General features: G+C 44.5%; 6 protein-coding genes, 1 long non-coding RNA gene, 1 other non-coding gene and 2 pseudogenes across 10 annotated transcripts; 7 read left to right on the forward strand and 3 right to left on the reverse strand.

Moving 5' to 3' along the window:
• The first annotated feature begins 708 nt into the window (after positions 1-708).
• Positions 709-4,683, forward strand: LOC120679223 (UDP-galactose transporter 1-like). The gene is made up of 5 exons (XM_039960763.1): positions 709-977; positions 1,745-1,911; positions 3,256-3,505; positions 3,590-3,797; positions 3,921-4,683. Exons 2-5 carry the CDS (start codon positions 1,801-1,803, stop codon positions 4,369-4,371), a joined length of 1,020 nt encoding a protein of 339 aa, XP_039816697.1. The 5' UTR covers positions 709-977; positions 1,745-1,800; the 3' UTR covers positions 4,372-4,683.
• Positions 4,684-5,006: 323 nt separating this feature from the next.
• TRNAR-UCU lies at positions 5,007-5,079 on the reverse strand. Its single transcript has one exon. It is a non-coding gene; the product is annotated as a tRNA-Arg (tRNA).
• Positions 5,080-17,907: 12,828 nt separating this feature from the next.
• On the forward strand, positions 17,908-19,353 carry LOC120679839. Its single transcript, XM_039961502.1, has one exon. It carries the CDS (start codon positions 18,101-18,103, stop codon positions 19,076-19,078), a length of 978 nt encoding a protein of 325 aa, XP_039817436.1. The 5' UTR covers positions 17,908-18,100; the 3' UTR covers positions 19,079-19,353.
• A 1,635-nt stretch (positions 19,354-20,988) lies between these two features.
• Positions 20,989-28,530, reverse strand: LOC120679838 (1-phosphatidylinositol-3-phosphate 5-kinase FAB1A-like). Its single transcript, XM_039961501.1, has 12 exons — positions 28,227-28,530; positions 27,392-27,575; positions 26,290-26,979; positions 26,049-26,193; positions 25,597-25,944; positions 24,536-25,474; positions 24,071-24,405; positions 23,796-23,922; positions 23,539-23,709; positions 22,034-23,440; positions 21,690-21,950; positions 20,989-21,595 (listed from the first exon to the last, which is right to left on the reverse strand). The coding sequence occupies exons 2-12, from the start codon at positions 27,430-27,432 to the stop codon at positions 21,239-21,241; spliced, it is 4,821 nt and encodes a 1,606-aa protein (XP_039817435.1). The 5' UTR covers positions 27,433-27,575; positions 28,227-28,530; the 3' UTR covers positions 20,989-21,238.
• Positions 28,531-29,287: 757 nt separating this feature from the next.
• LOC120677487 lies at positions 29,288-33,193 on the forward strand. The gene is made up of 3 exons (XR_005676344.1): positions 29,288-30,008; positions 32,429-32,507; positions 32,619-33,193. It is a non-coding gene; the product is annotated as an uncharacterized LOC120677487 (long non-coding RNA).
• Positions 33,194-36,803: 3,610 nt separating this feature from the next.
• On the forward strand, positions 36,804-38,244 carry LOC120678577 (ferredoxin-like). Its single transcript, XM_039959828.1, has one exon. The coding sequence runs from the start codon at positions 37,431-37,433 to the stop codon at positions 37,860-37,862; it is 432 nt and encodes a 143-aa protein (XP_039815762.1). The 5' UTR covers positions 36,804-37,430; the 3' UTR covers positions 37,863-38,244.
• Positions 38,245-41,695: 3,451 nt separating this feature from the next.
• On the forward strand, positions 41,696-42,397 carry LOC120679476 (ferredoxin-like). The gene has a single exon (XM_039961076.1). It carries the CDS (start codon positions 41,785-41,787, stop codon positions 42,220-42,222), a length of 438 nt encoding a protein of 145 aa, XP_039817010.1. The 5' UTR covers positions 41,696-41,784; the 3' UTR covers positions 42,223-42,397.
• A 368-nt stretch (positions 42,398-42,765) lies between these two features.
• On the forward strand, positions 42,766-44,191 carry LOC120679477 (annotated as a pseudogene).
• A 6,669-nt stretch (positions 44,192-50,860) lies between these two features.
• On the reverse strand, positions 50,861-54,841 carry LOC120678598 (receptor homology region, transmembrane domain- and RING domain-containing protein 2-like). 3 transcript variants are annotated; one of them, XM_039959850.1, is made up of 6 exons: positions 54,609-54,841; positions 53,837-54,118; positions 53,265-53,489; positions 52,903-52,983; positions 52,579-52,797; positions 50,861-52,083 (listed from the first exon to the last, which is right to left on the reverse strand). In XM_039959850.1, exons 2-6 carry the CDS (start codon positions 53,976-53,978, stop codon positions 51,332-51,334), a joined length of 1,419 nt encoding a protein of 472 aa, XP_039815784.1. In that variant the 5' UTR covers positions 53,979-54,118; positions 54,609-54,841; the 3' UTR covers positions 50,861-51,331. The 3 variants fall into 3 exon arrangements, with proteins under 3 accessions (XP_039815784.1, XP_039815782.1, XP_039815783.1); XM_039959848.1 differs by having other exon boundaries at positions 52,579-52,983; positions 54,609-54,840; XM_039959849.1 differs by having other exon boundaries at positions 50,893-52,083; positions 52,579-52,983; positions 53,837-54,109; positions 54,609-54,840.
• Positions 54,842-64,822: 9,981 nt separating this feature from the next.
• The window catches only part of LOC120679684, a 5,441-nt pseudogene continuing 2,860 nt past the window's right edge, over positions 64,823-67,403 (forward strand).

Raw genomic sequence — 67,403 nt, forward strand, 5'->3', positions numbered from 1 at the left:
GTCGTCTCCTAGTGGAGCAAGCGCATACTTGATGTCGCCTTCCTTAGAGAAGCAGGGACAAAAACCTTTTCTTCGTCAACCATCTACGTTCTAAAGCACTGCATAATGTATTACTTAGGCAGCATCCACGTCGATCTGAATCAGGTAAAGTCAGGATCCAGAAGCTAATCAGAAACAGTAGATAGTTGTTTCATCATCACGTAGTATTCATTCACTGTGTTCGTTTGGCTGTGGCTGGTGGCTGATACTGATTTGTTATGAGAGAATAGTACTGCTGACTGGCTGGTAGCTGGTAACTGGTGCTGATTTAGTATGATAGTACTGCTGACTGGCTGGTAGCTGGTAACTGGTGCTGATTTAGTATGAGAGAACAGTACTGCTGGCTGGTTGGCTGACAAGTCAAGCGAACACAGCGATTGTCTTCCAAGATGAGACAACTGAATTTATTTGGATAAATTCAGTCCAATTTGGAGACGCCTCGTTTTGAATTACAAGAAAGACGCAGGCAATGGATTGAATTATATCCAGTTGAAGAAAACATTCCAAATTTGTATGGAAATATCACGAAAACAGACTGTTAACACGTAAGCTAGAAAGGGTAAAGGGCAGAAAAGGCACACGTAACGCGTGGCAAAAGCGAGCCACCGTCAGCTGACTGTTGAGAAATCAATCACATCACACCAACTGAATTCCCAACCTAAAACGAACGAACCAGCACAAGAATATCCCCTCGATCCATCGTCTTCCTCCTCCGTCCTGCTTCGCCCCCTCCCCTTCCCTCCCCCTCCCCTCTTCTCTTCCTCGTCTCGCCTCCTATCCATCTATTCCAAGCCAACACCACCCCACTTCCTTACAAGAATCTTCCCCAAGAACCTTGTACAACAAGAGAGAGGTGCCTTCGTTGGTGTACGACGATGAATCACTGGGTGGAGGAGTTTCTCGTATCGGATTGATCAATCTCCACTGCTAAAAACAAGGTAAGAACCTGCGATCACATCTCTGCTCTCCACCACCGTCCCTCGCCCCAATCACGGGCGGTCTGCCGCGTCTAAACTGCTCGGCCATCCCAGAAGCCCCGTCCCGACATGCCGCCCCACCACGCCGCCGCCGTCGCGGCTCGGCTGTCCCCGAAGCGCCGCCCCGTCCCGTCCTACCCTTCGCTGTCGACGCCGCGGCCGGATCTCCTTCAAATAGACTTGTCCTCGCCCTTCAAATCCACCGCCGCCGGAACTCTGCACGCTGACGGCTCGGGCTCCCCCTTGTCCTCGCCCTTCAAATCCACCGGAATCGATATCTAGAGATTATAGAATAAAAATTATTGGATATGGTCATTGTCTTTTCCGTTAGTTTAATACGTATGGAGAAAATCACAATAATAGGTGTTATTTTGAATTAGTTCAACCCACTCAACTATATTGTAAATGGGAAAAAAAATTGGCTCTTGTTGTAATGCACAGATAAATTCATCGGATTTCTAATTTCCCAAAGCATGTCACATGGCAGCTGCATGTCCTTTGTCAATTGCTGAATGAGTAACAGAGAAATCTAAGTTCTTTGAAACTCAGTAGAACCATAAATTCAAGATATTTGGCAGGTTGTATACCGGATACCACTCGTTTCCATTCTCCTTGCCTTGTATTTTGCATAGTATATTAAAATAATAATTATTTTGTTTAAATTCTATGTGACCGCAGCAGCGCACAACCATTACCTAGTTAATACTAAAGATCGTTGATATACATAGGGAGGCGCGGCCGGTTTTGTTTGGTTCCTCCCCAGCCAATCCTTTACTCCCCTTCCATGGAGGACGGCAAGATGGGGAATGCCACCACCATCCGCGCGGTGCTCGCCATCCTCCAGTGGTGGGGCTTCAACGTCACGGTCATCATCATCAACAAGTGGATCTTCCAGGTCCGTCAAACAGCCCAATATTCTTCATCTGCTTCTCTTTCTCCCTAAATATTGATTGGTTGATTGATTCGTTCATTCATCCTTTTTTTTCTATTCCAATTTCCGGAAATTATTCCTTTGTCTATAATATTCATAAGGGAATTTAGGGGCTGATCCATGAGTATATAGGACTCAAAAGGTAGCACCTTTCATGCCAGAGATTGTCCTTTTGTTTCTTCCCATGGGTGCAGATGATTCGCCAATAGTGTTGTGGTGTTGTGTTTTGACAGAAACAAAAAAGGATACCATCTTTACGCCTGAAAATTGTTCCACTTGGTTATTTGCAGTTAGGTTCGGGACGTTTATGACGAAGAACAGTATGATCCTTTTCTTTTTCTTTGTTCTATAGGGGACAATTAAGGGAATCTGTTCATGTATTTCGAGGTTAACTGAGAAAGATAGTGTGTAAAGGCCGTGCAGGGAAAATGACTCACTGGATAACCCTTTCTTTGACAATCTTGCTAGCATAAAGTACAGCTGAAAAAAAAAGATCCATGAAAATCATTAGTTTGGTTCCAGTCTTCCAGATGGGCGTCCAATCTTCAGAGTTAATTGTAATTATGGTGGTCCTGGAAAAAGCAGCTGTGCAATCAAATTTATTTATGAATAAATGAAAACTATAGTGCTACCTGTGTTAGCTATATATCCTGACATTTCTCTTTTGACAAACAAAAGTTAATAAAAGAGAATGAGTGCACGGGTAGCAATAGCATCCAAGTTTCACGTCTGTGCATTCATCCAATTTCGTAGACCACAGCCAGGTGCTGAAGTTTGCAATCATGCATGTTCCTCAAGATTGTGCTTTACTAAATGTTGTTAGACTGAGCAGCTAAGGATCATCGTTGACTCCAGGAGGCTCAATACAAATGTCCTGAGGATAGTTAGGACCCAAACATTTCCCTTCAGGCTTTTTCTCCCCGAGATTGTTTCTTTGAGGGGAGCTTGAAAAATAGCAGTATATTTCTTCTCTCTTGACTTGCACGCTAGCTTGGTAGTGAGATGTATTGATTCTTTATTTATTATAAATGATCTGTCTCGTGAAATAGCGCAAAACTGTAAATAAGCCTAGAAGGCAAAAACATGCTAGTAAGATATTGCCCTGCTTGCTGTGTTCTTTAAGAAACCTTCTGCTAGCACGTGGTGTATGCTCTCTGTCAGAGACAACCTTAAAGAAGGAGCTTCCTTTTTCTCCCTTTTTCATTTATTTGAATTGGCTTTCGTTGCTTGAATGTTGAAAAAAGTGGTCTTTGCAACTTGCTTGGCACAAAGGCACCAACTCGACTATTTTGAATTTGAATTTGGCAGAAATTGGAGTTCAAATTTCCTCTGACTGTGTCGTGCGTCCACTTCATATGCTCTTCTATTGGAGCATATATCGCAATCAAAGTGCTGAAAACAAAGCCGTTGATCGAGGTTGCCTCGGAGGATCGATGGAGAAGGATATTCCCAATGTCATTTGTATTCTGCATAAACATCGTGTTGGGGAATGTCAGCCTGCGCTACATTCCAGTCTCCTTCATGCAGACAATAAAATCTTTCACTCCTGCAACAACAGGTTAGCAAATCTGATCTTGTCATCCAGTGTTCCCTGTGTTAGTGTTTCAGCAATTTCTGACCAATCTCTTCCACTGCGATACAGTGATTCTTCAGTGGTTGGTCTGGAGGAAATACTTCGAGTGGCGCATCTGGGCTTCTTTGATCCCAATAGTGGGAGGGATTCTGCTGACTTCCATAACCGAGCTGAGCTTTAACATGTTTGGCTTTTGTGCTGCCATGGTGGGCTGCCTGGCCACATCCACAAAGACCATCCTGGCAGAGTCCCTGCTCCATGGATACAAGTTTGATAGGTAGAAGACGATGCCTGCCGTTTACCTTTTCATTAAAGGAAGAAGAAAGAGACCATCTTGCTTATTGTTACAGGTTTGGCATCTGACATTTGGTATGAACAATTCTGCCGTTTCTATGTACAGCATCAACACGGTGTACTACATGGCACCATTTGCGACGATGATCCTGTTGATTCCAGCAATCGTGCTTGAAGGCAGCGGCGTGGTGAGCTGGCTCTACACCTACGACTCCGTGGCCCCTGCGCTGGTGATCATCATCACGTCGGGGGTGATGGCCTTCTGCCTAAACTTCTCCATCTTCTACGTGATCCACTCAACGACGGCCGTGACCTTCAACGTGGCCGGCAACCTCAAGGTGGCGGTGGCGGTGCTGGTGTCGTGGATGATCTTCCGGAACCCCATCTCAGGGATGAATGCTGTCGGCTGTGCCATCACCCTCGTTGGCTGCACCTTCTATGGCTATGTGAGGCACCTCATCTCGCAGCAGGCCACCGCCACGCCGGGCCCGTGCACTCCCAGAGGCCGCATGGAGATGCTGCCGCTCACCGGCGAGAAGCAAGGCGACAAGATTTAGCAGCAGTTACCCCCATCTTCTTCATACCGGCGTCGATATCATTAGGAAGGAATAAACCAGCATATATATACATCTGATCTAACAGCCGTTTCAGCATGGATCATCAGGAGATTTTTGGCATATAGAACCACTATACCAGAGGAGCGAAAGGGCACTAGTTCCAGTCGAGTTGGTGTAGAGCTTTGTAAAAGAGTTGCTGTTTTTTTTTTTTTTGCTCATGCTAGCATCTTTGTCTGTCTTTGTTTTTTGGTCTTGATGACGATGATACATACATTTGGTAACCAGGTTTTGTTGCTGTCATTGCTGTTACAACTATCGCGTTCATCTTTTTTTACCTTTTAGATTACAACCAGAAATTATTTGCAGTCAGATATGAGATATTTTGACTGCAATAATATGGCAGCAGAAACGCTTGACCTGGCAATCGGAAGCTGAAAAAATTAGTCTGAATTCCACTACAAATGTCTGTGTGGGTCCAAAACGCTACTCACTTTACAATTTAAAAATGATACAGAGAAGAAAGAGAACTAGGGAAACGAAATGTCTGTGTGGGTCCAAAACGCTACTCACTTTACAATTTAAAAATGATACAGAGAAGGAAGAGAACTAGGGAAACGAAAAATAAAAATACAGTGCACGCTCGGTGGGACTCGAACCCACAATCCTTTGATTAGAAGTCAAATGCCTTATCCATTAGGCCACGAGCGCTTGTGTGATGGCTAGGTACAGTAAAGTCATATTATCAACTAATAGTTTAAAGAATTGTTTTGTTACCTCCACATAGCAGGTGCGCATATCTGTTATTTTTAGGTATTATGACATTAGCTAAAATGGTACGAATAATAGCCCATGCTACAGCTACCTATAGTTTTTTTTTCACTCTGTCTTGACGCTTTGTCGTGACAAATTCAAGTTACTAGGTGAGCAAGTGGTTCTGTATTTTAGCTATTAGTTTGGTTTCTTATTCACTTTTGCGAAAACTGACTCTACTATATTTGACTCGGCAAATATACCCATACCTTGCAACGAATAAAGTTGATAATAGTATATATATATATATACACATATATATAACTGTTCGTATGTTAATTTATATGGATCTACGTGCGAGTCGTGGATGGATGGCTGGTCCAACTCACATGGAGTGCGGACTAAACCCACATATCAATTGATACAAGACGGATCAAACCAAAAATAGGTAGAAATACTAAATATTTTAATTTTAGAAAATAAAATAGGTATAGATTAGTTCCTCTTGTCTGCATTGATTGAGAAATTAAAGCCGCGAGATTGATTGGTCCTCCGTCCTATCTAGGCATGGGTGAATCTAAGGTAAATGTGTACTCCCTTCGTCCTAAAATAAATATTATTTTAGCCTTTAAATTTATCCTACAAAGAGACCAACATCAGTGCACAGTATCATCGAACAGTTACCAAGAGTGACATGTAAAGTTTGACACTAGATGGAACCACCTCCCTCAATGCATTATTGCACAGATTCATAGATTAGATGTCACATTTAATTGTTGATTGATATTAATGCTCAAATATGCTATGTAACCCATAGAAATTTATGAATATGTGTTGATGAAACTCAAATCCTCTTAATAGAATTTTATTCTAGTACCACAGCTTTGGGTAACTGTGTACATCAAGTTTCACCATCATTAAACTCTAATCTTGTCTTTCTTCTTAAATTATATGACATGTTATCACTTTTGCCTATATGGCATGTCATTTAATGAGATTGAAACTCATACGACACTTGCATTCATAATGATCTTAGATCGTATTAAAATCCATCTAATTAATGAGATATCAAATACTAAAAAAATACATAGAGAAGTACATGTAGCCAATCAAATGCTCAAGTAGATATTACTTTAAATTCTCTGTTTCCAATAAATTTGTATTTCTTGAAGATCTAGAAAACTAAATAAACAGTGCAGTTTTCAATCACAACAGCTATATTTTTTTAGAACTATCACAATAGGTATAGTTAATTAGGAGTAATATGATTATTTCTCACTATCTAATATTTTCTAAACGGATACTTATTTGGGACTTCTCAAAGGATACTTATTTGGGACGGAGTGAGTAGGTAACAAATTAAAGCAGAGTCCCGGATTGATTCGAGACAAGACTTGGTCGTGGCATGGTACTCGATGGAGTGGGATTGGTGGCAATCAATGGATGCTGCCTCCTGCCCACGCAGCACATTTTCTGGATTCCGAGCTGGCAATAATCGATCGAAGCATGCAGGGTGCAGATATGGAAGCATGATGAGCTAGTGACTCGACTCGATGGGGGTGGCTCTCACCTCTCATGGCGGCTTGCATTGGGGGAAGAAGCAGGAAGGAAGCAACAAGGCAGCAGCTAGATCCTGCAAAAAGCGCCACAACTTTGCAGCTCCCATCTCATCCCGGCCTCTTTAATCTTTCTTTCTTTCTTTTCCTTATAGTCAGTCTTATAGCTGGAGAAGGGGAAGGGCCTTTACAACTTTGCTTGCTTGGCCGTCAAAAAGGCAGGTGATTGTAACGACCCGGCCCGGGAGAACGGTTAAGATCTACTCTGCACGTTAAGTAAACCACACCTGCTAAATAACTCTCTTGCGCTTTCGTCCTCGCTTCGCGCAAAAGGTTGCAACCAGAGTTACTAGCTTCCCAGAGACCGACTATTTAAGCTGGTTCAACTCCCTCTCGTTTCTCAGTTTGAGACTAAAGGGGCACTGTCCCGAGGTGCTACAGTAGCATCGCTACAGTAACCGCGCGGCCCACTGGCCCAGTGGGCCGTTTTACAAGATCATAGTCCTGTGTCCTATATGGGTAAGCTGGTTCGATGATTCGACGAGACGTCGAATCCTAAAGTGTGGGTGATTGTCCTGTGTCTTATATGGGTAAGCTGGTTCGATGATTCGACGGGGACGTCGAATCCTAAAGGGTGGGTGATTGTAACAGAATGGCCCAGTGGGCCGCGCGGTTACTGTAGTGATGCTACTGTAGCACCGCGGGACAGTGACTCTTTAGTCCCAAACTGAGAAACGAGAGGGAGTTGAACCAGCTTAAATAACCGGTCTCTGGGAAGCTAATAACTCCAGTTGCAACCTTTTGCGCGAAGCGAGGACGAATGCGCAAAAGAGTTATTTAGCAGGTGTGGTTTACTCAACGTGCAGAGTAGATCTTAGCCGTTATCCCGGGCCGGGTCGTTACATTGGTATCAGAGTTGACTCTCGCGGTTTCACGGGTAGGTGTGAGTCACGGGCCCAGCATATACACGGGCATGTGCGGGTCAGTGCACGGGCATCGGGGATGCGCCGTTAGCACTGGACGCACAGACGTGTACATATGTTGATTGGCACTAGGACATACAGTCGTGAGCCAAAAGAGGAGATCTGTAACACCCCGGGTGTTAATCACCTATAATTAATTTTAATCATGGCCGTTAGTTTTAAATTTAGGCGACAAAATCCCTAGTTAAAACTTTGCTGTTTAACTCGGGCCGGACCGGTTCGACCGGTGTGAGTCGCCGGTCAGACCGGTTGATCCGAATGTCCCATGATTATTAAAACGAAAAGCAATCTCTCTCTCAGCTTACTCCCTCTCTCTCTCTCCCCCCACTCTCTCACGCGCTCTCCCTGTCCCTCACAAGCTCTCCCTTTTTCCCAAATCCCAAACTCCAAAACCTCCATCCCAAATCGATCTCAAGACCAAAGGAGCTTCAAATCGGCGTGGGGGACCTTCCTCTCCATGCGCTCCTCCCCGAGGTGCCCTTGATTTTCATATTCTTCGTGCAAGAAAAGCTCGTTCTAGGTACTCAAACTTGTGCCGGCCCGATCTATCTTTCTAGGAGGTTCTAAGTGTTTTCCTTTGGTCAATCGTCTCTATATGCATCCCTCAACCTTCCCCAACTCCTGGCCAAGCTCCTCCTCGGCCCAATCGACGGCAATCGAAGCTCCTCCGGCCGTTCACCATTGGAGCCGCTCGAAGCTTGAGGCCACCATCGATTTGCACCCTCCGGCCGTTTCTCCTCGCCTCGGACCCCAAGAATCGATTCCCCGGTGAGCCCTCAACCTTCCCCGCCCTTTTTCCCGTAGTTTCCTTGCCGGAGCGCTGCCATACGCCGCCTGCGCACCCAGGTTTGGATCATCCGGCCTAGGGTCGGATAACCCTTTTTTATGCACGAAATTCACTCCAGAAATACCCAAGTTCGGATCATCCGGCCTAAGGTCGGATCATCCGGCACCTACCAGTGACAAAAAGTACTGTTTGGCCGGATTATCCGGCCTATGGTCGGATCATCCGGTCAGCACAGACCTTCAGTACTTGTAAAATACGTAGAAAATTGCAGAAAAATGGGAAAAATGCAAAATTAGTTTTGTTAGCTTTGTATTTTTATGCTCTATAGGATAGAACTATAAAATATGTTATTTGACAACTTTTACTATATAGTTTTAATTATATTAGATAAAATGCCTTTATAGCTTGTTAAATACATAATTGGGGTTAGAAAAGTGCTAAAAATATAAAACCAGTTGGGTTAAATTTGTTAGACTCGTGTAAGGTTTAATTATCCTCCGCTTATGTAGTTGTTTAGGTTTAGGTAATAGTGACCTTGTGCTTGTATTGCTGTACTTTTTGTTGCATCGTCCATACATTTATGCACATACATCATTGTACCTCATTTAGATATGCTAGATGTATACGTGTGGACTTAAAGCACGCGGTGTTAGAGCCGGATCACAAGACGGTGTTCGGTGGGCATCTCCAGAAGGTGGGAGGACCCACTGAAGCAACTAAAGACCTGGCCCAAGGTCGGAAGTGCCCAAGGCCTTGAAAATATTAACACTAACTTAGTGTTACCCCCAGGCAAAGCCCCGGTGCATGTCCTATTATTTTAAATTATGATTCACAATGTATATGTTTATTTATTATTTGTGCATTACGTTCATGAGTTGTTTGAAATCATAGTTGTATGATCCCTAGGTTTTCTTGGGCTTTATACTAGTATGTATAGGTCGATAGCAATACCATGCTTAATAGGACTTGATAGAAGCCGGATGATTCCTTATCACTCGCGAGATATAGGATATTTAGAAGTCGAGTAATTGCCGATTACTCACGAGATGTATATTTATCTTTATACTTTAGTATTTGAGATATGAAATGAAATGTGGAAATAATGGAAACTTGAGACCGGTCGGGGAATGATGATGATATGTAGGTATGGCAGCAGGACAGGGTTCCTGGTTGTCTAGCCCCGTCTGTGTCGATTAAGGACCGGTTGTTGTCGGCAGTGCTGATCGGGGATTGAACTGTACTAACCGCATGCCGGGAGTAGGAGGTAGTCGAAACCGGTAAGCCTAGTACTGCCTCACTTCGAAAGTACATGACCCCATCTCACCTCCTGGGGTAGTCGAGTAGTCGTGGAGAAATAGGGTTGCATGTATTTACTTTTGGGGGTCTCACATTGAGCTCGGCTGACCATATGATGGTGGGGCGGTTCTGTAGTTCGAGGCGGGGAGGGGAATGGTTGGTGCGTGTGGTCCGAAGGGGCTTATGCGTGCCGTGTTGGTTAGGTCCACCTTGCAAGGTTAAATCGAATCGATTCGCCGTGTCTCGCGGATATGAGGGCCTTGATCTCTTTGTCGCCTCGTAGTAATGATATATGGAACATGTATTATATATGATGATGCTTACTTTAAATTACTATTTCATGCTCCACCATGTTTGCTCTAGTTGTTATGCAATTATTAGCTGATGGTTAGGTTAAAGATAATCTTGAGCTAAAATACTAAAAATAAAGATCCACTGTTAGTCGCTTTTCCGTAAAATAAACCCACCAGGCAAAAGTCTTGCATGTTTAAATATGTGGGCTAAGTATACCCATAGTCGGGTAAGTCTTGCTGAGTATTAGTTGCTCAAGATTTGTTGTTTACCCTGTTAGGTGTAGGAGCTAACCCGGATTCACATCGTTGGGCTCGATGTGACGTCCTCACGTCTTCGTAGTTATCGTTGTATTTCATTTTATTTCATTTGGTATCTAATGAAAATTTTCCACAGATTAGACTCTCTTCCACTGCTATCATTTATTAGGTGAACTTTAGTTTGAAAAGTCATTTTTTAAATATCTTAATATTATTTACTATTTTTGTAAGATTTTATCATACTGGTACCGTCTGCGCTCGCTGTCGTGCGAGACTACTGGTGTGTTTCGATCAACCTGTGGGTTGAAAACAGGCTGTCAGGTTATAATTAATTAAGCTAATGCGTCTGATGCGTTACGCTTAATTAAGCGCTTTAACCTAACGGTTCTGTCACAGTGATACTATGCTTCCCTCCATGCCTATAGTCAGTCATGCCATGCATATGCTAGCCTCTTGTTTTCAAACTTGAACTCAATTCGGCAGTTTGAAAAACGCGTAATGCTTGAGCTTGTATTTGTCTTTGCAGCCTTGCTTCTTGCATTGTCGTCGTCCCGGAATCGCAATGCAACTTTGGTTGTTTCGCTCTCTGTCCTCTCCTTGAGCAGTGAGTATCTTCATCATCCATCATCATGCATAGTCAGTCTGTCAGTCAGCCACTCAATTAGCTAGCTAGTGCCTTGTAATTTGCAATGCAGCCGATCTTGATTGACGGGCGCATCAATCATGGAGATGGGGTCGTATCGTCATCGATCGACGACTGCAGATAAAGCAGGTGGGCACGCATCAAGCCCGTTTAGTTTCAAAAACAAAAATTTTTGGATGTCAAATGGAAACTTTGACCAGATATCGGGAGGGTTTTTCGGACACTAATTAAACAACTAATTTCAGAATTCACTTGGAAACCGCGAGACGAATCTTTTGAGGACTTTGACCGTATCATTAGCACATGTGGGTTACTATGGCATTTATGGCTAATCATGCACTAATTATGCTCGAAAGATTCGTCTCGTTGTGTACATCCTAACTGTGTAATTAGTTTTATTATTTAATTATATTTAGTGCTTCATACATGTGTTCAAAGGAGAAGTGAAAATTTTTGGCAACTAAACGGGCTGGTGTTTGTATTTTCAGAAACCTAGGAGCAGTCGAGGAGGAGGAGCAGAGAACGAAAGAAAGGCCAAGGGGATTCAGTACATACTATACAGTAGTCGCTCCGTCGTCTGTGTCCTGTGAACCTTGTATGTATGCAGGATATGCAATGGATCAATTGATTATATTGTTGCAGAGCAGCAGTCAGTAGTCCATGAAAATCCATGATAGATTGAGGCTGCATTTAGTTCCTAAAAAATTTTGCGCAGTACTCATCACATTAAATTTTTGGACATATGTATGGAGCATTAAATACATTTGAAAAAATAACTAATTACATAGTCTAACTGATTTCTACGAGATGAATCTAATGATGTTAATTAATTTATTATTGGACATTAACGGTAAAAAAACAACGAAATATGCTACAGTAATCAAATCCAAACTTTTTCACCGCTAAACACCCCCTGATACTGTAGGGTACTAGCTGCTGCTGCTACTAGTCTACAGTAGATTATTACAGATGCGTTGCTGTAGTGCCAGCAGCCTTATGCATGGCCAGCTAGCAGGTCCATGCACGATCGATGATAGTCTCTAGCTCTGCAGAGAGTCCTGAGTATCATATCTCACTTGCATCATGCATGTATGTAGCTGCTACGACACCAAAGGCAAATAAAGCTGCTGCTGCTGCGCGTGACTTTGCTCGGCTCCTCAGCTCGTCTGCCTATCGATTCGATCTGTACAAGAGACTAGTGTGTGCAGTGCAAGCAAGCAAAGCAACACCATCGTCCATCCAGTCCAGCTCCCAATGCAAAGTTTTCGGTCTGAAGAGTTGTTTGGTTGCAGAGACTAAACTTTAGACTATGTCTCATTTAAGAGAATTTTGATATTTATTAATATTAAATAAAATTTGATTATAAAATTAACTGCAGAACCCTAGGCTAAATTGCGAGACGAATCTAACGAGGTATATTAATCTGTAATTAGTGGATGGTTACTGTAGCACCACTATAGTAAATCATAGATTAATTAGAATCATTAAATTCGTCTCGCAAATTAACATCCATCTATAAAAAAGTTTTATAAATAAATTTTATTTAATATTCCTAAATATAATATTCCTTTTGATGTGACAGGACCTAAAAACTGATGGAAACAGACAGCGTCTGAGCCCTGAGCCAGCCGCCCTACACCACCTACACACTACGCAGGCCTAGCTACTGTATCATGAATATTATAGCTAGCCATGTTTATAATTTATTTAAAGTCAAACATTTTTATGCATGTTTATCCAACGATAATTAATTTTAAATAGAAAAAGGTTACATATACAGTCGTTTCGGTTTCATGATGAATCATGCGTAAACGGTGTAAACAGTCGTTTAGGCGAACAGTGATATTATATATACACACATGCCTATGCAAACAGAAACATACGTTGCTCCGTTTTTGCCGAATTACAGCGTGCCAGTGTGGCATGATCCACTAGGTTGTCTGCGTGTAAGTGGTAAGTAAGCTTGTATAGTTGTATGTAATAATGGTAGGTCGGAGTCCTCTTTCCTTTATTTCTCAACAACGGCCTTGCAGCGCCGTTCGAGCTTGCTGATTGGTGTGTCACTTTTTTCTTGCTTCTGCTTAATGCAAGCGTATTCGGAAAAAAAAAGGTACTTCCTTTATTCTTAAATACATGATGCCGATAATTTCTTTTAAAAAATTTAAGCAACAATATTTTCTAAAGTAAATAAGTACGACTAGATCTATAATCAAATATACTTTAGATTTTAGTTGCAGATCTATCTATTTGTATAAATATATTTTTTTAAGAATCATGGAGATCCTACTAGCTAATATTACCATGGGATATGATGAGCTTGATATTCAGAAAAGATGAAGAGAGGAGAGAATGTAATTGCAATGCAGGGCTTTATTATGTGAACAATTTAGTATTCATGCATGATCCATCCATCCATCGAAGATCAATCTTGCTAAACTAGTATTAGTAGTTGATAATTAAGTAGTAGCATTATACTTGCTTTAATTAGTGCCATATATATACTATATTGTTAGCCTTTGCTTGGGAGGGCCAAAGTAAGGCAAAGCCAAACAACATAACACACATGCTCCTCGATTACCCCCTAATCAAATCCTAAACCCACTTACCGATCTCTGGTTCTCCGAAACCCCACGAGCGCCTAGATACACTAGCTGCTAGGCTCTTAACATACTAGGGCAGGAGGACCATGCACCACTCCCTCAGTCCCTTTCCTTGGAATAATCCCACTCTACTTTTGGACTCTGCATCATCATTCATGTTGACCGCGTCAATGACGCGTGGGGCCGGACGAACCCTCCTGCCTAATTGATAACCAGGACGATCCGAGCCCTTTGGCTCTTAATCGGACGGCGGATGATCGAGCAAACCACACATCAATTTGGAGGATTTGAAGAAGCTTGAGATTAGAGGACGGAGGAGGATTTGAAGAAGGTTGAGGAGATTAGAGAGTGGTAAGGTCTTATTTGGATCATCTCCAACTAAAGTTTAGTTTGCTAAAATTTGGAGCTTTTTTTTAGCAAACTGAGGCTTGTGTTTGGATCCCACCTCCTAAAGCGCAAACTGACTAAAAGTAGTGACTAAATTTTAGTCACCCCCTATTTAGATCAAGTGACTAAAAGGGACTAATAAAGTTCCAAACAAAATAACTAAAAGTGACTAAAATGAGGGGCAATCCCATACAACTCCTCCTTTTAGCTCCTTTTAGGGGGCTACTGGGACTAAAACGGTTTTAATCACTTTTGTTTGCAACTTTAGTCCCTATAAAGGATGTGGGATCCAAACAACTTAGGTTGGGTTGTTTGGATCCCCTTCCTAAACTCTTTTAAGCGACAATGCTACCCTTAATTTAATTCTATGTACCAACCTCCAACTTGTGCTTTGTTTCCCCAAGAATGGCAAGTGGAGTTATTATGGGGGTATTTTGAGCTTTGCTCACTTTTAACAAGTTTTATCAACTTTTGGCTGGCTAATAACTAATAAAGTTGTTTTTAGGGTCCAACTAAAGTTTAGCAAGATTTATTTTGAGCGAGATCTGTTTAGATCCAAAATTACTAAACTTCGGTAACAAAACAAATTTTAGCATAGGAATCCAAACAAAACCTAAGTAGTATTATACAAGCAGGCGAAGAGGAAGAGGGGAAACATGATTGCTGGCCTGGCGCCGGCCCGGGTGAGGAGGGAGAGGGCCGGGGCCTCCGGCCGGCCGGCCTCAAAAGGAGAGAGATTTGTACGTGTTCTATACAAGAAGAGACCCATCATTCCGTTTCCTTCCAGCTGCTGCAGCAACAAGTGTCAGACGCCGGCCTCCTGCTGCCAATTTTCTTGCTTGCCATGGGGACTCGGATTCCTTGTTTCCTTCCTGCCTTCCTGCTTCCTCTCCTGAATATACTCACTCACTAGTCAGATCACTAGTAGTAGTAGACTCTATCTACTAGGCCGGCTGGTTGGCTGGCTGGCTGCAAAAAGACAAATCTCTTGGACTCCCTGCTCGCCTTTGAAACTCTGTCCTCCAACTAGGAGTAGCAGCTTCTCTCTAATCGATCACTACCACTACTGATGCTGACCTGATGCAAGTGTTCCTTGAGTTGCATACTGGAGACTTACCAGTCTTCAGCCTGAATTTTGGGTAATCGTTACTGCCTAAAACACACGACGCAAGCAAAATCCAACAATTCAGACCTATGTGCTTGCTGAAGTAAGCTTTAAAATCCTCACAAAAAGTGTCATCCATCCCCATCAACTCGGTTGCGGATCACTTGATTAGCACCACTCAAACAGCGTTTCTGAGAGGACGTAACATATTCGAAGGAGTGGTTGTTCTTCATGAAACGGTGCATGAGCTCCATCGCAAAAACCAGAGTGGAATCATATTCAAAATAGACTTTGAAAAGGCTTATGACAAAGTACGATGGGATTTTCTACTACAAACGCTCCGGATGAAAGGATTTGCACCAAAATGGATACAGTGGATCAAATCCTTTATATCGGGCGGGAGTGTAGCAATCAACGTCAATGATGAGGTAGGCCCATTCTTCCAAACAAGGAAAGGTCTGAGACAGGGCAACCCCCCTCCCACCCATCCTTTTCAACTTAGTAGCCGATATGCTATCCATTTTCATAAATAAAGCCAAAGTGGACTATCAGCTGAGGGGTGTGGTGCCGCACCTAGTTGAGGGCGGCCTCTCCATCCTACAGTACGATGATGATACCGTTCTCTTTATGGAGCATGACCTGGAACAGGCTCAAAGCATGAAGTTAATTCTTTGTGCCTTTAAACAGTTATCGGGTCTGAAAATTAACTTCCACAAGAGTGCGCTCTTTTATTTTGGCGAGGCCAAGGACTTTGAGGATCAGTACAGGGAGCTGTTCGGATGCAACACCGGTACCTTTCCTATTCGTTATTTGGGCATCCCGATCCATTTTCGGAGATTGTCAAACAACGATTGGTTGAGAGTACAAGAACGTTTTAAAAAGCGCCTCAGTAGCTGGAAAGGGAAAAACCTTTCCACGGGAGGGCGGCTAACCTTGATCAACTCAGTTCTTAGCAGCCTACCGATGTACATGATGTCCTTCTTCGAGATTCCAAAAGGGGTTCGCAAGAAGTTGGATTACTTCCGGTCTCGGTTCTTCTGGCAAAGCGATGAGCACAAACGAAAATATCGGCTAACAAAGTGGGATATCATGTGCCAACCTAAAGAACAAGGAGGTTTAGGGATACAAAATCTCGAACTTAAAAACATCGCATTGCTCAGCAAGTGGTTGTACCGACTGTTGACAACAGATGTTACTTGGCAGCAGATTCTACGCAACAAATATCTAGGGACTAAACCGTTGGTTCAAGTCCATTGGAAAAGTGGTGACTCTCATTTCTGGGCAAGCTTGATGAAAGCAAAAAGTGAGTTCCTCCGGTTCGGGACCTTCTTTATAAAGAATGGGTCACAAGTTAGATTTTGGGAAGACATTTGGCTAGGTAACACACCCTTGAGACAACAATACCTGCAACTATATAATATTGCAAGGAGAAAACATAATACGGTGGGTCAAGTGCTTTCAGCGTCAACACCCAATCTATCTTGGCGTAGGGATCTCATCGGAAATAAACTAGCAATGTGGAATGATCCAGTAGTCCGACTGGCTCCCATCACACTCAGCCACGATGAGGATGAGTTCAGATGGAATCTTGACCCGGCAGGTGTCTTCTCAGTAAAGTCACATTACTGGGGATTAATAAGTCAGAACATTCCCAATGTCAACAAAAAATTATGGAAGCTGAAACTACCTTTAAAAATCAAGATATTCCTCTGGTACATTAGGCGCGGCATCATCCTCACAAAGGATAACTTGGCGAAAAGGAACTGTCAGGGTAATCAACAGTGCTGCTTCTGTCATGAAAATGAAACATTCAGCATCTGTTCCTAGACTACAGTTTTGCGCGGATGGCTTGGGCCACGGTATACATGGCATGGGGTCTCCGCCAACCCACAAGTATATCGAACATGTTCGGAGCTGGCTGAATGGAATTTCAAAACATCATAAATCACTCATTATGGTGGGAGTGGCAGCCATGTGCTGATCTGTCTGGCTTTGCAGGAATGACGCTATATTTGAAAACAAACAATCTTATTTTTTGCAGGTTATCTACAGGACTACGCACTGGCTTTGTACATGGGCTACCCTACAACAGCCTACTTCCCAGGAGGCACTTGTTGCGGCCTCTCGGTGGTTTGAGCGGGTAGCAAAGGATTTTTTTTACCCAGGCACATGGGTGGCGTTCTAGTCTCAGGATCGAAAGTTATTAATATGTCTGTTAAACCTAAAATCTGGTAGGCTGTGTCCCCAATGGACAGAGGCCGGGAACGGTTTCAAGTCGTTGTATCCACTCGATGTAACTTCTTGAAATTAATAAAATGTTCTCATTTCCAAAAAAATAGATGGACAAGCAGATTTATTTAATTTATTTGTAGTACAGTACAACAACAATAATAATGCAGTCTAAATGCGTGCACTGTGCCCAATTGCTTACTGACTGGTTCTCTACAAGTGCGCAATACTAGGAGGAAAGGGAAGGAAGATGATGTATGGACTAGCTATAGTCTGGACCGACGAGCACAGACACCACACCACACTACAAGTGATGGACTTGTTTGTACGCAGATTAAGGCTGCCCGCACCGGCATACTGGGTGCCACCCTCTAGTACGTGATTAATTAGCGTAAAAACATCTGCACTGGAAGCCGTTTGCTAAACAAACGGCCTATTCATGGTCCGCTGTTTCCAGTTTGCTTTCTGACTCTTGGAGATATAAAGTAATATGGGTGCGGAAGAAAATGGTATAGAGAAGATAATCGCGATGACCATGATAAAAAAAATTTAAAGATTAAAATAGAGTAAAACGAGTGCGGATAGCATGGATCATGTTGAGTTCCATATCATTCATTCATATGTAGCTTTAGCCTTCGGCCTAGGCTCCTGTGTTGGCTCACAACAATCATCATCCTTCTTCCCGGCCGGCCCCTGCGCATCGGCGGACACCCCATCATAACAATTAACAAATGACAACGACACCCTCTCTTAGCTTCTTCCTCTCTCTCTCTCTCTCGCCTACCAATACATACCATGCCAATGTGCTCGTATAAAACCCCATCGCCCACCACGATGCATTGATGCACCGCGCCGCAGCCATGGCGATGAACGACGGCTTCTACTCGTCCATGGCGCACGGCCTGGACGCGCTCCACCGCAGCCCGCACGCGTGCCTGTCGGCGGCCTTCCTCCAGCAGGCCGCCGCGCTGCTGCGCTCCCTGCACTCGCAGCTCCTCCACCTCGTGCAGCGCCTCCACCTGCCGCCCGGCGAGCGCTGGCTCGACGAGTACATGGACGAGACCTCCCGCCTCTGGGACGCCTGCCAGCTCGCCCGCGCCGGGGCCTCCGCGCTCGACGCCTACTGCGCCGCCGCCGCCCGCGTCGCGCCGGCGATCCACGCCTGGCTCTACGACGCCGCCGCCGCCCCGCACGTCCACCGCGCCATCAGCGCGCCCAGGCGCCACGCCGCCGGCCTCCAGCAGGACAACCGCGCGCTCGCCGACGCCCGGCTCGACCCGGCGGCGCTCCTCCTCGACGACCGCTCCCCGCTCGACTTCAAGCTCAACGCCTTCAACGGCTTCCGGGGGGTCCTCTACGCGCTGCGCAACGCCAGCTCCTTCCTCCTCATCGTCCTCATCTCCGGCACCGTCACCTGCCTCCCCGACCTCCTCACTACGGCCTGCTGCTGCGCTCCTGGCGCTGCCGCCGCCGCCGCCACCCACCACCAGAACTACGTCGCCTCCTCCATGGCACGCCTGCGCCAGCGCGTCGCCCAGGAAGTGGACTCCAGGTCTGCTGCTGGGATCATGATGTACGAGTTCCGCCAGGCCAGGGCCGCCATCGACAGCCTCAAGCAAGACTTCGACAGGGTCGTCGCCATCGGCTGCCACCCTGACCAGATTATTGGCGACAGCCTCGCCCAGAGAGCGGAGATCATCAATGGCTGGGTCGGGATGCTGCGATCAGGAGCCGAGAGCCTCGTCGTCGAGCTCGATGACTTCTTCGATGAGATCGTCGAGGGCAGGAAGATGCTCTCCGACCTCTGCAGCCATCGCTAGCTAGCTGAAACAAACGAATTGAACCTCAAAAGACTTCAGTTCAGTTCAGATCTTCTATGATGCTACTAGCTCTAGTACCAGTAGTAGAACAACAAGACTAACAATTCTAGCTAGAGAACGGAAGGTGCCTTTTTGTTTGCTTGTTTTCCTCCATGCATCAGCTGGTTAATGAGTTGCTGTGTTTACTATCGAGAATCTAGATAATAGCTGCTACTATTCTAGTAGCCAGGGTGTCCATACTTAAGTCGTGTCGTGTGCATGCACAATCATCATCATGGTCATCTTTAGTTTGTATGCTTCCCAGTTCCCAATCAACGCCACTGTGACTGCCTCCCTATAGTCAGAATCACAACCAGAACATATCTCTAGCATTCTTTTTAATCCAACATATTTTTATTAAGATATTGTAAAAATATATACTGGTAGTTGATGGTGAAAAGGAGAATCTGCTACATGCAAGCGCGACCAATCAGACCTCAGAAAAAAGGAAAAACCAACTCTTTGCCCCTTTTCTATAACTGGAAAAGGCCTACTGAGGTGTGGCCAACTTGTTGGACACAGTAGGAGACAAAAAGAAACACAACGGGGGGAATTAGCCTTTATATAGAGTTGTCATTCTTTTTGCTTGTCCGTCTTGTTTTCGGTGGTAAGCTTATGCTTTCGTTATCATTGATAGTGTCGCTCCACCAGTTCAAGAATATGCTGGATGGTAGCGTAAATATTGCTCATGTTGCTAAGATAGATAACAAGGAAAGGAGCTAGAGAGATGGTACCTTCGCGCTTCTTTGCGAGGTTGTTCCTCTTTGATCTCCGACAACAGTCACCATTTGCTTTCTGAGATGATGAGAGAGACAGCCTTCTGGATTTGGAACAGGCGGGTGATCACCTTGTGGACCTCTTGTGAGCCAACCAAAATCAGCTTCTGCGACAGGCTGAATGCCAAATTGATGGACTTGTGCCTTCCAGAGCCAAAAGGATAAGATACATAATGGTAAGCAGCAGCAGCAGCAGCACCGCAATCCATATTCCACACTTTGGGGTTGGGATGCTGCCTCTGCTGGGAAAAGCTGACCTTGATCAATCCACCAAATCAGATCCCCTCTTTCTGAAAAGTGAAAACAGATACAATGATCACTTTTCAAGCAGCTGTCGATACTTCTTCAAGCTGGTTTCTCGAATTGATCTGTTCACCATCAGCTGCTGCTAGAAACAATTTGCACATTGTGAAGTGACATTGAACAGAAAAACCCAGTGCAAACTGATCAGCAGAATATCTTGATAAAAAAATCAGTCAAACTGTTCAGAACGAGCAAGCAGCTGAAAAGCTCTTGCCATCAGCTCATTGATCAGTAGTAGATTATAGTAACATAAGCCCTAACTGGATCATTATCCTCCATGTGCATCACCAGACAGCTACTTTCCCTAGGGAAGAAGTCTGAAAATGAAACAGGATAAGAACAAATTAAATTTGGGGCATACATATTGAAGTAATATTCCAGAAAAAGAAACAGCATATAGAACAAACAAGAAACTTGATCCCACCCATAGAATTGTTTTATGAAAGAAAATAGCTTAGCAGTGTGGACCGTACCTGGTGCTCTGAAAAAAATTGTACACTGTGCAGTAATGGTCTTTGTTGGGTTTCAACTCTAGCCTACCCCAACTTGCTTGGGATTAAAAGGCTTTGTTGTTGTTGTTGTTGTTGTGTGCAGTACCAACAAAAGGTGAAGGGCCATACAGGAAAAATTACATTGTACCATATGTCGCAAGATCAGGAGCATTATACCGCCCCTCCCCTTCCAGATGCCAGCAGCCACATTGAAGTAAATAGAACATGGTACTCAAATTGAACTAATTTTAACAGATATAGGAAATGTCTATACTTGGACAGGTTGCTTCAGATTCATAGGTGATGGGTCCAAAAAATGATCATATGAAAATTTTTAATTTCACTATAATAATTGTGAAATTAACAATGAACATTTGTATAGGTACACGTCTTGTGGACCTCACGTGCCCCAACAATTTGCCTAAAAGCTGCAAACTTTTGGATAAATCAACAGTGAGGTCCTCCTATGTACACCATTTTACAAAAGTGAAAATCAGCCCAATGATAACTAAATAGGCTTCAAGAGAACTGCCAGGAGGTCCCGCATAAGATCAGGCACATGCCTCAGCCTCATTTGGATGCTGAAGCTGACTATCACCATTCTGGACTTCTAACGACTTGCGACTGCTATGACCAATGGATTTGCATTGCTTAGGATTATCAGGACTCCAAGTGTCTGGAACTGTGAGGAAGTACTTCGCCATAAACTTCCTAAACCTTTTCTTGTACTCCTTGGGGGAAATTACAGTTGGTGAAACATTCTTGGGTACTACCAGAGAAGTCTTCACCCATGTCTCCAGTTGTTTGTCCCAAGTATATTGCCTCAGATAATCAATGATGCCAAATACAAGTTCGTGCTTTTGTTTATCCACTCCCACAAGCAGAGAATAGTCCATGACATTGACCGACTGCAAGCACGACAATTATGTTAACAAATATTTTTGTTGAAGAACATAATTGCAATTTACAAGGGATTACGGCAAATATGTGCATTATACATACAGTGAGGAAAGATGTGTCATTCCAGATTGCACGCTGCAAAAGATGCTTTGTTCTTCCACCAATATAGATTGGAGAAACGCCCATGTCCTCAACATAGTTTTGGTCCAGGTAAACAGTGTCATGGTCAGTTGAATCAGTGACATGCCGCGAAAAAGTAGCACCCTTAAGGTCATAAATCCGTGAAATATTGTGGCCAAAGAGAAGATTCTCCATCACCATCAGGTCGATCTTTACCTCTTTGCCATGCCTAATTTGCTTAACCTGTAAAAGGCAAGTGAGACCACATCGAAAAAATAGCCAGGAAGATGAACTTAGATCAAACTCGAGCTGTTAATATAAACTACCTGATAGATTCCTAATATTTTAGCAAGGCAAGTTTGGCTTCCAGTGTCCAGAGAATGGAAAACATGCTGGAAGTAATGAGGAGCAAATTCAATAAACGATTCAAACTCTGTTTTCTTGATTTGCTTTATGATGAATCTGTCATCCATTGTCTTTGCAAAAAATGCCTTGCTCTTTCCACCCTGAGCATCCCACTTTTTACAGCGGCTTAAAGAAGTAATATATGCAAGCTCAGATGGGCAGCACTTCTTTCGTAGTTCATAAAATTCATTAGCATATATACTAGTGACTGAGTATTTGTCTCTGAAAGTTACTTTCCCGTTGACGGTCATTTCTGGATGTGCTGAGGACAATAAAGATGAGCTATCATAACCAGAAAAATCGTCAGATGAAAATGTAGAGAAAGGTGAGAAGCTTGCTTCATATTCTTGAGATCCAGCAGATGACCATTGTGATGAGCTGTAAGAACTTGCAGACAGAAAACTATAGGATTTCTCCATCATTCTAGCATGATCTGCCCTGGAGTTCTCCATCTCATTCTCAAAAAAGGAATCTTTTGAATAGCGATGTTCATCAGACATGGCAAGAGCACGAGCTATTATGCTTGATATCTCATCCTCCTGTACACACAGAATATTACTACCTGGACCAACTGTGAACTGTGGAGGGTATGCCTCGTCTTGTTCTTCAAACAAGGGAGGCAGGTAAGATGGTTTATAATGGTTAATGATATCAAATTTGTCCAAATATCCATCTTCAATGTCATTTCTGTAAGCCAATTGAAATTCATGAGTTGGATTCCAAATCCACCTTTCTCTGTCATCCCAATAAGGATATTTGAATTGTTGGGTAGAAGGCTCCTGTTCTGCATGTGTTGGGTCTGCCACAGTAACATTTCCCTGGACCCCCTTCTCATTGGATATCTCAAAACAAGGACCTTTTGGGGCTTTTGTTGTGCTATCTATGTCTATTTGACCAGGAAAAATGGAAGATTCTTTATCTTTACTGCCTTCATTGCAAGAAAGTTCAGAGTCCCCAGCTTCCGGTCTTTCATCAAGCAAGGGTGCTCCAGTCTCACCTGATTGATGGTCAAGGTAAAGTTTGCTACCTGCAGAATCGGTGGCACTGGCTGCCACAAAAGCTGTCATAGTTTCATCATATGCGAATCCAGTGATTTTCTTTCCAATTTCAAAGTTGCCATCAGGAGTCTCATTCACAATATCAGCAGGATTCTTACAATTAGGAGCAGTTTGTAGCCCAACAGATTTACAGTAGAACAGTTGATGCAGACGACGGTCCCATATGTAAAGTCTAAGTAGAAGGTCCTGATAGGACCAATTTATATTCAAAAGTTCATGCACGGATGAGGATGGTCTCCCATTATGGTTAATGGCCTTGTCCAGAGAACCCTGCATAACAATACAGATATTGACAAACCAAGAAACAATAATGAACAGAATAATTACGTAGGAACTAGGATAACCGAAATGAATACAAAGATACCTACCTCAAAGCTAGCCTTTTCTTTGATCAACAACTCATCGAGTTCAGTAAAATCCTTAATAGGGAGTGAGAGGCCACAATTGATTGCAACTGTTATCGCATCAGGATGTTCATTCTTCAACTTTTGTAGCATGGCTGCTACCTTAGAGTAAAGTGTCATACCTCTAGCATGAACCTTGAAAGATGCAGCATAAAAATTAGACCACTGTACATTAACTGAAGATAATTAATGAATAAAATGGTAAAGAGAATAAGCCATACATGTCTCCTTTGTCCTTCAAACCACTCCTGTCTGATGGGGTTGACAAACTGTAGAGTGGGTTGTGGTTTGCAGGTAGTGTAAATTTCAACTGATGAGTACCGGAACATCGCAACTCTAGAGCCCAACCTGAAATCAGTACGAAACAGAAAGTATCCATCACCAAAATGGAAGAACGATTGTTTCCATGGGAATGCCATGCTACAGCCTAAAGGCTATCAAGAAGTTACTTCAATTTAAATCATTTGTACATGTAAAATAAATTTGTGTAGCATACCCCAAAAAGCGCAAGCAATCTCTGTTCACCAAATGTCCACATATGGATAACCTCCTGGCTGCAGAGTGGCTTGAAAAACTAAGTTCCAGGAACTTCCCAAATGAGAGATTGCGCGCTTCAGCTGATATTAATACTCTTGGAGTTGATTTGGATATCCCACGTTCCTGATCACATCTTGAGCACCTAGTCCACATCCATATTTTTCCTTCAGATTCGCCAGGCAAATGGTGTTGGGGCATGAGCCGCTTCACTAGCACGGTCAAATTTCCATTTCGATGAGTGTAAGAGTACATGTGAGATTCTGGAGGCTCTCCACATGTGGAACAGCTCAGTTTCTGCTAGAATAAAACATTAACAAGCTGAGTCTTCTTCTTAAACCAATCAAGTTGTATTACTAACGCAAAATATGGCTATTTCATATAAGAGAGCAAACACTAAAAGAAAGGCGAAGAAAAAAAATGTTACCTGATTCTGCAAAATGTCTTGCAAATACCGCCCCAATGACACATCAAAATTCCCATAGTATTTTATACGGGTTAAGTGGCTCTGTTCACAAATAATCTGCTTTTCCACGCACTGGCTAGACATCAGAATCAGTATACTGTGAGAATCAAGTGCATCGTCAGCTTGATCGTCATCAACATCTTTCTCTTTGATAACGATACTGGTGCCACAGTGTGCTCCGTTTTCTACCATGGCAGGTGATTCTCCACTCTTATCACTTGCAGAAGAACCTGTTCGCATGATTGCTTGATTAATCTCTTGTTTCTGGGTATCGTTTGTGGACTCCCCATTTTCACTGGAAACCACAGACTCTTCCACCTTTGCCCTATGAAAACCATTACTACTAGTTTCTTGGCTGGATTGAACCCTGACTTCTTTCTGTTTATCATTTGTCTCTTGCAATGACGTAACAGGTAAATAAATATTCTGGTGACATAAATTGTCAGCAAACAATTTCCTGAACAGACTTGGGACTTCTGATGCTGTCCTCTCAGAATTAGTGGATGGACTTGAGTCATACCGGATGCTTGCACCTTCTTGAAGATCAGAGCTGCCAGTTATTGAACTCGGTGACTCTACATTTCTCGGACATCTCAAAGTTTTGTCCACATCAACATAGCGATTAGAAGTGGCATGGAACAATCTAAGTGCTGGAGAGTCATCATGTGAAGGAAAGTTAGGGATAGCACCACCAAGAGCAGCAAGATCAAAAGCAGTTGTTGAAAACCCTTCCATAGCACTAACAGAATTTACTTTTGGAATATTTTTATCATTTAGAAAAACCCTTTGGTCTTCGAAGAAAGAAGTTTCAAGGATCAAGTGATATGCAGCAAAGACTGTGAAGTGCACGACTTGCTTGGCCTTCTTCAATTCATCGCTATTTGCTCCTTTGAGTAATATCTGAACAGAAAGAAACCATTATTACTGTAAATATTAATCTGAAAGGTGTAAATACTAATTGGTTTAGCACTTGCTATTTAATCAATTGAATGTTATGAGTGCACATGGAATAAACTGCATACCGTGCAACCCAAAGGGCATGGAAAGCCTTCCAAGAGCATCAACGTTTTAGATGGCATCTTTCCACCCTCACCGGTTGTGTTGTGCTCCTCAGTAAATTTCTCAATGTGGAAGTAATCACATTTCTTCAGCTTTGGTTTGTCTAAAACTTCTGAAAATGAGATTATGGGAGAACCCGTACAACGTGCAATTCTCTCTAGTCGGTGGAGCTTCATATCAAGAATTAGAGTGACACCCTCTTTCAGAAGAAGTTCTTGAATGTTTCGTGAAACAGTTTTCTCAACCAAAACAACATTAGGACTGCATATCTCCATCATTTTACCAATGGCTCTCTCCAAAAGGTTCTTTTCCTACAGTTGTTGAAGGCATAGAAAATAGAAAGTGTTATCCCTCAATAGAACAATATAAAACTAGATTTACTTTTGCACGTATATATATATACATATGACCCAACCTGATCCATTGAATTAAATGATGACAAACCGACAACAGAATGCCCAAGGACTCCTTTAAGAAGTAGAAGCCTAGGACTGTGGCAACTGGTCGGCATGTGCTTATGAGCAGCATTCTTCTTGAAGACTAGTCCCTTGATCACCTCACTGCAACCAATACATAGCCAGGTAAAGGGATAAAGTTTAAAGGTTGAAACAAAACAAAAAAGAAATTTCATGGGGTTAGCTGAAAATCTATTTCACCTTTGCCGGCGAGTACCAGATGCTACACATTTGACCTTGATGTAAGATCCAGGGTCCATGTCCTTTCCCATGGTACCATCGGGTTTAATAAGCAGCGCCGCTTCCCATGATAGGGAGGTGATAATGTCAAGCCAACTGTCGCTACCCTCTTCCTTGGAAGAAGAGATGCCAGCCGATGCCAAGAAGCGGCTTACAAGTATCTTGAGCTGGCCATTCATAGCTTCTAGCATCGCTTTTTCTCGCTCCTCCCTTGGATTGCTTGGGCTGGCCTCATCTTCCTTGCCAGGGGACGGGAAACTCGAGTGGCCCCATTTGATTCCGTCGCTATAATCATCGTCGTCAAAGCTCTCGGCCTCATCCTCCTTATCTGCCGCTTCAGGTGGTATCCAGATGGTATCATTTAGCAGGTGTGAAATCTCTGTGTCGCTGCCTTTAGCACCATTTGCACTCTCAGCCCCATCGGAATCATCCCCGGACTTGACGGAGCGGTCGTCGACAGAAGATGCAGATGGATGGCGGCTCATACGGCCACGCTTGTGCCATGAAGCATCTGAGGAAAAATTGCCATCCGTGGATGGATGTTTTACGTGGTTATTATTGGTGTCCCCAGGCCCATTTTGTCCAAGATGATGTGCAGCATGCATATTTTGATGGTCTCCATTAGCATCTAAAACATCTGAGGCAGCCTCCCTGTTGGGCCAAAATTAAAGAACGTGATCAGGGGCATATATCTCTGCTACACTGGGTCGTCTAAAACTAAAGCTCTAGACCTCTAGTAGCAGGCTTAGCTATTCAGTGTCATCGAGACATAGAGTACTGAACTTGTGCAACACTGAATTCCAGAAAGATGCGAATTATGATTAAGAGATTGATGCATTTATGCTACAACATAGTAGTGTTGGTATTGGTAAATTAGCAGGCCCAGCTAGCAGCTAGGGGAGAGTATTCTGCAAGAGTCGAACATTGAAGCAAGGGGCACAAGACAGGGATTAGTTAACCTGAATTGGTTATAATCCAGAGGAGGCTGATATATACTAGATATAAGATAAAGGTTGGGTGATGTGATCTGGAGGAGTCAATAGGAAGGAAGGGTAGACAGTACCTGGTAGCGTGGTGGTGGTGCTGATCCATGTCGGAGCACATTGCCTATTTGCCTGCGGCGGCGTCACATGCCCTTGCAGCTGCTGCTGATCTTCCCCACGGTTCCGGCGCGGGGGTTCGAATCCGCGAGGGGCTCAGAGCCAGGCTGGGGGATGAGATCCCCGCCTATGTTTCTTCTGCTTGACCTGGCGATAAAAGCAATGGACTTGGTCAAACAAAATTGGGGAGAGTTGGTGGAACAAATTGGACTGCATTCGTTGATTCATAGTCACCAACAAGTAAGAACGAACTTGGGCAAATCCTGCTTCTCCCAAGCAAAGCAAAGAAGAGCAAAGGAGAGCAGTGCAGGCGATCGCCCTTGATAATATCTATACTACAAGGCTGGATTGGAATCGGAAGCAGCTAGCAGCAGCAAGACTGCAAGAGGTAGGTACCGTGCAGCTGGAATCGATGGGCGGAACCAAACCAAGCAGAGCTATGGAGGTGGAAGAAAGGCCAGGCTGGCCCGCCCGAGCACTAGCAAATACTAATCGCAAACAAACAAGATCTCCTTTTTATAAACACTAGTTTATACAAGCAAAGCAAAGCATAAGCAGGCAAGAAAAAAAAAAAAGAGGAACAGCGGGGGAAATCGAGAATCGAAAGAATTGAAGGTGGCCCAGGTCAGCAAGGCCTTCGCCCTTTGGGAGGGATGGGATGGGATTAACTAACGAGGCGGGCGGCAAGACGACAAGAAATCCCAGGCGAATGGAATCCAATGGCAGACCATTCATCCATCCCAGGAAAAAAATTAAATTCGCCGCGGACGAGGAGCCAGCAGTGCTGCTGTTGCTTACCTTAGCGCTGGAATGGAATGGATGATGGAGTCCTCTTGCAGTTGCAGTTGCAGCTGCAGTCTTCCTCCCCGGCGGGGAGGGCGGCGGGGCGCTGGAACCCAATTTCCTTCCACGCGCTGGGGGGAGCTGCGGTTGCGTGCGCGGCGGGGCCTTGTAGTTGGCCGGCGAAAGAGGGAAGAGGAGCCCCGACCCCCGACCGAGCAAATTGAGAACGAGCCGGAGAAGAAGACGACGACGCAGACAGGACGCCACGGCTGACTGCGCAGCAACCAAGAATGGGAATGGGAAAGCAAAAGAAATTGATGAAATACTTTTTCCTCGTTTGTTTGCCAAGCCGCTGGGTGGGGTGGGGCCCGCGCACAACTATCTGGTTCGTCCTATCTATTGCCCTTTTTCTTGATTTTGCTTCTCGAGTGTTGCAGTAGGAGTACAAAATTAAATTATTTATTTCTGCAAATAATAATGATAAACCCAAAAAAAGAATAGTAAAAGAAGAAATGGTGACCACTGACTGGGTTAGGTTGGCTGCTCTGCTCAATCTCCATGCATCACCGTACTTATTTTCACCTTGATAAATACTACTGTATTAGATAAATATGGACCTTCTCAAACCAAACAAATATCTTTGTATTCATAATTGCCAACAATAATCCCCTTTCAAAAGTCAATAATATATATTGGTAAAGACTTGGAAACGGCCACCGCGTGTTAGCGCTTCCGCACGGCACGCCTGCCAGCCTAGTTGCCACCCACGCACCCCATGGCCAGTCCGAACCATCATTACGCTGGCCACTGGACTCCACGACCACTCGATGATGGCAATTCTTATCTCTCTCTCAAGCTTATCCCTTCCCCACCCGTGAACAACCTCCCATCCCACTACGGGTTCACGTCCTCCGCCGCCTCCCCCCACCCTCCTCCTCCTACCCAACCCCAGTGGCCACCTCCCATCCGCGGGCGTAGCAGCTCGCCTTGGCGCGGAACAGGCAGTGGCGCGTGGGGGGCGGGCTGCGTGGAGCGGCGGGAGGGAAGCGGCGTGGGGCGGGCTGTGCGGGCGGCGCGTGCGGAGCAGCGCGAGCGGGGTGCGACGGAGAGGACACAAGCAAAGCGCGGGCGAGCGCGTGGCGGCGTGTGCGGAGTGGAGCACCGAGTCGAGGGGCCGCGCCGGCGGCATGCGGCGCGGAGCCGCGGCAACGGTAGAAACTCCACGATGCAGCGCTGCCAGCCACTCCACCTCCCGAGCCCCCAGACCCCAGCGCGGCGGCTGCGGCTGCGGTAAGATGGCGGTGGGGAAGAACAAGCGGATCAGCAAGGGGAAAAAGTGCGGCAAGAAGAAGACGTAAGTTCGCTCCCCCACTGCGTTCCGATCTCAGCATCAGATCCGTCACCGGCTCATTTCGTTGTTCATTTGGCTCAGTGTTGATGCGGTGGTAATTATTGTTTTTTTTAGAAGAAGGTAACCGATGGCGCAACCTGAAGCCAGGTGTTGAGTGTGACGGCATGGCCAAACTAACCATGTGCTCTGCTCATGTTCCTGCAGAAATTACACCGCGCAGCCTGCTCCCAATTTGAGCTCGTGCGCCCCCTTTCGATTGGGGATTTGCTCGAACTGTATCGATGACCTACTGGAGGAATGACCATATCGCTTTGTTCTCCAATTAGTAGTTAGTTCACTTCGAGGACTGCCAGGGGATCAGCATGAGGGGCATCACGTTGTAGAACAGCCAGCAGCAGCACCTGACGTTTACCCAGAGCTCCAACATCGAGGCCAATTACCTAATGGTGACAAAAATCTCTACCTGATGTTGACTCAGAGCATATAGATAGATATAACAAGGATAATAGACGCTTGCTGGCACAAAATTGGTGCATTCATGCATAATCGATGCTAATCAATTAGCATCTTGTTAATATGATTGAGCAAACACTTCCTCTATAGATTGTTTCATTTTCTCTGTTGCAGTACAATTTTATGGGTGGAATCACATCTTCTGATAATAAATTTGTTACTCTCCCTAATGATATAGGATTATTTTCTATTTAAAATAAATGACCAAGGGGTTTGTTTCATTTTCTCTGAAGAAAAGCATGACTTCCTCAAAGTCTTCCTATAGATTTTATTAGTAAAGCATGTTAAATTTAAGCAAGCTGCCACTGACATTAACTTCCACTGTGATTTAGTGTACTCATTAGACCACATCGTGCCATTTGGAGGCTGGACCACGGGATGACAGTTGTCTACCTTGTGGCCCTCACTTTTTTTTGCTTTTCCAGCTCATAATTCCTTTTAGATTTATTCACTGCACATGTTAAAAGAATTAAATTCTATTTTTCTTATATATCTGTTGAGAAAATCTATAATTCTGTATCATTTGCCTACTATTTCACACATCGTAATGAGACGCATAGATGTCCAGATGTCTCTGTCCTTGTTTTTCTTCTTAGCATAGGTCAAATGTTGGAGTTTTTAGTGCTTATGGGCTTATATAGTTTTACGTTATATCGTACAATGCACTCCACTTATTATTGTTGTAATGTTCTGCTTGACTAATCTACCAATTTATATCAACTGCATACCATTTTGTGGTTGATGTCAAAGTTTGCCTTACTTAGAAGTTGTTATGGTACTGGTGTATAGCAATATATCTACATTGTTTTGTTAGCTGAAGCTAATGTACCTTTTGCTGTTCACAATATCTAGATGAGGAGTCTGTGAGCTATCAATGAATATTGCAACATTTTCTGTTCTCAATAAGTATTTTCCACATGTGTAACAATAAAAATATCAACACTAGGTAAGCATATAGGCAATATATATATATGAATTAGGCAATAATATTATCATAGATGAGCAATAATTTGGTTCCCAAAAAGCATTTTTCATTTAGACAACTACATCTTTTGTTGGATTTCATGTAGGCAACTTATGCTAAATGAACATGCAAATTATTTATTTTAGTTTAGCAGTTTTTATGTTCTGATTTAGCATTCTCATGTGTATATTTCTACAACTGAAATGAACATCTCATCTTGGTACTTGGATTGTCAATTTGCTAATTGTTATCATTAACTTGCTTTATCCCTATCCATAGTGTATTAGTGCCGGTATCTATTGATGGAAAGAGTTCCAGTTAATGTGATTGTAATATATTTTTTATTTTTCATTCCAAATAGATGCATGCCATGTGATGTTCACTTCTTATGAATTGGGGCTGCCGACTGTGCTGTCTATATTTCATTAATCAACATACCTTCTTACTTACCAATTGTGTGGTATTAGACAAATAAATCATCATGCACCTAGTGAGAAATCTTAATTTTTAAATTATGATTGAAGGATCACACCCATCCTGTGACTTGTGACTGTCGATGTTTTATTTTTATGATACTGAGAAGCCATGTGATATATTCATGGTGTCAGCAAACAACCTTTCTGATCTTTTTTATTTTCCAATTCCCTTTTAGATTAAACTTGCATTCATCCATCTCTTTTTTTATTGAGTCTATTTTTCTGTATGCCTGTTAGTTTTTTTTCCACATGGTCGTTAGCTTTTGCATTTCTGCATGGAAGACAGTTTTTGTCTTGCAGTTCTAAAACTAGTTGCATGCATGTTCATCATTAGCATTTTAATAAATTTCAATAGGCATTTAAATACTATCTGACTACCATTTAAAATGTTCACATGAAACAGTTTAGAAAAATTTCTACTTTCTATCGATTGTCAATTAGTACATAAGCGTTGCATGCATCTTTTTCCTCAGTAGGCAATAATATGATTCTAGATTAAGCAAAACAATACATTTCAGTGGGCAACACCGTAATTTTGTACTATGAAACAATATGGTTTTTTGACAGGCAAAATACTATCCGACTAGCATTTAAAATATTCACATGAAGCAGTTTAGAAATTTTTTTACCTTCTGTTGATTGTCGATTAGTATATAAGCGTTGCATGCATCTTTTTCCTTAGTAGGCAATATTATGATTCTAGATTAAGCAAAACAATACATTTCAGCAGGCAAACACCATATTTTTTAATATGGAACAATATGGTTCTTGATAGGCAAAATAGTGCACTTCATGTTCTAAACATCAGGGAATCCATGTCTAAACATGTCAGCATACACACCGTCATGTTCTACTGAATCAAATGGCTAAACACTGATTTTTTTTTAATTTACTGCCATATACATGATTTCAGATATAGTCTTCTTCCAAAGGTGGCAATTCTTGTGAGGCCAAATGTCAGTAAATCTGCGTTGTTCAACCATCTTGTTGGGGTACGCCAATCATCATCACTTTAGTGTTGTGTCTGCAATGCTGGTCACCATATAATGTTCAAACCTGAATGCAGAGGTTCCTTCAATAAGTTGAATTCTCATGTCTTTCAGGGAAACAGGGCTATCATTGTTGATGAACCTGGTGTGACAAGAGATCGGTTATATATATGGACGATCTTATTGGGGTGATTAGGAGATTATGGTTATCGATACTGGTGGGTTAATTGCTTTATCAAAGTCTCAAGTAGGTTTGATAGAAGAACTTCTGTCACCACTACTACTGTGCGAAAACATGGTGCTGAGGATAAAGCCAAGCTGGGCATGAAGACTTTGCTCAACAGAGGGTGCACATGCTTTAGTTGCTTGCTTGCTTACCAGTGCTGTAGTTGGACGCAAGTTGCACGGTAGAGTTGATGCTTGTTCGAGAGTTGGGGGTGAAAATTGCCTTTGTACATATTTTAATTTTCTTGAGTTCTTTCATAATTTTGCTTGATTGGTCTCAAAAAGTTGCTTCATGTAACAATTGAGTTGAATGGTAGTATTAGTCAAGTAGAAATAATGTAACGTGAGCAGATTAGAAGGGGTGATGGTTGTTGTAATTTTAGTAGAAAATTGCTCGTGATACTACTTTTTGATGTACTGATTGGAGTCACTTCTAAATATGGAAAGAAGATATTTTTACTCTATTGAACTTTCCTATTTAAGGGCGGCCGTACGGCCGGCCTAAATTACGGCCGGCCGTACGTTAGCCGGGTCCATATATATTATCATCATTTATTAAACTCGGGATTGACATTTCACGGTCATATTCAAGGTGCCGTGGCTCATGCATGCCTCATGTTGCGTTTCACAATGCAACATGTCCTTTGTTCAGGATGGCCAGAGGATTTTTATTTTTATTTTTCTTTCTTTTACATCAACAAAAACGCTAGCTGGTGTCAAAGTAAGAAAAATAGATTTGTGTCACCATCTATCTACCTATCCCCGCTGCTTCCTAAACTAACTCTCCCTTCTTGTTGGTGACGTTAAGTTTACACCGTCTCGATCATATCTCACAAGCAAGGCAAAACCTTTTGATCTTGGAACAAACCAGCAAGCAAAACCAAACAATTACAATTAACTATGCATATATATTATATATATGTTACCAAATATGCATGACCAATCTAACTTTATCCACTTAAATATTATATATATGTTACCAAAATATGCATGACCAATCTAACTTTATCCACTTAAGTCACACCACCCAAATCATGCATCATCCTAGACAGGCACGCATAGGAATAGATTCTTTGCGTGACAAAATAGTAATGATACTGAAAAGTACAACAATAAATAATGCAGCAAGTTAAAAGAGCAAATAAAAGTCTCTTTCGCTTCCACAGCAAAGCTACATACGGTCTATTCAACACTTGTAATGTGATCTCTTCTTCTTATCAGCATGCAGGCAGCCTTACTTATCGGGACCACAATCAAGTAGCTGTAACTCAGCAGAACAGTTTCTTTTTTTCCTCGAGAGACAAACGGGCAGTTAGTTTCCTTAAAACAAAAATAAATGGTAGTGGTCTTGATAAAAATGAGTATGTATTTTCTCAGTCCATTTTTTGTTAGGACAAAGTCCTTAAAAGAAGATTTCGAGTATTTGTTCTCTTAAATTATTCATCAGTTGCTAAGAAATCAGCACCATCTTAAAAATTAAGATAAATATGAATCTAATATAAATATGCATATATATAATCGGACTATTCTTTTGTTATCAAAATTAAGTTACAGACCTTTTATAAAGATAAAGATCTGCCTAACGTTAATAGAATAATAGGCAAAATGGAGTAGTAACAGAATTCGGTAAATTTTCCTCAAACAGATATCAGCGTCTTATCAAAAGGGATAGAAGAATCATTATCAGAAAAAAAATCAGGAAGAGAGGAGGAGAAAGAAGAAGAATCGAGGAGACGTGAATCTACTGAATGGTGAGTCATGTACGTGATCCTCTGACTGACAAACGGGGCCAGGACAAGGAGAAACGAAAAGCAAGCGTGAACTGAGTTGCTTATAAGCAAAGTTAGAATGATTAAATCCAAAACATCAAGTACCGTACCACGGATATTTAGCTAATTCTTATTAGGTGCTTAACCCTCATTGCTGCGTTGGATATTATTATTATTATTATTCTAGTTTATTATCAATGCAAGTAAGTAACCACTAAGATGAAAAGGAATATTCCTTGGAATATATGTACCATGGACCTTGGTCTATATGCGTATCACCTTAACTTTGAAGTGCAGATAATGATAAAACTCCCAGCTGCAGCCTTCTTTGTTTTTTTTTGGAATTAACCCACTACCTAGCTGCAGAAAAGGAAACATAATCGCCGCTCTAATAGTAATTAGAGAGAATAATGACTGCCTGAAGCATGAATAATGAATGCAACTAATAATAAAATAATGATTTAATAAAAAAGTAGAGAGCATGCATGGTTTGACTGAGACCATTTCCATCGTCTGGTGTTTGTCTTTGTTGGAGCAATCTTCACGTCACGTACAAATAATTTGTTGTCGGGAAAGTTCTCCGCTCCGTTTGCTCTCTCTGTTTTTTTCTATTTATTTATTAGACGCTTTTTTAGTATAATCATCAGTTGCTAATGCCTCAAGTTAGGACTCAGGATCTAGTTAAGCATTGATATAAAAAAAGGAATGCATAATATGCCTTTTTATATTTCTCATATTCTCTTTTTTTGTAAACAATGCATACAGTATTTCTAAATTTACCCGCAAAAAAGTATTTCTAAATTAAATTGACGGCTCCTAACTTATAGTACGATATAACAACATATATATGATAGCCCATATATACTAGAAGCATCAAGAAAGTCACTAGCTAGTACGTGGTTGTGTATCATGCAAGCAATGCGACTACGTATGTTATGGATTAATTAAACTTAATAAATTCATCTCGTGAATGAATTTTAGATTTATGCAACTAGTTTTATAATTAATTTATATTTAATTTTTCTAATTAGCATCGAAACATTGATGTGATAGAATTTATTTTAAATCCAGAGGAACCAAATACCCCTAAATTAAACAAGGTATAAGGATGACGACATGCGTGATGCATCCATCCATCGCCACAAAACGCGTTGTTGGTTTCTTCTCCGCGTGGGAGACCAACAACAACAAGAGCAAGAGGATGGCCATGGCATCTCTCTTTCTCTCTCTCATTGACCGACCCGACCAGCAGCAAGAACAAACCACGTTCACACTTGCGTACGTGCTGGGCTACAAACTGCCAGGCCATCTTTCAAAAAAAAAAACAACACAAACTGCCAGGCCGGGTCGGCACGTACTGGGCTGGGCTATCTTTCGGGATGATGACACGATGACGCGGATGCCAGCTAGTACTAAAAGCCCACGAACGGAAAACACTAAACAAGAACTTGTCTCGCTTATAAGCTTATTATTCCCTCCAAGGATTATACAGATATATGAAACAGTCAGTTGATGGAGAAGGTGAAATACAAGGTATATAGCTGGATATTTTAAAGCACCAAATTGCATTTTAAGGGAAATTCTTTTATGTATTCAAATATTTTTAATGGTGTGTCAACAACTCAATATTATTATTCTCTCTCGCTCTATAGATAGATAGATAGATAGTAGATACAATCTAATAGCAGTAGATAGATAGATAGATAGTAGATAGAATCTAATAGCAGTAGGCTCATTGACTGTTGACACCGCGGGGGAAGAGGGGGGGGGAGTTGATTGAGCGGCCATGACGATCAAATTAAGTAAGCACCATTGGTTAAATCTCTTATGATAAAAATTTTACTCATTTTTTACACTGAAATACGCCATCATATGAGCACATCGCCTGCATCTCGCAGAGGGCTCCTTGCAGCGCCTTCACGAGATCTACTCAGACTAGTTTGGTTGTGGCCCTTATTTATAGGGTGGGGAAGATCTTGCCCTATTAGGAATCGAAGAATATACAAATCTCGTGCAAAAATACAAGTTTTAACTCAGATCTCCCAGCCTAGACTGGTCTAAGCTGTTTCCTTAGGGTGCAGTTCTTCTCGAGGCCATAACTCTATCACCAGAACTTCAGAACAAATGTTCTATATATGCATTTTGATCATATCGGCGAGAGTTGTGCAATTGTGGAGTCTAATTTGCAATTTGAAGAAGTTGATCCTACCGGCGGCACGGCTCGCTGGTGGCCCATTCCCTCATGTTTGCTCTAGCCAGCCGAACAGGAGCTATATATGTGTGTGTGTCTCGGATCTCTACCACCACGGTTTGCACATACATGCCGTGAAGCTTCGAGATTTCCCCAGCTATACCTTAGCTTGCTTAAAACCTCAATCCGGCCAAAGCTAGCCAACCACACGTCCACGCCCGTATTGTGTGTGGACGACAGTATGTAACACACTGCAAGTCTGCAACTGTTCTATCTATCGATCTACTAGTAGCTAGCGGCTGGCCAACCAATAAAAAAAAACTAGCAGACTTTGTACATTGTTGTTGTCGTTGATAGATGAGATGCTGCCATGACGACATGCAAGTGCAACCGGTGGTAGAGATGATGCGTGGCCTCCACACGCCCATCGATTCACGGATGGATGGATGGCTCCGCGCGACGATGGGCATCGTGTGATCCTCGCCGCCCCGGCGATCCCGCCGGAGATAAGCCGCCCACTCGCCGCACGCCGCGTGGCACCCCACCCCCTCCCGCTAGCGATAAATCATCGGTGGCCACACGCGCCCCCTCCATTGCAGCACTCATCTCCTTCATTAATTCCCAGCTAGTAGGTGTGCACGCCATTGCCGCGCGAACTCTTCCCTCCTAGCAGCTACCTAGCTAGCTAGCTTTATTTCAGCAGCTGCTGCTGCAGCTCTAGCTAACAATAATTAAGCAGCAATGGCCACCGCCCTCAGCAGCCTCCGCGCGCCGGCCAGCAGCTTCTCCTCCGGCGTGCGCGCCGCCCCGGCGCCCGGCGTCGTCGCCATGCCCGCCGCCAAGCAGGTTGTTGCCCGCGGCGCCAGGCTGCGCGCGCAGGCCACCTACAACGTGAAGCTGATCACGCCCGACGGCGAGGTGGAGCTGCAGGTGCCCGACGACGTGTACATCCTGGACCAGGCCGAGGAGGAGGGGATCGACCTGCCCTTCTCCTGCCGCGCGGGGTCCTGCTCCTCCTGCGCCGGCAAGGTCGTCTCCGGCTCCGTCGACCAGTCCGACCAGAGCTTCCTCGACGACGACCAGGTCGCCAGCGGCTGGGTGCTCACCTGCCACGCCTACCCCGCCTCCGACGTCGTCATCGAGACGCACAAGGAGGAGGAGCTCACCGCTTAAGCTCCATCATCACATCATCATCATATCCCATGCATAAAATTAAAGCTGCTAGCTGCCTTGCAAGAGATCTATCGATCGATGTAATCGAGTTGACGAGAATCCGATCCGCCGGACAAATTTCTTTTCCTAGCTTAATTGTATCATCCATCATGCATGTCGATCAATGTCACCATGAGACCAAGCAAGCTAAGCATCGGCAGCAGGGCCATCTGTTACCGTACATGCTTGGTGTCTGCTGTATCATTCATTTTTACTGCATACGGATGCATGATCCACTTCTCATCAAAGTAATTAATTAATAATGTTTTACCTCTTTTTTTTTGTACCTTCATCAATACATATATTATGGAACTGCAAGCATTGAAGCTTAAGCTTGATCCAATTCAACACGTATTACTTTTCCTGCAGTTATTAAGCTCTCACTGCTTGCTATTTGTGCTATATATGTTTTCCTTCAAGATTGGATATGTGTGGACTAGGCTAATTTGTTCTGACCACCAAGAGCAGTCTAATAAGTGTGATGGAACATATAGATGTGTTATGTTTATATTGTATAGTATACATATACATATTGTAATGTACCTGCCCCTGCAAATACCATTTTTAGCTACGAAAACTAGCAACGGGTCCGAAGTCCACCCCTAAAAATGCTATTTTGACCGCCCTACAAATCTTTTATGTAGTAGTGTATTTAAATTTGAGATCCATTACTCCTACCATATATATACCCATCGTCCTCCTCCACTTCGCCATTGGCCGGATCCTAGCTATTGAAAAAGCACAAATTTGACAATAATAATTCTCACATCATCACCTGAAATGAAGCAAGGTTCAATCAGCGTATAAAACGGTGACTGTGTTTCTTTTGGAATTTAGGGGGTTTTTTTTGGGGGGGGGGGGGGGTGTTAAAGATAGGGCTAGCACTACTGGAAATCCGATGTATGCCATGTGCCGACGGCTTTGCCAAGTGCCAAATATCGGGCATTCAACAAAAAAGCCATTTGCTGAGTGCTAGACCAAAAGCACTCCGCTTGCAAGAGGATAGCCGGCGGTTAGCGCCGTGGCCAGACGGTGGCGCCCTCTTCGCCGTGTGCCAAACTGTGGCGCACGGCAAAGAGGCGGCTTTGCCATGTGCCACAGTTTCGGTACACAGCAAAGACTTTCTTTCGCCGTGTGTCTTTACTTCGCCATGTGTTTTATTTGTGGCGCACGACAAAGCCTTCATTCGCCGTGTGCCCGTGGATTTGCTTACGGCGAAGGAGGAGGCACATGGCAAACTCTCGGTTTCCGGTAGTGAGTAACAGGGTAGCATCATGAGAAGGGAGAAGTCATCATTAGTAGATAAAAAAAATGAAAGGTGACGCGAACGAGAAGGAAGGAAGAGAAAAAAAGGCAATCACGGATCCTAGTATATATTATGGTTGAAGCTGTTCACTACTATAAAACACGCCAAAAGTCCACACCAAAAGTACCAGTATGAAGATGAACCGGTACCTATACTAGCATAGGTACCTGTTTATCTTCGTACCGGTACTTTTGGGGTGGATGGAACCTATGGATGAGTCTTAGGTACCGGTTGGTAACGTACCTAAAGCTCTCCATAGGTACCGGGTCGTAACTTTTTATATTAATACCGGGAGGTAACTTTTACATTAGTACCAGTGGTACCACCAACCGATGACTATGGATGAGCCTTAGGTATCGGTTGGTGTTACCGACCGGTATCTTAGGCTCATTTTCAATAGGAAAATATCTATTTTCTCCTCAAAATTGATGTGTAGATGAGATGGTAAGTAAGGTACACGCGAGGCAACAGATCCTAAGTTCAAATCTCAGCCAACCATCTTTGCCAAAAATACTAGCCTAAGGCAAGGCACCGGTGCCTTTGGGCCTTTTTCTAGTTGTGGTTGGTTGGAAAATGGCAAATTTGAAGCAGTTGAGATACATCATATTATAGCCCAGAATTTTGCTTGTAATTGTTCAGGCCACTACTCACTCCAATCTGCAGATGCTAGCATAAATAAGAGAAAAACAAATGCCAGAAAAAAAAACTGTGGTGGGAAATTATATTATATCTCTGGCCAGATCAATGGCAGGAAGAGATACACACGCAGAACCAAAACCAACCGTGTACTCCTATATTCCTATATAGGAGTACTAGCTAGCTAGCTCGTGGCCTCCACACGCTTACCCAACCAGTGCCTGCCACACACATATATATACTATATATATATATATACGGTCTACTTTAATTTCTAGAGTAAAATGCATGGCGAGTACCTAAACTTGTTTTGTTGTGTCATCGCGGTCCCCAAACTCCAAAAAATGCGATTATGAGTCTCCAAAGTTGTTAATTCGTTCACGTGAGGTCCAAATCACATTTATCCTTGCTAAACATTGATCTGACATGTGGGGCCCACATGTCAAATCCAACCAGCGCGCCGCCGCTCGCCGGAAGCCGCTGCACCGCGCGCGCCCTGCCGCCGCTCGCCGGAAGTCGCCGCGCCGTAGCTACTCGGACCTACTCGCCACGCAGCCGTGTCCGTCGCGCATGGATCCGGCCGGCGGGCCGGAGTAGCCGGCAGGGCGCCGCCGCGTCACAGCCTCCGCCGCGCGCGGATCCGGCGTGGTGCGAGCCTCTGCCGAGACAGGGAGCGCGTCGGGAGGGGTGGAGGAGGGCACAGAGGGGGGCGGTGTAGCGGTGGCGGAGGTGGCTGGCGACTGAGGGAGCAGCGGAGGGCACCGGGGAGGAGGGGCGCAATGGCGGAGGAAGCGCGGAGCTCGAGGCCACCAAGCTCGACGGCGGACCTCGGCCGTTGCTTGACGGCGTAGGGGAGGGAGGGAGGACGGGCGCCGGCGGCCGAGCTCGATCTCGAGCGCGTCGACGGAGGGAGCAGGAGCCTCCACCGCCGCCGCACCCCGCACGCGTCGCCGCTCGCGCAGAAGTCGCCGCACTGCGCGCGCACACCGCCGACGCACCGCGCCATAGCCTCCACCGCGCGCAGATCCGGCACGGTGCGGCCTCCTCCGAGACCGGGAGCACGCCGGGGAGGGAGGAGGGCGCAGAGGGGGGCGGCATGGCGGCGGAGGTGGCCGACGGCCGAGGGAGCGGCGGAGTGCGCTGGGGAGGAGGGGCACAGTGGCGGAGGGAGAGAGTTGCGAGGGAGGCCAGAAGTGGGGCGCACCGGCGAGGGAGCTCGAGCTCGAGCCGGCCCGCTCGCCATGGCCAGATCTCGAGGGCCGCGTGCCATGGCCAGCTCGGGGAGATAGGAGGGCCGCGCGGTGGCCGATGCGGGGAGGGAGGAGAGCCGTGTGGAGGCCGGCGCTGGGAGGAGGGCCGCGCCGCAAGCAGCTCGGCTCGCTGTGGCAGGTAGAGGAAGGAGGAAGGTGAATCTGACATGTGGGCCCCACATGTCAGGTCCATGTTTAACAAGGGTAATTGTGATTTGGACCTTACGGGAACCAATTAACAACTTTGGGGACCCAGAATCGCATTTTTGGGAGTTTGGGGACCGCGATAACACAGCAAGACAAATTTAGGGACCCGCCATGCATTTTACTCTGATTTCTATATACTGCACGTAGTAGTGAGCTAGAATTAATTGTTCTTTCTATGTCACTAAATATGTGTGTATGTGTATGTGTTGGTCTCAAAAAAAAAGTGTGTATGTATATGTATGTATGTATGTATATATGTATTTATATATGTATATATATAGTAAAATTCAGGTCCCTGCTGTATTCTAATTTTCCACAATGGATGGATGCAGACCAGACAGAGAGGCCCCGCCACCCGCCAAGAATGAAGATAAGCCTCCACGGCTGCACCCACCCCATCCCCTCATTTCATTCCGCTTTGAGCTTTTGCTTGCAGCTCCAGCACCAAGCGCAGGCCCCTCTTGCATTGGTGGCTATCTACGCCATGGCCACCGTCCTGAGCTGCAGCCTCCGCGCGCCGGCCAGCTTCATCCCCGGCCTCCGCGCCGCCCCGGCTCCCGCCGTCGTCGCCATGCCCGCCGCCAAGCAGGTTGTTGCCCGCGGCGCCAGGCTGCGCGCGCAGGCCACCTACAACGTGAAGCTGATCACGCCCGACGGCGAGGTGGAGCTGCAGGTGCCCGACGACGTGTACATCCTGGACCAGGCCGAGGAGGAGGGGATCGACCTGCCCTACTCGTGCCGCGCGGGGTCCTGCTCCTCCTGCGCCGGCAAGGTCGTCTCCGGCAGCGTCGACCAGTCCGACCAGAGCTTCCTGGAAGACGACCAGGTCGCCGGCGGCTGGGTGCTCACCTGCGCCGCGTACCCCACCTCCGACGTCGTCATCGAGACCCACAAGGAGGAGGAGCTCACCTCCTCCTCGTAATGCTTGCATTATTGCTTATCATCGATCTCCGCTGATTACATTTAATTTCTTGGTTACGTAAGTGTCGTGCTACTATGCTTAATTGGTTTGCAGTTGAGCTATAATGCATGCTGTGGAAATTTATATTTATTTTGCAATAATATAGCTATTTTATTTATTTTTGTTGTTGAAGTAATAAATCATATCATGTACGTATGGGACACCTAGGTAGCTACTCTACATATAGTGCGTGGTAAGGTACTGTTGTTAGTTGCTTAGAAATTGGCATATATATATATATATATATATATATATATATATATATATATATATTCCACCCAGCTAATATGCACCATATACATGGAAAACCATTTATGATGAGAGATATGAATGAAACTGGTGCTCACCTTCTTGGAAACCGTGTGAAACTCCCATTAGGAGTGTTTGGGTTTCATATATCTCCATATGGTTCCTCAACTCGATCACATTGGTCATATAAATACTATAATATTTAGATGATATACTTGTCTGTGAAATAGTGAAATAAAACTTTGTATTGGGATATTTAGTTCATTCACCATTTCGGTGTACTTTGAAGCCCACGTAGGAATGTTGCGGCCTATGGGCTGCCGTACCTATTCACTTACTACATACAGGGACCTCGTGGGCTGGTCCTTGTTAATTTCTTTGCCAGTACGTACGTGGGCTCAAACGTGGACGCAAAAAATACAGTGTCGTATCATTGTCAAGCTGCTAGTGATGTGAGATCCAAGTTGAACCCGTACCAAAATATTTTTATTAAGCACATCGATACATATAACCCACTCCAAACCACCTTAAGGCCATCAAAGATATAGCAGAAGGTGGAGAAGCATGTTGTGTTGACGGTGGTACTTTTAATTACTACGTACTAAGATGATTAGCATGACTAGTCAAGCAAGTAGGAGGATATGCACTCGGCGCTATTAGTATCACAAACCAAATCAAATTGTTTATCCTTTGAAATCAAATCAAATTAATTGCTAGAGCAATTATTTTTCACCAAACTAAAGTAGAACCAATATAAATTCCAAACCGGTGCAACATGTTTCCACCCAAACCAAACCATTAGCAGTGTCAAAACAATTAGAAATGGAAAATCCAGATCCGGCCTCTACACAGTTCTGGAAAGTAGCTGCAGAGAAACTAAATAATAAAGCATCATGCAACGAGGAAGCATGGCAGCTGCACAGCGCATCAACACCGCACCATGGGCAGTGTGGTGGCGAGCCACGTCGCCATTGCAAGGACAGTGCGGTGTCCCGACGCGCCCGAGAGTCAGAGCCTTCACCATCACCGCGCTCGCTCCAGCTTTAAATATGCAAGCCAACAAGGACCGACCTCTCATCAAACGTATCGATCCATCTTGCTGTAAGATCGAAGATCGTCGAGCAGATAAATGCTGTAGCTAGCAAGTGAAGATGGCAACGCAGCAGAGCATGAGCAGCGAGCGCAGGATGGAGCACGGGACTGCGCATACCAAGGTGGCCGGAGACGACTAGATGCTGCGGACCGGCTTCCACAACGGCACGCCGCTGGAGGGCGGCAAGATCGCCGACTCCCAGCCCGTCGACCTCTTCGCCCCCACCCACCGCATATCCTCTGATCATCGTCAGCAGGCGCAAGCAGACGAGGAGGCAGCGGGCAGCAGGGTCATCGCGGAGTCGGAGCCCGTGGACCTGCCCGCCAGCGCCCGGGGGGTGGTGGAGGCCGCCGCCGCCGACGACAAGAAGGCGTCGGCGCAGGGGAGGCAGGGGATGGCCGAGCACGCCGCCGGTGGACGCCGCCTGGGACGCCAGGCTTAACTACGTTTACTTCTTGTCTGCACTGCATGCAGCTAGCTAGCGTGTTTCTGTCTATGTATCACCGATACGCGATACGGGTACGGCGATATGTGAGTTTAAAAAATGACATAGTGGTAGTATAGAGAGAGTATCGGAGTATTGAAGTATCGTATACGCAAGTATCGGATACGGGTACGGTTGGGTTAGTGAAGTATCGGTGATTCATAGGTTTATGTATGAAGAAAATACCTAATAATTAGCAAGCTAAAGTTGGCGCCGGCTAGGCTGTTTAATTTCTCGCCGTCTCTGCTGCGAGAACTTCAATTTTTGTGTTGCTGTCCTGCTAGCTACTTACTCCCTTCGCATTGGTTAAGTGCCGCTTACAATAAAAGATTCTTGGAAGCCACCTCCGAATGACATATGTAAGATCAATGTAGATGGTGCTTTTTACTCAGATGCAAAAACAGAAGGATGGGGCGCTGTGATACGTGATAGTTGTGAAGATGTGTTGGCAGCTGGAGCTGGGAATATCAGCTATGCAGCGTCAGCGGTGCAAACTGAAGCAATTGCTGCTTACAAGGGTCTCCAGCTTGCAGCACAGCTGGGCATGATTAATATAATCTTGGACAACTCTCCTGGCGATGGGCCTGAATTCTGAGCAGATTGATAGGAGTCCAATTGGCTGCATAGTTAGACAGATAAGAGATTTTATGCAATCTGAATTTTCTTCATGTTCTATCTCTGTCTGTTCTAGGAGTTGTAATAAAGTGGCGAACTGTCTAGCCACAAATGGAGCGTGTGTTATGGTCTCTGGCTCAGCTATGTTTTGGAGCCAGACCCCTGAGTTTGTAGCTCATCTTGTATTAGGCGATTTGCTTAAACCTGATGTTTAATGCATGTGTGCATTTGTTTCAAAAAAAAAGGTGCCGCTTACGCTACGTACTCCTAATAATATTATGTGTTAGTACTGTCTTCTCTCGTCTCACAGAAATAAACTTTTGCTAGAGCTTTATATTAATTCCAAAAAAACAGACATGTTCAATCAAAGAAAAGAAAGGTCACTACGAGGAACACAAACCTTTCAGTTGGCCGACGGGATTGCAATCTGCTAACTTTTTGCTATACTAAAATGTGCATGCATTGTTGCCGAGAGTTATCATGCATCAGCAACCAGCAATCACCGATAAGATCACTGTATCACTGTACTGTTGGTTAAAATACTACACATGCGTACTCTCGGTCATCTGATACATCCACTGACCATAAACTGGTAATCTAGCTAGTAGTGGGTAGCCACGTACTGAGCTACGTACGCATATACACTTAATTTTCGGATTAGTTAGTATTATTATATAAATAATACGGCTATAAATCAAAATAATAACTAGATATCTACACACACTTTATGCATGTATTGGAATAAAACAACTCCGATCCGATCGATCGAGCAATAGCATATCAACTTAAGTAGACAAACGAGCAATCTGTAACTGCTAAAAGCTTATCAGGATAATCTTTTTGCTTTTCCATCTTGTGCGTGAACAACGGAAGCGATTAAGGTGAAGCTCATTAGTAAATTTTAGCACCAGGCCCGGTTAGTAGCTTTCTAGTAAAAAGAAGAGTAGTCTATTTTTGACCATCCAACTATCAACTGAATTTGATTTTGGTCCTCCAACTCTAAAATCGGGTATTCTTGGCCATCAAACTATCAAAACCGTTTATATTTGGCCATCAGACGGTTTTGCTGGGTGGTTTTGATGATGTGGATGCGACGTGGTGGTTGTTTTCTGTCATATGGCAGTGGGACCTATCTGTCGGCCATCCTCCCTCTCTTCTCTCCTCTTCTCTCTTCTCTCATCTCCTCTCCCTCTCTTCTCACCCTGCGCCGCCCCGCCGCCCTCCCCCACGCCTCTCCAGCTCGGCCGGCCGGCCGCGCTAGTCCGCGGCGGAGCTCCAGCCTTGCACCGCCGTTGCTGCTGGACCTCAAGCGCGAGCCCACCTCCCACCGCTGCCACTGCCTGGCCTCTGACGAAGAGGTGAGGTACCATGGTCAACAGGGATGGAGTGGCAGTGGTGGCACGGGTCCCTTGGCCGGTGCCGCATCTATGTCCGGGCATGGGTCGCGCAGCTCGCCATGGCCACACCGCTCACGAGGGCGAAGCTCTAGCCATCCCTCGCCATGGCCGGGGATGGTTTGCTCGGGTGGGAGGAATCAGCCATGACGTGGGATGAAGTGGCGCGCACAGGTGGAGAGGCTGGGGACAGAGCGGAGTGGCGGCATGGGGGCCTTGCTACCACTCTGGCGGTGGGCGTGACTGTTGGCGCCGAGGGAGGCGGCGGGGACTGCGGCGCGGCAGAGGAGAGAGGGCTGACAGGTGGGCATCACTGTCATGTGGCATCCACATCAGCAAAACCACCACCAAAACCACACAATGGTCAAATATGAACGGTTTTAAGAGTTGGGTGGTCAAAGATTTCTGGTTTTCGCGGTTCGATGGTCAAAACCAAACTGTTGCGATAGTTGAATGGTTAAAAATGGACTTTAGCCAGATTACAAAGTGCAGCGAACGTGCCCACATCAACCTAACCCTGCTCATCGTGGCAAGATTCGCCTGCCGGGGAATCTACTTGAGCGCGTTGGTTCCGTCCACAGCACGGTACAAGCTTTGCATATCTAAGGCCATGAATGATGGCATCGAAGAGTTTGGCCGCACTCCAGCAGGAGCTCCTCCCAGCAGTTTTTCACGTGTACTTGTGGTGGCATGGTCTATCACAGCCTCCACTTTGAACTTAATAGTTGGAGATGGGTGAAAGAATCATGGGTAGATGCCATGAGAGAATCTAGGGTAGGTAAGATAATCAACAGTTGGATGGCACCTCATGTGGATGTTGATAGAGCATGTGGCCACAAGTACGCGTGTGTGCGAGGGGAGATGGGGGAAGCTCCGTGATGGCCGGCTGATGCGGTGATGTCATTTACGCATGGATCAATTAGTCTGGTTGCATGGGACAGGGTCCGTCATGGGAAAGCACAAGGTGGATTGGGGATCAAGGATCTTGGGCTGCACAACTCCTGTCTCTACTTGTCAAACTTTTGCACACGCTGTTTGCTGGCAAAGATTCATCGTGGGCATTGTGGGCTCGACAACATGTGAACATGCATGGTGTCATTGGAAGGGGACCTGCAAGGGCACCACTGGGAAGCGCTCAGGGAACTGCTCCCACTCTATCGTGCCATCACCACTGTTTCTATTGGCAAATCTGGAAGCGGCGGAATGGTGTCATCTTCCGGCAAGAGGACATGTCCCTCCAACAGCTCACCGCAAGCTGCAGGTCGGAATCAAAGGTCTGGGCAGCACGACTGCCCCATAAAGATGTCGTAGTAGGCGACCAATGGTGCTCTTTCTTTTCCTTGGCAATGTAAACTCAATGAAAACCGAAAATCTGTAACCATCCAACGGGCCGTGTTGGGCCACAGTTAATGAATACAGGTGGGGATCCTCTCCCCATCCATTGACCGTCAAAAAAAAAATCCGCAGATGGGATCTGTGTGCTCCACCTACGTTAGAGTCGGGGAGATCTACTTCACTAAGTGATAGTATAATTATAAATGGTAATCATGGTAATCTAGTACGTGCAGCGGCGGAGCTAGCTTTGAATTGGGGGGCTACAGTACCAGCTTAATCATGGAATGTACTTTTCTCCCGCCGGCTTTGATTTGGACCCATCATCGCATACACACTTGATTTTCGGACATACACGGAGAAACGTATGATTGTGCGCAGCGCCGCATCACCGCAGGATTTTGAGAGAAGTCGAGCCCCGCCGCGGATCTCTTCATCCGATTCCACCTAAGGTCTTCACAGATCGGACAAATCCGGCCAAGCCATCCCCACCTAGTGATAGCTTAATCATGGAATGTACTGGATCCGTTAATTACGGCGAGAAATTAAAATCAGGTGGTACAGTAGTTGTACTCTAGTAGTAGACTCACCCACCATTCAAGATGAGAATGGGCCGGGTTGACCCATTGGGTCTCTGGCCCGACCCACAATAGCTAGGTCAATGGGCCACCGGGTCGGTCTCAAATAAAAAATAGTTCAATTAGAGCCGACACCTATTGACCCGATAGGTGGATAGGGTCGACCCGTGGTATGACACTTTCCCCACACGACCCCATCCACTAGTGCGCCGTCAGGCTCCTCCGCTTTGGCACGGAGGAGCCTCTCGTCTCTCCTTAAGCTTCTGGTCTCTTCTTTTTCCCACACGATGTCTCTTCGTTAGATCTCCATGCTTGCTTGAACACGAGAGCTCGTCCGCTGTTTCAAGCATGGATCTCAAGAGCCCGTACTGGCCTTATCAAGCCAACGCCTGGTTGTTCTTTTTCTGTAGCTAGGATTTTTTGTTTCTTCCTCTCAAATTTGCTGTGATTTGTTTTAATCCAACAGAAAAACTTCTTGATATTTCCTTTAACTGTAATAACATAGCAACAATGATGTAGTAACATCCAATGTGGTTATATAGCAGCAAAGTCTACTGAAGAAAAAAAATGATCTTTGTTTTGCTATAATGACCTTAACTTTGAAGATTTATATCAGTAATAATGTTTGCCAACTATGAAGATATCTAGTACATAATGATGCCTGAAATGATTGTATATGCATAGGTTTGATTGGGCCGACTCGTGATGCCCATTGAGCCATCAAGAACATAGGTAAAACGTTGACTTGGGTCGGCCCATGATTTCAAAAATTGATCTTGAGGTCCGGACCGGCCCATTCTCATCCTGACCCACCATCCGCCCTCCGCCGCCGGCGACTCCCTCACCGGCCACGGCCGTGCTCTTCTCTGCTGCTTCTCTCTAGGAGTAGATCTGCCTGCGCATGGATCCGATCCGATCCGATCCGATCCCCACAATGTGGCCCTCAAAGCGATGTTGACCACTGGCTCGTGCACTGTGGGGTCCGCGTCCGCCAGGGTGAGGTGTCGCGCGTCCAGAAGCTTCGCGGCCCTCGTCGGCAGGACACATGGCGGCAGACTCTGCCGCCTGTCCTGTCACATGTACACCCTCCGTTCCAAAATAAGTACATTTCTTTGACCATCAGATATCATGTTTGACCATTCGTTTTATTCAAAATTTTTACATAAATTATAAAATAAATAATTTATTATTAAAATATCTTTAGTGATATAATAAGTCATAAAAAATTAATAATATTTATATAAATTTTTTGAATAAAACGAATGGTCAAATATGATTCATGAAAGTCAATGAAATACACTTATTTTGGGACGGAGGGTGTACATGACGGATGTTGGTGATCGATCGATTTGTAAATGGCCTTCTTTGGTTTCTCCCATTCTAAAAAATAGTAACACTTTGACCGCTAATTACGGTGTCAACGAAGTCTGTTTACAAAACCAACTTGAGAACCCCCGCGCTAGGAACCCTGAAGATTCCAATGAGGTCTTCGACCGTGTTTGGAGGATAGTTACTGTAGCATCACTGTAGCCAATTATCAATTAATTACCGTCATTAGATTCGTCGTGAAAAATTACACCCATACATACGAGATTCCTTTTTCGGGAAACGTGTGCAGTAAGAAAGCTAGCCTAACCAAACAAGGCCAATGTGTAGCCGCGCGCCGTTGGTGGAGGAGACTGGATGCTGCGTCTTGGGCCCTGTTTGGTTTGTGCAGTAGCACAAGTAGCACAAATTTTGATCAATAATTACGGGTACTAAATAAAAACAGTTTACAAGACTAACTTCACAACCCCAGCGCTACTTCACGAGACGAATCTAATAAGACCTTTGATCGCACGATTAGAAGTTAGTTACTGTAGCATCAATGTAGCTAATCATTAATTAATTACCGTCATTAGATTCATCGCGCAAAAATATACCCATCTGTGAAAAAAATTTACAAATAAATTTTGTTTAGTGGCTTATACATGCAAGATTCTGTTTGTAGCACAAAACGTGCTAAGCATCCAAACGGAGCCCCGAAGTGATTGCTGAGCCCGAGATCACCATAACCGACCGGACGCCGGAGGACCAGTGCCTGATCCTGGCGAGTGACGGGACGTGGGATGTGATCCCCAACGAGATCGCCTGCTCCGATCCGTGGCGCGGCAGTGCCTGGCCGCCGGCGGCCGTAGCCGAGAGCTCCGAGCCGGAGGCCCGGTGCTGCAGGGCGGCGTCGCTCCTCGTCAGGCTCGCGCTTGGCAGGACCACCTGGGATGGGATAATGGCATGTTTGGTTTCTGCCGTAGCACAGTGCACACGTAGTATAAATTTTTACTAATAATTAGAGGTACTAAATAAAGGCAGTTTACAAAACTAACTTCACAACCCTAGCGCTACTTCGCGAGACGAATCTAATGAGACCTTTAACCGTACGATTAGAGGATAATTACTATAGCATTATTGTAGCCAATTATTGATTAATTACCGTCATTAGATTCGTCGCGAAAAGTTACACCCATCCTTGAAAAGATTTTGTAAATAAACTTCGTTTAGTGCTTCATGTAGGCAAGATTTTTTTGTAGCGCGAGTAGCGCTACTCAAACCAAACATGGTCAATGTTAGCGTCGACATCGATCTCAAGCAGAGGGATCGAGTAGCCTCTGATCGATGCATGATGCTGCCCATCTGATCGAGCAGTCTGGCTGCAGTTTATTTGCAAGTAATGCTCTGCGCTGCCATCAGCTGCTGCTCTGTGTTGTACATGCTGTCCTCTTATATTCTGTGTCTAGTGTCAGGATGTTTTTAAGCCAACCGTGATTTTTCCAGAATTCAGTACTACTTTCTCCTCCAACAGTGACAGATGCCAACATGTAGAACTCGAGTTTTTTCTTAAAAAAAAACTAAGATGAAGAAGATATCTTAACAGCAGGCTGAAACCCCAAAAGACAAGCTCCATCTAAGGTTCCTACTAAGCTGCATCAATACAAGCTAAACACTCATGAAACTACAGGAGCTGGCATTTCCTTCTTAAAGATGCAGCAACAAACACATCAACTCTTGAGCACTAGAAACATATGATTGACTACATTACATGCCTCAAAGTAGGCAAAGTCAAAACTACCCCCGCTACGGGCACTCGTATCCATCTGCTCCTTCAGGACTCGCCAAGTAAAATTGCTCACATTTTGAGGCCGCCGATTTTCTGTTCTTACAAGGATTTGAGATTCAGTATAAACATCGAGGGTGCCCATTGACCAGCTCACGTTAACATGTCAGTTTGGCACCAGATAGCTCACAGGAGCGACCATTGCTGTTAAAATGGTGAATTTTGCAGCAGAAATCAGCACCCTGGTAGCGACTGAGATGATGTGTCAGAATCAGGACAGTGCTGTAGGTAGAGCTGACGGAATGACTGAGTTGATGCAGCAGCTGATAAACTTGTCTCCGAGTCGCCACCATGCTGCAACTGGTTCTGTTGCGGTGATGGGGGCAGCATGGTGAACAGGCTCGGACCGGACAACGTGCAGTGCCGCAGGTAAGGATGCCGCTGCCCTGAAGATCCAGTGTAATAACTTGGAGATCCATGGGGCACTTGTGATGAACCTATATACCGACTAGGAGATCCATAGCCAGAATAGGAGACATGTGGTGAAATATAACTGAAGTTGATTGATGGAGACAAATGGCCACCACACAAAGAATGTGCGGATGCAAGGTGCGATGTGCGACACCATGAGGATGACATATTTGCAAGGTCTGCATTGCTTGCGCTTGTGCAGATGGGAGGTGAGTTTGCATAAGACCTATTCAGGTTAGGGGTGCGGGGAATACTGGAACCTGAAATGGAGTAATCGCGAGATATGGATTGTGATGAAGGATGCCGGCTGATTGGCCTAGGAGGATATGCTGCCACTGTTGACCGGAAGGAGGCCAAAGCAATTGATTCAGCAGGTAGCCGAATAGCAGAAGAAAGCAAAGGGGTAGCCTCTGATACAGGGGGGTTTGATGTTCCAGCCTTTGCATCTCGCTTGCATACAGGGCAGAATGTTCGCCACGAGGTAAGCCACAGGTCTACACAGGCTGCATGGAACTCTGCACAATGAAATGACCAAGCCTTAGGGCACGAGTTAAGGATAAAGCTTGAGATAGATTAAGGGTTAAGAAAGATGCAGCAACAAGTATGCCAGGGTTTCAGATGCAGACACCACTAATAATTTGATATAAGTAGCACAGGGGAACCAACTTTGCATCTAAAAAAATCCATATACCATGCAGCCGAATCAGGGAGCATATATACATAACTGAGAAGAAGGTGCCAAAATGCACGTGAAATATAGAAAGATTCTATACAATCTAGCTAACATCTCAAGCCTACATGAACTATATGGCACTATTTTGATGGAATATTTTTTTTCCATACCAACTATTCCTTTATTAGAGTTCTATTAGCACTACTTGGCATCACATCTGTAGTGCATGGTAAAGAATAGTAAATAATACATAGACAGTAACAGGTAGTAAAGACCGATTCATTTGACCCACAAAAATGCATGGACATATTTGACATATAAATGTTGAGGTACATACTGTGTCGACAAGGTAGCACTCTTAGCTTTTCTCCAACAGTGTAATCTTCCAAGCAAATGGCACATGTTGATGATGTACAATTGTCTTCTTGAACTTTTGTGAAGATGAGACTTGGCATTGCTTTAACTAATTGACTGCTCATTCCATGGAACTCTCGAGCTCGGGGGATTCGAGCCCTGTCCTGTCTTATCTGGTGTCTCCTCACAAAAAAGCAAGTGGCTAGGACAGCAGACATAGCAAGCAGTGATATGAATGAAATTGCCATGATTGACCAAGCTGAGTTCTCATAGGTTGGTATTATCCACAACTCTGCTTCAGTCTGACCTGAATATTTCTTCAACACCTCTCCTGATGCCTTAGAGATGAACACTGCATATATGTCGACTTCGGACGAGCTTCCAGCCACTGCAACATCTCGTAGTTAATCGATATTGCAAATATATGCACTCAACGAGTAATGTAAACAGTAAAGTTCTATAATTGATTTTGAGTACTGAAGATTAGGACAAGGTTGCCTCAGTTATCTACCCTTCAGATTTGATGAAGCTGATCTAATAATTTACAGCAGTTTATTGACTTACAGAAATACTCAAATACTTATAGAGCAACAGCCCTTTACGTGCACTAATAATGAATAACATGTAATTGAGGATATGCAAAAAAAATTATTATGTCTGGAGCATTACTTGAAACAAGGACACCATTGTCTTCATTGTCATATACTATAGCAGCCTTGAACCCAGCATTCTGTGCATTTCTAACTTTTTCGTCGAATTGGCAACCGCCTCTTATAACCAAAGCAAATGGTGAGACAGAGCCTTTAACTGCTTTAGTTCTCAATGGACTGCATGCATCCAGAGGTTCAGCAGCATAAAGTGCACCATTTACACCTGAACCTTTCACCACTGGAGCTGCAATAAGACGGAAAGGTCAATAAGCCTTGCATTATCCAGATAATTTGGTTCAGGCACCGAAGTGGCATTGCACATTAATAGTCACAACAATACAAGCATGGTGCTAATGTATAAGAATAAACTAAGCAATCAACCCATTTATTCACTAATCAACAAAAGCACAACAATTTAGCATTGAAGAAAACAAAACATAACAATAAGTACATAAAGAATGTATCATGATTTGAAGAAGTGGCATTAAATGGACAAGCACAACCCTTCCCTTATGTTGCCATTCAAATACTAGATACTAACTGATCTGTACTGAGATATAGGAATATAGGGGAATAATGTATAGCACTCACTGAAGGTTGCCTCAACATCATCGAATGACAAGGTTGTGTTGTTCGCCATGAGTACAACATTGCAAGCTCCCAGCTGAGCGATGACAAAAATCACCAGAAAGAAACAAAGGGGAAATGATCTCCATCTTCTTGGACAAGTCATGTTGACAGAACTCCGTTCCTCTGGTCCAGCTATAGAGCAGAGGAGTCCGCACAGATGCTGCACCGCTGAGCTGCAAACCCGTGACTGTGGAAGGCGCTAATGCTGAGCGCCAGGTCCAGAGCACCAGTCACCTAAACCACCTGCAATCATATTACTACAATTAAGCAAACAAATATGGCAGGAGTGGCGTTAATTTCACAGCAATGAAAACAGCGTCCACAGTTTTATCACCCTGATAGAATACATGATGGAGAAACAAAGATTCCTTTGTTTTCAACCTGGTTTCGAAAAACAGGAGAGGTTTCTTTTCCACAGAAACGAGCCTAAGATTTACCCAAAATACAGTGTCGTCTCCAAGGAGGGTACGATGAGAATACGCGGAATTGAACTAGGATATCCATCGTACAGCTCAGAGAGCACCAACCGAACAAGAACGGAGCAGAAAATATGGCATTTGGAGCACGAAATCGCCCAAAACTACTCTGAAAGCGGCACAGCACGACTCCTGCCCTGAATTCCACGGAAGATTCCCACATGAAATCGGGTAACTACGGCATCTCCGCGAAACAAAAGCAGTAAAAACTGAATCTTTGCGGGTCGCAACGCATCGAGGAGGAGAGAAGGGCGCACCTTTTGACGGGATTTGATTTGATTTCTCCGGCACTGCAGCGGGAGAGTGAGACGAGGAAGGCGAGGGGGCGTCGGCGCAAGAGGAGAGGGACTAGGAGGAATTAGCGGGTGGTGGAGGGGGATCGAGAGTGGGGATGGAGACGTCGGCTGCCATGAGACGAGAAATCTGCAGCCGATTTGGAGCGGCAGGGCAGGGGGAAGGTAGGGATGCCAAAAGGAATTCCGCCCGCGGAAACCAGGGTTTTCTAACATTTTCACTGTTAATTACTATGTCAAATAAAATTAATTTACAAAATTAATTTTAGAATCTCCGCGCTAGTGACTCCGAAAAATCTAATAAGACTTTGATCGCGTGATTAGAGAATGGTTACTATAGCATCACTGTAGCAAATTATCGATTAATTACCGTCATTAGATTCGTCGCAAAAAGTTACGTCCATTTCTAAAAAAATTACAAATAGATTTTATTTAGCACTCCATACATACATACGAGATTTTTTTATCGAATTACGTGCGCTATAAAAATAGAAAGAAGCAAACAAGACCCAGACCCAGGATTGCAGGAACGGAGGAAATCAATCAAACAGAAATGGAATTGGGGCTTTGCTGCCTCTCTTGAATGATTTTATTTATTCCCCGTCGTTGCCTTGTCATCCGTCCCTATCCCTCTCCTTCAGTCCCTGAGTAATATAACTCTTCTAAAAATGTTTCACAAAAAAATGCTTTATTTTTATTTCACTATACAAAACTCTTCTAAAAATGGTTCTTTTTTATTTTCGCATGTTCTCTTTGTGTTTGTATATCCATTTATTTACTTTTATTTCTCAGAACAAGAAAACTCGAGGCCGATGAATGAGTCATCTGATCACTCAGACTATCCGCACCCCTCCCCTCCACCGGTACGGCATGCAGATGGAGGTGATATTTAAAGTAGAAAACAGTGCAGTCCACAGCTCCAAGCACACCTCCACGCTCGGGAGAACTCCGGGCTACGCCAAATCTAGAGTTGTACGCGGATCCACCCCAAGCACTGTGCTCATTTACTTTCCCCACTCCCCGCGCGCGTAGCCGTTGGGCGGTTGCGTGGTGGTTGTGGTGGGATGAATATAATATGTGGTAGTGGGGTATAGAGTTAAAATATAGAGTTGATGGAATGTGGGTGAAATTGGTGTAGGAAGAAGAATCTCGCTGATCACATAGAAATATTCTTTTTAAAATTGAAATTTAGGGGAGACGGGATGTGGATAGTCTCATCCCCCTCATTTATTGCCTGACGTTATCATGTCGACAACGTTTGACCAACTGACCATGCCTCACCAAAGAATTCTCGAAAGTTGATGAGTTGTATGTTAGATTATATATATATATTGCACATCCACGTGTACAAATCCGGTGAAAACAGATCTTTCGATAGAGAATAAAATAATTTTGGTATATTCGTATATGCTCGAGAGGCACAGATCTTTCTTGTTGGGCCTCCATCATCGATGATCACGGATAGCTTTCTCTGCAGGCCTTGGGCCTACCCGGTACAAGCAGGCTGAAGCAACAGTATCTATGGACATTTTGGGCTGGCCCACAGGCCCAGTGTAAGAAAAAGGGAGAGGAAAAAATGTAACGAAAAGAAAACTGGCACAGTACGTGGGATGATGACACTCCTTCCCTATGTAAGGTGGTTGACAACGATTCTCTGACATGGGCGTTCCGGCCAAACGGGGGCTAGTGCGAAATGATAAGGGCAGCTCCAATGTGAAAAAAGGTAACCTTAACTCCTTAAGCATTAAATGCAGCTACAGTTATTGACCACAAGTATTGTGGGGATGAACCACAAACAACATCCAACAAAAAAATGCACCTTAAACTTAAAGTGTAGCCACAAGACATAAAATACAAAAGTTTTGCTGATCTGCTGGAGTAGATTCGAGGGACTTCACTATGGTGGTTGAGAAACGTGAATTGTTTTTCTGCTAAGCTGGCCCACCTTTGCCTTGTTCGGCTGGGAGATTCAGTCAGCCACAACAGTATTTTCCTCTCACGCCAAATCAGCCAGCCAGCCAACCAGCCAACCAGCAGTGCTTTCCTCTCACGCCAAATCAACCAGCCATCCAGCCAGCCAGCCAGCCGAACAAGGCACTTATTTCCCAGGAAGCATTAACCATTGTAGAATAGATCATAGTTACAGCTGACTGCAAGGACCCCACCATTATTGCTATCTGAGAGATATACATTGGAGCTGCCCTAAGACGAGACTCTAGTGGTGTAGTAAAATCAAATAATAGTAACAACTAACATATAAATGAGATATTTTAAGGATTATTGTATCTATTTTTCAATTGAAGAACTTTATTCTTTGAGTATTTTTTGAAATAAAATCTTCAATAATACGCTCGTAATCAATTTCTCTAGGATGCTAGGATGAAAATGGACGGAAAAATTCCCATTCCGTCCAGTCGTATTTCTACATTTGTCCCATATTTGCGGTTAACCGGAAACGGAATGGAAAGTTCCAGAAACAAAACGGAAAATAGGTCAGAGCTAACCGGGAACGGGATGGGATACAGGAGAGGATCTATCCCGCGCGTTTTACATCCTATTTTTCGAGTTATACGGAATGGGCCAAATAACTAAACCTACCAGGTACTAGTCCAGCCCAACACTGCAACGCAGGTCCAAGAAGCTAGCCCATCATCCATCCACGTTAGGCGTTACATGCCCCTCAAACCCGGAACCGGATCCGCTGCAGTTACCTCCCCTGCAGTTGGGTCACTGCCACGTGGGCCCCACACATGCAGGCCCCACACGCAGTGACTCAACTGCACGGCGGCCAACTGCAGCGGAGCCTCGTCCCTCAAACCCTCCCACCAAGCGGCCAGCCCTTTGTCAATCCCTTTGTTCGCACCCAAAAGTGGCACGACTGGGAGGACCGGTCAGATCTGTCCTATAAATCGATCAGACTAGTTTGATCAACATGTTTAAAAGGTAAAATGGACTTAACCATTGTGTAGCTCTCATTGAGAATATCAAAATGCATATGTGGAATATCCAATTTGGACTTTGGATGAGAGAGATATGGCTTCGGGATGTTCTGCACCCCGGACAGACTGGTCAGACCGGTTTTAGACTGTGTAATCCGAGTTGGAGTTGTATTTTAGCACGAGATTTGTTAGGGTTTCGCCTCCATCAAAGGCAAGACCTCACCTCCCTATAAATATAAACGACAACGATCGATTGAGGGGATCCAACCCAATCGAATCTATGAAATTCATTTATCTTTTATTGTCTTTACCTTTTTTTTACTCTAACTTTTCCATCCTCGATATGCTGTTCTTCTTCGTCTCTATGGTGTTTGAGGATTTGCTCTAGGTGGTCTGCCGATCCTAGAGCAATCCAAGATGGGCCTGCCGTGATGGGATACCTCCTGAGTAGGTGTTCGTTGGATCCTCGTCAGACTACCTCGGCGAGACCGGTTTCACCAGTCCACCATACCGGTCTGACTGGTTGTGCAATTGTGCTGCAAGGTGCGCCGCTGCGTGCTGCTTGTTCAATGCTCAATTATTTGGCGCGGCATGTGGTCGGGTCAATGCATTAGTCATCGTAACAAAAGACAATAGAGAAAATATAAAAGGACATGCATCATATCATTTGACTGCTACTGCGAGATATCGCTTGATTTATGATGAAATCATGTTATTAATTAGGACAAATGACTTGGTTTTGGATGCTTTCATCGTCTTTTTATACATATTGATTGGTTGCATTATTGCACCGGCGGCCGGCTCGCTGCACCTGGACATCATCGTCATCATTCACAGTTTCTCATGTAACATATTCGTTTTAGAACCTCTGGTTTGTTTCTTTTTGACCCATACATAACAAATTACTCCATTTTCAAACGTAGGGGAGGCATTCTAGGTGGACACTCTAAAAAATAAAAAAAATAAAAATTCTTATAAAATGTAGGTCATCAATTCAACATATCTAATCATAATAGTCATTGAATCTGTTATCTTTCATAATAAGTTATCGACCACTACTATTATAAAAATAGGCTAAAGTAACCCCCTAAATATGTATCTAAATTATCTAACTCTATCATTACAAAAAATCTAAAGTAACCCCATAATATTCATGTAAATTACCCATCTATGCTATTATAAAATTAATATAAATAACCTCCTAAATTTTTTTATAAAATATCCAATTGTATCATTATTAAAAGTTAAAGTATTTTCTAAATCTGAATCTAAATTATATAATTATAATAAAATATTAAAGTGCAACCATATAAAATTATAAATTACTATTTCTATTATTATTAATATATTATTCATATTATTGTTTAGGAAAAATTCTTTCTACACTCGCTTTTGTTACTCTCACGTGTATATCTCATGATGTATGATGTATCTGACCTAACGAAGAGTATGTATGTGAAGTATGTGATCATACAAGATAATATATGATGGTATACATATTGGGTATGTGATCATACATGGAGTATATGGACATACTTATTTTTAATATATAATAATAATGTATAATCATAATATATTTAAAAAATAGGGATGCTTTTGAAATTTTTCATATATATCTCTTCGAAGTATCTTAGAATTAGTATATGAACATACTCAAAGTGATAAATAAGTATGTGGATATATGCATAATGGCATATTGATGGTGAAAGTAGCTACACGCGAGTGTAGAAAAAACTCGTCCTTATTGTTTATATAAAAATACTATCCACGATATATGTCACCATGTATTCATGTATGATGGAAGAGATAAGAATATCAATTCATAAATAAATAGTTCAATTAAATATATATTAAACATATTCTTGCAAACAAATAGTTTAATTAAATATACCATAAATAATTCATTTAATTAAATATATCATAAATAATTTATAAATAAACAATGCACATGTGATGTAAAATAAAATATATTGCAAATAGATAATGATAAATATGTATTTTAAAGTATGCGTTAGAATATTTAATAGATAAAAAGAGTGTGTGAGACAGATACTTATAATTATTAGCTATAAATTTTATTTTTATATTAATTCTAATTAGTCCATGCGGGAGCATGAGTTGAGAGGCTAGTTTCTATAGATTAGTCGAACCTATAACAAGTTGATTTGGGACAAAGTTAGAATCCATTATACTAGTTCAGGACCACTACTACAGAATAGGCCTTTGTTCCAGTCCATTTGTCCCGGCAGCCTTTGGGCCCGGGACAATAGGTGGCTTTTGTCTCAGGTCCAACAGCTAGCCGGGCCAGCGGGGGGACAGGGGCCTTTTGTCCCGGTTGGAGGTACCAACCGGGACAAAAGGGTGGCCTTTTATCTCGGTTGGTGGCCTCCATGGTCACCCCCTCTGCCGCCAGCAAAGAAGCAGAAACAGCCGCCGGCAAAGAAGGTAGCTGCACCGGCTAAGGAGCCTCCAAAGAAGAAGTAAAAGGAGAAGAAAACCAAGGAGGCTCCTATTAAACCCTGGGACATGAGCCTTGAAGAATGCGATCGGATAACTCAAGAAAGAGTTAAAGAGCACTTCAAGCCGAAGCCGAAGCCGGAGCCCGAGAAAGTAAACCTGGTAGATTTGAAATTTTTTAAGGGAATGTACGAAGCAAATAAGAGAAAATTCATTCCGAGAGACCCCCCTTCAGACTACGAACGCACAATTATCAAAACTACTGAGAAAAAGAAGAGACAATCAAAGTCGTCGTCGTCCGACGTTCCACAGCTCGGAGCCCAAAAGAAACAATCAATAGAGCATCTCGTAGTTGGACAGACGACACAACAACAAGATTTTGTTACAATTTTTAAAGAATCAAACCTGACGGCGGCTCAAATTGCAGGGGGAGAAGATATTCCAAAGGCCGATGTGGTCGTCAAATGGACGTATGAGTTGGGAAAATCTCTTATACCCCCCGAAGTAGTGTCCGTGCTTCCAACGCAAATGTATAAGCTGCACCAGCACTACATGCGTGCGATGGCCGATTGCATCTTCATGCAAGGCGCAAAGATTAAAGATGACAATTTCTTACGGGGGGAGGCCATTATATGGATAAACTGGGAAGAAATTTACCAACTATTCCATCAGGAGGACCTCGACATCTCTATGGTCGGTTTGTGGGTTCTGTAAGTATTTTACTTTCCTTACGTATTGTTTTGCATGATCTCAACGTACTGATCTCTTGATTTATTCGGTATCATGTAGAATGGAGATACAAACTTGCAGGAGAAAGGGATACTCTCACCTCGGCTTCATCGACCCAATTACTTGTAATTGGAGGATTCTACGCGACACTTCCGATGAGCTATTCCAAAACTTGTTCAAGTACATAAGCGTTCATCACAACAAGCAAATGATATTGTTTCCTTACAACTTTGCGTGAGTGATTTCTTCTGTCTAACTCTTTCTATTCTGTAATCAAATTGTTTAAACTTTAACTACCAAGAACTACCTCCGTATAATCTTGCAGTGAACACTGTGTCCTAATTATCATAATTCCCGAGAAGAGGCTACTCGTGGTTATGGACTCATTGAGGAGAAATCCAGAACAATACGAAAATCTTCTTAACATGATGAAAAAGTAATTCTACCACTACTCCGTCGATGACCGATAATTTGAATCACTTTGTTACTTGACTATAATTGATCTAATCATGCACAGGATTTGGAAACAATTTGCTAAAAATTATTCAGGCAAATTTGACAAGGAATTGAAGATCAAGACAGATTTTGCGGTACACACTTGGATGATTCGTTGCACGATTCATTAGTTTTATTATATATTCATGTAAATACCTGATAATTTCTTCTCTCTTAAAGTGTATGAGGCAGAAACAAGGCACTAATTTATGCGCATACTATGTATGCGAGAACATCCATGGTCTGATAGGTCCTCCAAGGGCCTTGACAGATTGGGAGGAGGAAGTAAGTAAAAAGCTTGTTAATATTTGAACTCGTATTTTAATTAGTCGAAATTAATTATCCCCTTTTTTCATAGGTCGAGGAGATGCGTGATAAACTCATTCCGGAGGAAAAGATTATGGCGATTCAAGAACAATTGTCCAGATTTATTGTTGAGCAAGTCCTCGATCCAAAAGACGAATTCTACTATGATGGACTATCTAATATTGACAATCGCAGCAAATATGATAATATACGCGTATATATGTAATTAAGAAGGAATATACCTATGTAAATATATATGTGTGTATGTATTAAATTTATATTTATGAGTATGTATGTATTATATATATAAGCACTCCAATAATATATATGTGTGTATATATATATATATTTATATATTTATATAATATTGGTCCTAGACATTTTCATATGTAAAGGAATTCACATGTATAGATATGTGTGTGTGTATATATATATATAAGTGAATTAATTTATATATGAAAACTATTTAGGACAAATATTATATAAGTAACTATATATATATGTATATATTAGTGGAGATCATACACACTGAATTTCAATACATAAGTTTAATTGAAATGCAAAATTATAATTGAAATAGAAAAAGAATTGAGAAAAGGAAAACAGAAAAAAGGGACCTTTTGTCCCGGTTGATAACACCAACCGGGACAAAAGGGTGTGCCAGCCACGTGGCGCTGGCAGCACCTTTTGTCCCGGCCTGGCGTTCTCGGTTGGGAAATCGGGACAACAAGGGTTTTCCAACCGGGATAAATTAGTGTTTCTGTAGTAGTGAACGTAAGATCTGGCTGGCGCGCAAAAATAAAGAACGCACGGGCACGACTAATTGGATGTCTGCATCACCTAACCTAGTTATATATCATACTATGCCACTAGCTGGACAGAGACTTGATGGATTGACCGTGTAATATAACAATCATATTTCCACTGACAGAGCAAACAAATGACTTGCACTTGATTCGTCCATCTATCGATTATTACCATTATTTTTTCAGAAGGACGGCAAGAGTTTTACCAAATTTTTATTAGAAGGAAGAAGACTTTAAAATACAACTACACCCATTCCAACTATGCACCACCACCAGTTCACACATAAGAAAAACACCATGCAAACAACAAAAACCGAAGAAACCACTAGGAGGTTGTGGGCAATCCTGTTGACTACTTCTGTCGCCTCCTGAAACTGCTGGACCTCTTCCTTGATTTGATAAGTTAACTCTGTCATGATCTTTTCTTCCTGCCTAAATGTTTTTCTGTTGTCCTCCTTCCAAATATTCCACCAGAAATAAATAATGAGACCGTCAAAAAAGGATTTACTATCTTTTGTGACCATCGCTCGATATTTCTCCCACCATCTGGAGATAGAACTCATAGAACCACTGGTTGCTAGTTGGTGTAAATTGAACCAAAAATAAAGAACGCACGAGCATGACTAATTGGATGTGGGCATCACCTAACCTATTTTATATCATTTTATGTCATCACTAGCTGGACGGAGACTTGATGAGTTGACCGTGTAATATAACAATCATATTACCACTGACAGAGCAAACAAATGACTTGCAATCCATTCGTCCATCTATCCATAATTACCATTATTATTATTATTATTTTCAGAAGGACGGCACGAGTTTTACTGAAGTTTTATTAGAAGGAAAAAGACTTTAAAATACAACGTACACCCATTCCAACTACGCACCACCACCAGTCCACAATGCACACAAGAAAAATACCACGCAAACAACAAAAAATGAAGAAACCACTAGGAGGTTGGGGCAGTTCGGTTGGCTACTTCTATCGCCTGCTGAAATTGCTGGACCTCTTCCTTAATTAGATAAGTTAACTCTATGACGGTCTTTTTTCTTCCTACCAGAATGTTCTTCTTCTGCGCTCCTTCCAAATATTCCACCAGAAATAAATAACGAAACCATCAAAAAAGGATTTACTATTTTTTGCGACCATCGCTCGATATTTCTTCCACCATCTGTAGATAGAACTCACAAAACCATATGTTGCTAGTTAGTATAAATTGAACCAAATAACCAGCTGATCCCAAACTGCACAAGTGAACAGATAATCTTTACAAAGATGTTTTGGTGTCTCTGGTGTTGTGTTGCATAGTTTGCGCAATGGATCATGGGGCCATCCTCTTTTCTCCAAGTTGTTTGTTGTTAATATCTTCCAGTGTAGTAAAATCCAAGTTGGGGTAACAGATTGTCTCCATGCCTGCCCAACAAACTAGATGCGATATGGGCTCTTAGTTGTGTATTCCCCATCCGACATCCATCTTCAAATAATCTCATCATCAATATCTGGATTGCGATCAAGTAAACTAATATGTTCCCATAGACTTGCATACTCCCTAAACACTGTACTCGTATATAAAGGGCAGACTTGATTAATCCAAAAAATTGTTGTGCAATGCCTGTTATATGGTAAAATTCTTCCTCCTTGATTTTTTAAAAAAGACTTGGTACCAAATTTATTTGTGCTGCTCCATTAACCCAACTTGAGTGCCAAAAATTATCCTTATTTCCTTTACCCACTGTAACTATTGTTGATGCATTGAACAAGTCTCGATCACTCTTATCACAAGGGATGTCAAGACCAACCCATGGTCTACTATCGCGCTTCCATCGGAGCAAGCACCATTGAAGTCCAAGAGCTCTTGCTAGCCGCTCAAGATAGAGAATCCCAAGGCTTCCCATATCCTTTGGAGTGCAAATAATTGGCCATTTTATCAAACAATATCCACCACACACCTTCTCGGGTTCATCTCCCTTCCAAAGGAAACTTCTCCTCATGCGGTCAATTTGCTTGATGAGTCACATTTGAGCTGGAAAGACCTTGAGGTGGTATATAGGCTGCGAGGTTAAAACACAATTGACCAATGCAAGGTCTCCCGACCTGATAATGATGACATTTTCCCCAGGCTTTGCATTAAGCAATACTCTAGATGAAGATGTAGCTAACAGCACTGCTATCCAATCTCTCCATTTTTGGCCAAACCCCAAAGCTTGTAAAGTTTCTAACAGATAGATGACCCAGCTAATCGAGTCAAAAGCCTTGGAAATTACCATTATTATCCGTGAATAATTGACAATGCGTGCATGACAATCATTAATCATAATTCACAAGATCCGATAAATCTTTCACCTCGATCGCTCGCTCGCGTGCTAGCTATAAAAGCCAAGCACCACCAAAGCCATCTGCGATCAATCTCAAGCAGAAGCACCACAAGATCTGGTGCACGCAATGGCATCCCAACAAGCACAAGCAGTGGTGCATGACCTGCTCGGTCGTCTCTATGACGAAGCAGCGGCGGCGGCGGCAGCTCCACGAGCACTCTTCTTCCTCGCGATGCTCTTCTCCCTCGTGCTGCTGCCGCTCCTACTCCGCTGCTTCATCGCGTCAACCGCGAGCCCGCGGGACGACGAGCTGCTGAGCATGCTCCCATCGCCGCCTAACAAGCTCCCCGTCATCGGGCACCTCCACCTCATGGGCACCCACCCGCACATCTCCCTCGCCGCGCTCGCCGCCAAGCACGGGCCCGACTTGATGCTCCTCCGCCTCGGCACCATGCCCACCGTCGTCGCCTCCTCGCTGCGCACCGCTGAGGCCATCCTCCGCACCCACGACCACATTGTTGGGAATAAACCCATCGCCGTGACTTGATCATGGCGACGGGGGTGTGCGTGTGTTCGTGCCTGGCAGCGTGTGTGTGCTCCAGGGCGTGGTGTGTGTGTGTGCCGAGCGCGTGGATTGTGCGCGCAGGCATCGTGTCGTGTTCACCGTGTGTGCGCTGCGTGTGCGTGCGTCGAGCACGGAGGGCTATGCACGAGCCAGACCGTGATGCGCGCGTGAACTGGGTGCGCCAGCAAGAGCCAAGCGTGTGTGTGTGTGCGCGCGAGGACATGGCGTGGTCGAGCCGAGCGTGTCCGTGCACGCAGAAATGATCATCGGGTGATCGTTGAAGACCTGGTTGTGCGGGCAATCAGGAGAGAGGAAGTGGAGCTAATCAAGCAGCGGATGGTGCCCATTGAAGCTGTTGAACAAGCCGCATTGGGCACGGCATCTTCGATCCGTGGAAGCTGCGCATCGGAGCGCGTCGTACGCGGCACGGCGAAGCTAGCGGGTGCATGGCGGAGTTCCAGGGTAGTGGGTGCGTGGTGGGTGCGACTAACGGGCTATAAAGCTCCGCTGTAACTACAATTGTACTCCTGCGAGGTGAATTGAAGAGCGGTGTGCGTCACCGTGCGTTTGGGCACAAACTCTCCTCGTGTTACTGTTCATCTTCAAGCTCCCGCCGCTCGAATTCCGTCACGTCCGTGCGCTGTTTCGTGGAGTGAGCTGTGCGGTGAGCTTGAGGGTCGTGCTGCACATCTGCTACGTGCAAGAACCAGAGCCGGCGGTGGCCGGAGGGGTGACTTCACTGTCGACCCCCCGCGGCGGAGCTCTTTTCGAGCAGAGCGGTGGCGATCGGACTTCGGGCGGAATTCCAACAATTGGTATCAGAGCCGGTGAGGTTCTGCGGCGATGTCATCACCCCTGGCGTGCTCGGCGACTCCACCATGTCAACGTTCGCGAGGTCGATCTTCACCGAGGAGGCGAACACGCGAGGTCATCGTCGAGCAGGTGGTCGAGCGGGTGGCGACGTCCGGGTCCGTGAGCTATCCGGTGCTAACGCCGGAGGCTACACGGCATGGTCGATCAGGATGGAGGCCATCCTCAACGCTCAATGTCTGTGGGAGGCAGTGGCGCCGGCGGCAGACGCGGAGGTCGACAGGTGGAAGAACAAGATGGCTTGGGCTAATCTTCTTCAAGCGTTGCCCGAGGATATCTTGATGCAGGTATCGACCAAGCCCACGGTGCAGGAGGTGTGGGAGGCGTTGAAGACGTGATTCGTGGGCGCGGATTGTGTGCGGACGGCGCGCCTTGCCACGTTGAGAGGGGAATTCGACTCCCTGATCATGGCGGACGGCGACGCGCTGGACGTCTACGCCGGCAAGATCAGCGGGATGAAGACGAGCTTCGCGAGCCTCGGATCGACGCTCGATGACGCAGTGCTGGTCAAGAAGCTGCTCGACACTGTGCCCGACCGGTTGTATCTGGCGGTGGCTGGCATCGAGTAGTTTTGCGATGTGGCGTCCATACCGTTTGAGGAGGCGCTTGGGCGGCTCAAGGCGTTCGACGAGCGATCGCGGCGGCGGGCTTAGCTGACGAGCGGGCAGGCGACATCGGGCGGCCAAGTCGACGGTGGGCAGCTCCTGTTCACGGAGGAGGAATGGCGGGCGTGGCGCAAGGCGAAGTCCGGCATTGGAAAATGCTTCAACTGCGGTGTCTGTGGCCACTTCGCGCGCGACTGCCGCAAGCCGAAGAAGGAGCAAGTCATGGCAGCCACAGCGGACGTCGACGACGAGCCAACTCTGCTCTGAAGTGCCCGGCGTAGACGGCGCTGGGTTTAGGGGTGAATGTTGGGAATAAACCCATCGCCGTGACTTGATCATGGTGACGGGGGTGTGCGTGTGTTCGTGCCTGGCAGCATGTGCGCGCGCCAGGGCGTGGTGTGTGTGCGCCGAGCGCGTGGATTGTGCGCGCAGGCGTCGTGTCGTGTTTAGCGTTTGTGCGCTGCGTGTGCGTGCATCGAGCACGGAGGGCTGTGCACGAGCCAGACCGTGATGCGCGCATGAACTGGGTGCGCCAGCAAGAGCCAAGCGTGTGTGTGTGTGTGTGCGCGCGAGGACATGGCGTGGTCGAGCCGAGCGTGTCCGTGCACGCAGAAATGATCGTCGGGCGATCGTTGAAGACCTAGTCGTGCGGTTGATCAGGAGGGAGG

The sequence above is a fragment of the Panicum virgatum genome, chromosome 6N (assembly GCF_016808335.1).
Source record: "Panicum virgatum strain AP13 chromosome 6N, P.virgatum_v5, whole genome shotgun sequence".
In the NCBI taxonomy this organism is placed as follows: domain Eukaryota; kingdom Viridiplantae; phylum Streptophyta; class Magnoliopsida; order Poales; family Poaceae; genus Panicum; species Panicum virgatum.

Excerpts from the sequence above, each read along its gene's own strand:
- LOC120679476 (XM_039961076.1), top strand. The coding sequence starts at position 41,785 with ATGGCCACCGTCCTGAGCTGCAGCCTCCGCGCGCCGGCCAGCTTCATC.
- LOC120679839 (XM_039961502.1), top strand. The coding sequence starts at position 18,101 with ATGCACCGCGCCGCAGCCATGGCGATGAACGACGGCTTCTACTCGTCC.
- LOC120678598 (XM_039959848.1), bottom strand. The coding sequence starts at position 53,978 with ATGACTTGTCCAAGAAGATGGAGATCATTTCCCCTTTGTTTCTTTCTG. Across the intron at positions 53,490-53,836 it reads TGATGTTGAGGCAACCTTCA|CTCCAGTGGTGAAAGGTTCA; the intron begins GTGAGTGCTATA and ends GTCTTATTGCAG. Across the intron at positions 52,984-53,264 it reads CAATGGTGTCCTTGTTTCAA|TGGCTGGAAGCTCGTCCGAA; the intron begins GTAATGCTCCAG and ends GAGATGTTGCAG.
- LOC120678577 (XM_039959828.1), top strand. The coding sequence starts at position 37,431 with ATGGCCACCGCCCTCAGCAGCCTCCGCGCGCCGGCCAGCAGCTTCTCC.
- LOC120679838 (XM_039961501.1), bottom strand. The coding sequence starts at position 27,432 with ATGTGCTCCGACATGGATCAGCACCACCACCACGCTACCAG. Across the intron at positions 25,945-26,048 it reads CATTTAATTCAATGGATCAG|GAAAAGAACCTTTTGGAGAG; the intron begins GTTGGGTCATAT and ends CAACAACTGTAG. Across the intron at positions 24,406-24,535 it reads AAGACATTTTGCAGAATCAG|AAACTGAGCTGTTCCACATG; the intron begins GTAACATTTTTT and ends TTATTCTAGCAG.
- LOC120679223 (XM_039960763.1), top strand. The coding sequence starts at position 1,801 with ATGGAGGACGGCAAGATGGGGAATGCCACCACCATCCGCGCGGTGCTC. Across the intron at positions 3,506-3,589 it reads TTTCACTCCTGCAACAACAG|TGATTCTTCAGTGGTTGGTC; the intron begins GTTAGCAAATCT and ends ACTGCGATACAG. Across the intron at positions 3,798-3,920 it reads CATGGATACAAGTTTGATAG|CATCAACACGGTGTACTACA; the intron begins GTAGAAGACGAT and ends TTCTATGTACAG.